Genomic DNA, 72,089 nt, shown 5'->3' with positions numbered 1-72,089 from the left:
ATTTGACAGAGATCACAAGTAGGCAGAGAGGCAGGCAGAGAGAGGGAGGAAGGGAAGCAGGCTCCCTGCTGAGCAGAGACCCTGATGTGGGGCTGGATCCCAGAACCCCAGGACAATGACCTGAGCCGAAGGCAGAGGCTTTAACCCACTGAGCCATCAGGTGCCCCAATATTTTCATTTTGGGGGGGTAAATACCTACTGGTACAATTACTAGATTATATGGTATTTCTATTTTTAACTTTCTGAGGAAACGCCATACTGTTTACCATAGTGGCTGCACCAGTTTGCATCCCCACCATTAGTACACAAGGATTCGTTTTTCTCCATATCCTCATCATACTTGCTATTGCTCCTTTTTTATACTAGTCATTCTGACATGATATCTCATTGCGGGTACAGCCACTTTGGAAAATTGTTTTTGCAATATCTACCAAAGTTGAACAGAGTAACCACCTCCAGGGTTGGTTAGACGCTGAAATAAGAATTAAAGGGGATATCTGGGGTGCTCATAACAATGCATTTCTTTATCTGGCTGATTATATGAGTCTGTTTATCTGGTGAAAATATATTGAGCTATGCATTTAAGATTTATTTATTTTCTATATATATATTCTAGAGCTTAATAGAAGTTTTCATAATGTCATTATTCCTCAAAATCAGTTAAACCTTTTCCACTGTGACCCTGTTCACCTTTTCCCTAATCTGGGCAAGAATTTCCAGGGCTTCCTCTGCTCAGTTGTGTACCTCCCTGGGTATAGTCTGGAGTAAAATGGAAAAAAAAAAAAAAAAGGAATATGAGAATATTGCTACTCTACACAGCTTCCAGTAAATTACATGACTGTTCAAACCAAACATGAAGGTTTTTTATAGGAAACCTCCTCCCCCTTACATTAGGAGCAGAGATTGAGAAAGGATGGCCTGGAAGAAGAGTGCCACCTGGCCCCAAGGGGAGAGGAGCAGCAAACGGCATACCTCCTCATTTCCGAAAGGATAAGCCTGCACTCACATGACCAAGGCAGCCAATTTGTGGCGCATCCTTTGAGCTATGTCGGGCCTCAAAGACTCACTCAAGGAAAGTCAGATCAGGAAGGATTAGGTCTCTGTGTCTCATAAGAGTTGTCCAGTTCTTCCTACTGCAAGCAGGCATGTATGCCCCCAGAGTGACCCAATGGTCACTGCTACCCAAGTTCCCCACTGATCTGCTCTCTCCACATCAGTGGCAGGGCCACCCTGAGAGCACTCTAGATGAAAAACCACAACAGCAAACACACATAACTTTACTACCTCTACTCTCTTCCTCTTGTTCTGCCAGCTCTGGTCATACTTGTGTTGGCCTCCAAACTATCCAGGGTCTCCAATGTCTTCTCCATAGATGCACAACCTCATTGGAAGCATCCTACACTCTGGAAGTTCCATCCTGTCCCCAACCTTATAAAAACTGTACCTAGCCTATATTGCTACTACTCAAGGTGACACAAGGTAACTGAGACTATAATGACCAACTAACCCACCCCTAGGGATGAATAACTAAGACATTCTAAAGGCAGATAGGTATTTTTGCAAGCTTCTTTGACACCTTAGTTCAAGGAATGATGAATCAGAAATCTGGGGAAAATGGCAGGATCAATGTGGAAAAATTTAGATAAATGTCTTTTTGTAACTTTCTGTGCCTCTTTCATATATGTTGGGCTAGGCCTTACTTACCCCCGACCTTCTGACTTTCTTCTAGCATTAAAATTTCTGTTACCTCTTTGGAAATATTTGTGGCTAATGGCATTCACTGTTAATAGAGAAAAAGTAGACAGTGTTCTGATATTTTTGCATAGAATCCCAGAATAGATGTGTTATTTGGCACCGGGTTGACTTTAGGGACCTACAGCATATTTACTACCAGGTAGCCATTAATTAACTCCCCAGGGATGTCCAGAATACCTCTCCCAAGACCCCTCTGAGGACATGTTCTCACATCATGTTTGCCAATGGGATTCCCCTGTATCACCCTGGTGGTTTAGTATTCTCGACAATGACTTACGAAACGAAATGGATTGGGGGAAAGAACTGGAAGCTAGCATCACTTTACCTCAAGAGCCACAAGTGCTTCCTTCTTTCATTTTTTTGCACCCACAGATACAACCAAAACTCCACCTTGATCTTTTGAGATAATCCACTTTCCTAGATGTCTACCTGTGTCACAGTGTTGCTAGGTCATTTATTTCATGAATTGGCGAAACCTCACACAAATTGGCAAGAGTTTCGTTCAACAAAATACATGAAAAGTTCTGGCATTCTTGTAGAAGTTCTATCCTGAAGTCCTAATCAATCCACAGAGGACCTTCCTATGAGTTTACCAAAAGCCATTTCTCCCCACAAGTCAGTCTCTCACAGGAGCTGAGTGACTACTGTGTGCCCAGCCCTCTAGCAGTCCTTGTTATACAGGAGAGAAGAAACACAGGGAACGTTCCTCATCTTATAATTGAATTAGTGAGAAAAACACAAAGCAAAAGCAACTAGGGAGCATTGCAGTAACAAACAGTATAGACATGAAGTATCACAGAGATTCAGGTCAGAGTGAGAAACATGTGCATGTACAGATTTCTTCTTAAAAGTCCCTCTGTGTTTAGAAATCTTGCTATCTTTCTTTTTCTGTTTCTGTTAAAGAGTAGAAAGAAATTTGCCCTTCAGGGTCCCAAATGAAGCTAAAGAGTTGTCAGTGCCTGCTCACAATTCTGCTCTGAGAGACGGTATTAAAGGAATCAGCATGCGCTATAATAACATTCCTTTGGAGTAACCGCCTTCTAGGCCAACAGAGAATCAGCCAAAAACACAGGCCCTCCCTTGGATGTCCAGACCTCGAACCACTTCTCTCCTAATAGAATTCTCAATAATGGATGCAATGGACTGTCTTGTAAAGGAACAAACTCCTATCGCTAGAATTTGGCATTGCTTATGTAGGACATAGGCTGCTGGGTAATTTACATAGACCATTTATGATCCTTACCAGCATTCCCCAGCGGGGGCATGTTGCAGATGAGGAAAGAGCTGCAGCGGCTTTATGAGCCCGTTACTTGGCAGGGCAGCTGTGTCGTTCAGGTGTTCATAACAAGGCTCCCTCTCAGTGAAGCCTCCCCCAGCCACCTCGGCAACTGCCAACACTAATATATACATTCACTATTTTCTTTTTTTATTTGTCACCAATTGCAATGTAACCAATTGCCCCTGAAATGTCGCAGCTGAAAACAACAAACATTTGTTATGTGATAAAATTTCTAAGTGTTTGGCTCTGGGTCACTCATGATGTAGTCGAGATGGCCGCCATTGCATTCCTAGGAAGGCTTGGCAAGGCCCAGAGGATCCACTTCTAAGTAGGCTCATTCACATGGTTGCTGTTGGAAGCCTCGTGTCCTTACCACATGGGGTTCTCCAGACGACTGCTCACAGTAGGTTCTCGAACATTTCCCACAGTGTCAGGTCTAACAGAGAGAGGTGGGAGTCACAGAGCCTTTCACGACCTCGTCTCCAAAGCCACACACCATCACTTCTGACTGACTCTATTCGTTTGAAATGAGCCACTAAGTCCAGTCTACACACAAGGAAAAGGAAATTAGGCTCAACCTCCCAGAGGGAGGAGTATCAAAGGACACATGAACATATTTAAAATCACTCCATCTTCCATGCTCTTTTCCTCCATGGCATTCATTACCAGCTGACAACACATTTTATTTCCTGGTTTATTGCCGGCCTTATACCACTGGAATATAACCTCTAAGGGAATTTTCTGTGTTTTATTTACTGTTGAACTCTCAAAACAATGCCTGGAATACAGTAAGCACTAGGTAAATATTTGATGAAAACAGGTCGTAAAGGAATGAATAAATGAAGCCAAATTGAAGAGACTGGCAGAGGACAGGCTGTGGAAGACCTGCTAGGCCATGTCACCATGTCAAGGAGTTTGGACTTTGCCCTAGAAACATGGGAAGCTATCAAAGAGTTGTAAGCAGGTCACGTCACATCCTGGACGGTGCAGAGTGATTCTTGAATCTGCTGTGGCGTTTGAACCCCATGCCTCTGAGGTCCTTTCTGACTCAGAGTGTGGCCCAAATTGCCATGACCCAGTCCCCTTCAGCTTCACTGCTGGAGCTGGGCCCACACCCAGAGTTCCGCTGACTGTTGAAGTAGTCTCATCATTTGGAAATTTCTTGCTATAACTAATTGACTTTTTAGCTTTCTGGCCAATTATTTTTGACTGACTTATAAAAAAAAGTCAAAGACTTTTACAACATAACCACATTGTTTTTCGAGGTTACAAAAACAGTTCGAGTCAGTGAAATTCACAGATATTGAAGCTGCAAACAATGATTGCCTGCACATATATTCAGAAGAAGGAATGGTCATTCTTGAAAGAAATTACTGCTGTGGAAGACTATCAGTTAAAGGAGAAAACAAATAATAGTGTCACGTTCCACATGGCACTCGAGTAAAATGAAGACTCCGTATGAGTCCGTTAGATGTTGTGAATATAAGGTAGTTGCTGGCATCTGTTAGAGCACTTTTGTGGGAGCAACCGAGGCAAGGATTTGGTTGCTATGAGTTGGGAAATAATTTGGGGTGGTGAAGGAATGGAGAGAAGGGAGACTGAACTGTTTTAGGAAACTTGGCTGTGCTCACCAGAGGGGAGAACAGTCATTCACTGTTGAAATGCAAGTTCTGCGAGGGAAGGAATTTTCTTCTCTTGTGTTCATTGCTGCTTCCTCAGCATCTAGGAGAGCATCGAGGAGCACCTGACACGTATATGCTCAATACAAATCTGTTCCCAACAGGCCTGGTCTGACAGAGCTGGAGGCACCTTCAGGACCATGTGCCCCACCCCCGATTTTACAAAGAAGAAAACTGAGGCCAAAAAGACTGAACAACTTACCTATAGTCCCGAGGCTAGCTGGGAGCAGAATTATGGCTAGAAATCCCAAGACTCCTTCATCTTATTTCAGTTTGTTTTTTCTATACCAAAAACAGGAGAATATTTGCTATACCAAAAATAGGAGCCAAAAATAGGAGAATGGAAATGAGAGGGAGCAAAAATACTTGGCCTTGGGTACCTGGATGGCTCAATTGGTTAGGCATCTGCCTTTGTCTAAGATCACGATCTTAGGGTCCTGGGATCGAGTCCCTCATCAGGCTCCTTGCTCAGCGGGGAGGCTGATTCTCCCTCTGCCTGCCACTCCCCCTGCTTGTGCTCTCTCTCTTGGAAAAAAAAAAAAAAAAGCATTTGGCTTCATTATTACAACAGGGATTTCAGCATATGGAGAGGTTGAAGAAAGCAAACTGCAAAACAGTGTAGATAGCATTTTGTAAAACTTCATTTTTGTAAAATAAGAACAATGTAGCCAGCATACCCCTTTTTTAAAAATGGGGAGTACTAAACTGTTAAACTGGTTTTCTCTGCAGGGATTCCAAGGGACCTTCAATTTTAACCATACATATTTCTGCAGTGTTTGGATTTTATCTAAGGGTATACATGCCTTTTGTTAAGGGAAAATAAAAGAAATGCTTTTAATGCCTATGAGAAAAGTCGCTGTCAGAACCGTACAACTAACTAAGAGGTTGGTGGATCTTTGACCAAAAGAGAAATCAAGTTTTGTGAGGATGTCTGTCATAGCTGCCAGAGCTCTCTCCAAACACTAGAGGGATCTAGAAGGAGAATGGGAGAAACTGGAATGACTACGCAAAGTGGGAGAAAGAGAAGGCAGTGAAGACATAGGGAGGAGTTCCCACTATGGCAAGGGGGCCAAGGCATGTTAAAAACAAACCACAGGTAGTCTAGGAATTAATAACATGGGCACCTACTGAGAAGAGAATGACTCAGAGGTTTGCAGTATGAAGCCGAGAGGGTTTCCTGCCCACTCCTACATCTTGCTCGCTCACCTTCACACAAGCACGCACAGACAGCTGGGCCACCCTCCCGCTGTCTGCACAGCTTGTAAATGACCACACACGCCGAGCTAACTTCATCGAGGCTGCTCCAGGAGCCCATGAAGTGATGCGTGCAGAAAGTAAAGCACAGCTGCGGACTCGTAATGAGCTATTATCGTGGTGGCTGAATAAAAAGGCAATCCTCGTAATGCCTACACCTTAGGGAAATGCACAGATTTATTTTATGTGCACATACACTCTCTCTTAATTAAACACCGTTGGATAGCATCGCTGGGAAGTGGGAAGTGCTGGCTGCACATGTATCCTGACTGAAGATGGTGCTGGAAAGTCTCTGAAAAGGCGATTCTGCTTTTTGAGAACGTGGTGGACAAGAGATGATTTAGGGGGCTTGTTCGTCAAAGTTCACGGAGGCATTCTCTTTTCTTTTCTGGGCTGTAAAGCAATAGGATCTTTTGAAAAGTCAGTGGGCAGAAAGCTTAAAGCTCCAAGAGATAGGCATCAAGCCTAAGACTTTACACTTAGATACCACTTGGTAGGAATTAGTCCCTGAGCTGGCTTCTCGGTGCTCTTCCAAGGAGGTTCCTTTTCAGGAATTGTTTCAAACATCCAAGTAGAACAGGAGACCAACTCCCCGCTCAACCCCAACTCCACATACTCCTCATGCCCTCCACCCCCATCTGCATAAAGAGGAGGTGTAAAAGAGCATCACTCATCATCCACTCCAGGCCGGTAACTGCCCACTGCTGCTGCCCTTGCAAGGAGGTTAGTGAGGGAAGCAGGCTGGTGCTAGTTTATACTGATGTGTAAAAAGGCAAGACTTATACACACAATATAATTGGCAGGAGCAACACTAGGAGAAGGACGTCCTCTCTTCCTTAAACGAAATATTATAAATCATTAAAATGTGCTATAAAGCATCAATAATTAAAACAGCGTGATACTACTAGCCAAACAGATAAATGGACCACTGGAAAAGAAAAGAAAGTCAGAATTAGAACCAAATGCCTACAGGGATTTAGTATATGACAATGGTAGCATCTTGAGTAAAAATGGACTATTTATTAAAATGTGCTGGGGCAATTGAGTAGTCACACTCAAAAAGACAAAGTTAGATTCATTACTAACATAACACTCATCAGAATATTACCAAATAAAAATTTAAACATGCTTGGAAAACAGAAGAAACTATAAAATACCTTAAGAAAAACAGAGGAATCCCTTTGTAGCGTCAGAGTAAGAAAGGCTAACTTGGTTCCAAATCCAGGAGTTATGGGAGAGAATAATGACGCACTCAACTCTATAACAAACAAAAGCCCTCTAAATGGCAAAATGATAGTAATAACAATGATGACAATAACAATACACCAAGGGCAATGTCAAAAGATAAGTGACAAACTGGGAAAGATACTTGTCACTTATATCTCAAGCAACGTAATCTCCCCACTCCACTCCATATTTTTCACAGAAAGGAAACATAAGTGCCCTTAAACATATGAAAAGATCTCAACTTCAGTCATAAAAAAACAACTATAAATCAGAACTTCATTAGGAAACCATTTCTCACCTATCAGATTGGCAAAAATCCAAGAATGTGATAACACACTCTATCGACAGTGTGGTGGAAAGAGGATTTTATATGACTCTGGTGGGAGAGTCCCATAACAGACGATTTGACAATAACCATCAAAAATGCATTTACCCTTTAACCTACCAGTCCCTCTTCTGGGAATTTATCCTGTAGATACAGGTGCATGGATTTTTTTAAATTTTATTTATTTATTTATTTATTTAAAAGATTTTATTTATTCATTTGACAAAGATCACAAGTAGGCAGAGAGAGAGAGAGGGAAGCAGGCTCCCTGCTGAGCAGAGAGCCCAATGCGGGGTTCGATCCCAGTACCCTAAGATCATGACCTGAGCCTAAGGCAGAGGCTTTAACCCACTGAGCCACCCAGGCATCCCGGTGCATGGATTTTTCAAAAAATGTCATTTATACAGGCTTATTCATTGTAATGTTGTTTGTAATTATAAAATTCCAAAAATTTTAATATTCATTATGATTATCATAATGCCCTTAATGCCCATTAATGGGGACTAATTAGATAAAATAGAGCATAGCCACATAATGCCATACTATGTAAATGTAAAGAGTAAAAAGTGAAACTTGCAGTGAGTATTAAATAAGTCCTAGAGATTTAATTCACAATATAGTGAATAAAGATGAGAAAGCTGTATTATAATTATCAACTTGCTACGAGACTAGATCTTAACTAATTCAACCATTAAAAAGAAATGACGTTATGTGGCAAGATAAAGATGCATTTATTGCTACAATGGCAACCATATTATAGAGATGTATCAAATCAACATATTCTACCTCTTAAATTTACACAATGTTATGTCAAATATATTTCAGTGAAAAATAAAAACATATAATAAAAAAAAGAGTAGGAAGTAGATCTTTTCCCCATGTTAACATAGGAACATTACCAGATGTAATATTGTGATATAATAAGAAATATATTACACTACATCAAAAACTAATGCCATACTGTATGGTGACTAATATAACATAATAAGAAATTAAAAAATTAAAAATATATATATTTTTGGTCCCTTATCCCTGGCATAGACTTCATAACACCCTTGTGACTGATTTCCTGAGTGATAAGGGTGATAGGACCATCTTTTTTATATTTGTTTTTTGTTCTTGATTCTTGACACAAGAGCTTCTAAGCCCCTTAGAATCTCCAAACTGAAGTGCCTCTTTGAATGCTAAGGAGTAGACTCCTGGTGGGTCTGGTAGCTTCAGGATGGGTGCTGCTTACACGTAAGCCAGATCAAGGGAGGATTAGATGATTGAACTGTTCAACCTCCTCCCCGAGACCTTCAGTGGGGAGAGAGTGGCTAGAGATTGTGAAAACCACCAACAGCCAAAAACTTAATCAGCTTACATAATAGAGCCTCCATAAAACTCTAAACAAAGGGGTATGGAGAACTTCTGGGTTGATGAATGTGTCTGTGTGCTGGGAGGGTTACCTGCCCCAAACTCCATGGGGACAGAAGCTTCTGGACTCTGGACTCTTCCAGATCATGCCCTACATCCCCCTTTATTGGAATGTTCATTTCTCTTCTTTATAATAAACCATAACAATAAGCAAAGTGTTTCCCTGGGTTCTGGGAACCATTATAGCCAATTATGTAACCCGAGGAGGACAAAACAGCTACGAAAGTCACTCACCCAAAAGAGGGACTGGAGGCTGTCTTGTGCAGGCAGGAAAGCTGAACAAACCAGGACTCCACAGTCAAAGGATGCAGCTTGTAGATTCAGTCCAGAGCTTACTGGTTGCATTTTCTGAAAATCAATGTACTATGGTGCTAAAAACTAAGAGCTCCAAAATCAGTTGATTTGGATTGAGCCCCAAGTATGCCATTTATACAGGATGTGAACTTGGCCAAGTTAGTTCATTTCTGTAAATCTGCTTTCTTATCTACAAAATGCAGGTGATAACGGGGAAGATTGTCCACATATGGGCACTTAGCACTGTGCCTGACACATAGTAAGGGCTTAGTAAATGGTAACCATTAGTCTTATTATTTGGCCTGTGTTAAAGGGGGCCTGTTATTCTGTATCTCATTGGGCAAAATATAATGCAGAGTCATTGAAGTTTGGAAGGAGGGATACCAGATACTTTCACTATCTCTCTGTCATTTTATTTTTCATTTCAACTTGTTTAAATTAAAGAGAGTAAGGCCCTCATTTATACAGTTCCTACAGGAGCCAAGTGTGTAAAGCTATGGGCGTGAGTGTGGCAAGTCTTCCAAATGAACCCACTCTTTATGCTCTGGGTGTAGAGGGCTACCCCCTTACAGCAGGAAACAACCCACTTCTAGCGACTTAACCACATGGGGGAGAAAATCTCAACTGTGGCTGGATCTTGGATCGAATGAAGCAAATCCTTTAAAAGCAGTTAAATCATTTGTCTTCAGAAAACCTTTCGCATACAGAGTGCAAATAGCAGTTTGGTTTTTTTCCTGAGCTTTCTTGAGATGTTACTGATATGTAACATATGTAAGTTTAAGGTGTACAATGTGACAGCTTGATATCTGTGTATACGATGACATAGTTGGACAGTGAGGTTAGTCAACACCTCCATCCCCTCACATAATTATCTTTTTCTTGTAGTGATAACAGGATCTACTCTCTTAGCAACTTTCAAATATATAATATAGTATTGACAACTGTACTCCTCATGCTTTATGTTCAATTCCCAGAACTCATTCATCTTGCAGCTGGAAGTTTGAACCCTTTGACCGACATCTCCCCATCTCCCCCGCCCCCAGCCCCTGGCCACCATTCTTCTTCTATGAGTTTGGCCTTTTTGGATTCCATACAAAACTGAGATCAGTTTGGGTATTTGTCCTTCTCCATCTGACTTACTTCACTTTGCATAATGCCCTCAGGGTCCATCCATGTCATTGCAAGTAACTGGATTTCATTATTTTTATGGCTAAATAGTATTCCACTATAAAATACATGTACTATATTTTCTTTATCCGTTCATCTGTTGATGGACACTTAGATTGTTTCCATGTTTTGGCTTTTGTCAATAAAGCTGTAATAAACATGGGGTCACAGAACCTCTTTGAGAGAATGTTTTCATCCTGGATTTTATGCCCAGAGGTGGGATTGCTGGGTTATACGGCAATTCTATTTTAATTTTTCTGAGGAAATGCCGTACTGCTTTCCGTAGTGGTTGCACCAGTTTACATTCCTAGAAACAGTGTGCGAGGGTTCCCTTTTCTCCACATCCTCACCCACACATGTCATCTCTTATCTTTTAGTAACAGCCATTCTGACAGATATGAGCAACTTAGCTTTAGCTGTTGTTTACCTTTGCCTGGTAACAGAAATATGTATGCCTATGAGGAGATCCAGTAATACTGAGGCACTACCCAGAGAAATCATTTCACTGCCACATCAGTGCAAGGGCATTTATCTGTTACCTTCTGAGACATCGCAAGCTCTAAGGGGCTGGTGCTTATCTGGGAATCGCATTTAGGGAGTGAGATTATTCATGAAGAACATTTAACACAATGCTTACAGCTGCCATTCACAATTTGATAAATCTTTCAAATGGAAATAATAATAATTCTTACTCCACATGGTTATTGTGGTACAAAATGAATTAATATATGTAAAACACTAAGAATAGAAGAGGGGCATCATAAGCGTTTAATGAGTATAAATGCTTAAGACAACAAAACCTCTTCCTATTGCTAGGACTATCATCTAATCTGGCTTGGGGGAAGAAAAAAGTTAATCAGGAATCAAAGACTAAATTAGTTTATTTATTTTTAAAGGTTTTATTTATTTATTTGAGAGAAAGAACAAGAGAGCACATGAATGAGGTGGGGGTTGCAGGAAGTGGGAGAGAGAGAATTCCAAGCAGACTCTATCTACACTGAGTGCACAGCCTGATGTGGGACTCGATCTCACGACACTGAGATCATGACTGGAGCCAAAATCAAGAGTTGGCTGCTTAACCGACTGAGCTACCCAGGTGCCTCATGGAGTTAAAGATTTAATTTAACCCATAGTTTGAACCATGTGAATTGTTAATAGTTGATGACTGGGGACCTGCACACAGGGCAATTTCTTAGGGTTCAACCTAATCATTTAATTAAAGTCTTTTTTGATTTAAACCTTGCTGACTCAGAGAAGCAAGTGGCACTTTCCCCACTGCAACCCAATCTCCCATGTGATGTTATGGATTGAACTTTTAAGGACAAGTTCCTTAGACAGGGTGTTTCCTTCCAGGTCACCACTTTGACATTTATGTAGCTGCCCAGGCTTTGCGGGACAACCAGATGGACTTTCCTCGCGTGGCTAAAGTATAACTATCTTAAACACCTAGTATAATTCTTCTTATCCAGCTCTGGTTAATTAGTGAAAACAAAGTAATAGCAATGTAGAGTAAGATATTAAGATATTTGTTTTAAATAAAAACAAATACATGGGTCCACTGTAACCCCTTTCTTAGACTAAAGGGGCTGAACTGTTCTCTTTGCCTATTTAGAATAAACCTTTTTTTCTTCTCTAAGGAAAATCTTTTCATTTTTGACTGATATTTCAGAAGTCAAAAAGGTTTTGTGTAGCTTCTCATGATTTTAAATTTTTTTAATTTCTTTATTTGAGAGGGAGAGAGAGAACAAGAGAACAAGCACCAGCAGGGAGAGGGAGAAGCAGGCTCTCCACTGAGCAGGGAGCCTGATGTGGGGCTCGATCCCAGGAGCCTAGGATCATGACCTGAACCAAAGGCAGATGTTTAACTGACTGAGCCACCCAGATGCTCCAACTTCTTATGATCTTAAAGTCAGAATCTCCTGCAGTTCATTTGACTACCAAATTGTCACTGATCTGTCACTGAGAGAAGGCTGTGGGTGCTCCTTGTCCTTGCTCGATGGTAGTGGACAGGATTATACCTGGTTTGGGAGTTAGAAGATCTGTATTTAGATTTCAACTCATTTTAGCCTCAGTTGTCATGCCAGCAAAAGGGAGACAATGCTATAAAATGGTTTAGAAACATGAATTAAATAATGTAGCCAAAGGACAAGTCACATAAAATACATCAATCACTGTCATTTGCCTTCTAACAATAGCTAGAGCTTACGGAGCATTGGCTGTGTGCAGGTATTGAGGTAAGAATACTGAATGGACCCACTCGTTTCATCCATGGAGGAACCAAACACAGGCTTAGAGAAATTCAGTAACTTGTCTAAGAGACATCAGCATGTCAAAGCTAAATCTGAACCCAGAAATTCTAACTACATAGTGTATATGCTTAACCACTGTACCACTCGGAGATTTTTTTTCCAAAATATATCATAAGTTGGTTAATACCATTTTGCTTTTACTATCAAATATTTACAACTTTCAGGGGCTCCTGGGTGGCTCAGTCAGCTAAGCGTCTAACTTCAGCTCAGGATGAAGCCTCACATCAAGCTCCCTGCTCAGTGGAAGTCTGCTTTTCCCTCTCCCTCTGCCCCACTCATGCTCTCTCACTCTCTTACTCACTCTCTCTCTCAAATAAATAAATCTTTAAAAAAATGTTTACAACTTTTACAATGAAAAACTTTGTAGAAGTGGTTCTCGGCTAGTGCATGCAGGCATATCCCAGGTGGTATTACAACTTTCTTAAAAGTTCAAGAGGTGAGAATACAGTTCAGGCTCCAAAATCAGGTGTGCAAAAAATAGTTGCCTTTATTTTCCTCTATAATGAGACTTAACTTTCTTCAAGTCCTATTCAGGTGTCCAGATAATTGCAGTCAAGAATCCCTCTTGCTTCTCCATTATATCTTGAATATCTCCATATTCTTGCTCACCAATGGGGGCAGAAAGGAAAGTAGTCCTCCACTGTTACCTGTCTACCTCTTATATCCTGAGATAGACATCTTCCTGCCTGATTGTTGATCATCACACCCACAGATAGGGCCCCTTTTCAGTGACTTCTGAGCCCCTCTCAAAAGTATAGGACAGGGGCGCCTGGGTGGCTTAGTTGGTTAAGTGTCTAAATCCTGATTTCAGCTCGGGTCATGATCTCAGGTTGTGAGATCAAGCCCCGCATTGAGTTCCATGCTGCGCGTGGAACCTGCTAAGATTCTCTGTCTTGGGGAACGTGGGTAGCTCAGGTGGTTTAGTGTCTGATTTTGACTCAGGTCATGATTTCAGGGTCCTGGGATCATGCCCCACGTGAGGCTCCCTGCTCAGCAGGGAGTATGGTTCTCCCTCTCCCTCTGAGCCTCCCCTTGCTCAGGCTTTCTCTCTCTCTCTCTCTCATTCTATCTTGTGAAAAAAATAAAATCTTTTTAAAAAGATTTTTTAAATCTTTAAAAATTTAAAGATTTAAAAATCTCCATCTGCCCTTCCCCCTGCTCCCAAATGCACTCACTCTTGCTCTCTCACTCTCTCTCTCTCTCTAAAACAAAACAAAACAAAAAAAAAGTCAGGACAAAGTTCAGTGCTCTTCCGTGCCCATCTGTGGTCATGGAAAATTGTGGGATACTATCCTACAACCTTTCTGCTAAGATAAGTCACAGACAACACAGCAAAAGTCATTTGTACCTTTTGCCAGATATAGGTTAGATGTGTGATGGGTTTCCAAAGGTTCACCACTTTATCCGGGGAGTGAGGCAGAGGTCACCTTTATCCTCAATATTTCCCAAACCAGTGATGTGCTGGTAAACGTCTACCACCAGTTCTTCAAGGGGAAAAGTCTTGATTTGTCTCAGTTGCCGAGATCTGCGGCGTAACGATTCTCACCATGGCCGGTTCAAGCTCCCAGTGTGAGAACCCTGGAGGTAGAATTGGGCAGAGATGCCAGGACTGGCTCCCACAAGCAGGTGCAGTGGCTTCAGCACACATCGCCTCACCTGAACGGAAATGCCTACTATCCTCACTCATTCAGTCAGCTCAGGGCTCCGTCCAGGACCTCTCCTCAACAGTCCACCAACATCTGTTTGTCTCCTTCCCATTTCCAGCCCTAGTCTGGCCACTCTGGGTCTCCTGGAGGCTGGAAGCACTGGCTTTGCCTGACTACAAAGTCATCCAATGTTTCTCCTTTGAAAACGAAACCCTAAAGCTTGACTTTGTATTTCACTGTTCAGTGACAACCTTTTACAGGTGATAACAACTTGCGTTCTTAGTGCTGAACTGGAAGAGAATAACAGTCTAGCAGAAAAAGACAGATTGGGGAATGGGGGGTAAGAACAATCTCTGTTTACTGTGTAGAAATAATCACTTACTCCGTTATAAAGAATTCACTCCCCCTCACCTCCCAAACCCCTACCGGCTCTGCGGGGCCAAGGATTATTCTTCAGTCATGAAGACGTGCCATGGGTTTCAGCGGTTGCCCAGGATACAAACTCGGGTGCACAAGAAACACAACCTCATTTATTTTCCTCTATAAGGAAAATGAACATTTTTAGGATGCCAATCTTGCCAATTTATTAACACTTAAAGTACATGGACTCTGTAACCCCACAATTTCATATTTTTTATATATGTCTATTATAGGCTGAATTGTGTCTGCCTCTTGCCCCCAATTTCATATGTTTAAGTTTTTACCTCTCAGGACCTCAGAACATGGCTATTTTTGGAGATAGGGTCTTTAAAGAGGTAAGTAAGGTAGGATGAAATCATCTGGGTGGGCCCTAACTCGGTAGGGTTGGAGATCAGGGCACAGGGGGAAGATCACGCACGTGAAGACTCGGGAAGAAAGTCCCTACAAGCCAAGGAGAGAGGCCTCAGAAGAAATCAGCGATGCCAATACCTTCATCTCAGACTTCCAGCCTCCAGGTGTGTGAGGAAATCAGTTCTGTTCTTGAAGCCACCGGGTCTGTGGTGCCATTTTACTGCGGCCCCAGCCAACTAATACGATTACCTAGAAAACAACTTGCACATTTTTACAAGACCGGTATTCGTGGAGCAGCGCTTGGACATTGAGCACTTGACTGCAAGGAATCAGAGATGACAGAGGACAAGTGAGCACAGTCCTGCGGCGGGCACTGAGTGAGCGTCCCCCCACCCCACCCAGCCCCAACCTCCAGGGCCCCTCTTGCTGATTTCCAGTGGAAGCACCTGTTCCCCTTGGCCTGAGGACTTTACTGTTGCTTCCATGACCTGCCTGGTGTCAATGCCACTTACGTTCCTCACTTCCCTCTGCATCTCAGCACCCTTCCCACGGGGACTGAGGGGAGTTCCTGCCACCCTCCGTGCTGAGCTACAAGCCCACAGAGTTCTCCCAGCTGTGCTAAGCTCCAGGTACTCAGCGTGGTAGCTGATGTATAATACAGCCCCTTCACTGGATGTGCCTCTGTGTTTAATCTCCAGGGTAGGGGCATTGCTGTGGTTACAGTTTTCGATATGAAAAACACCCTCTCTTTTTTCTAACTTCTAAGTCCCATTCAGGTGGGTGGTAAAATGCCATCAGGAGAGAGCAGGCGTTAGGTCCAGACAGAAAGTCACCTGTGCGGGGTGGCACACCTGTCAGGGTTTGCCTGCCTAGCTGCCCCAACTTCTGTCTCACGAGCTAACTACAATTTCTTCAGCTACTAAGTTAAAATTCTATTTATCCTTCCCAGTGTCTCTCATCTCCTTTAAAATAGAGCAATTTTAGGCAATAATATAGAAAATGACTATCACAGTTACAATTCTTGAACTCTTAACTAGGCGCCTGCATTAAGTTGCTCCCCATGCATGAAATTTAATTTCCACAAGAATCATTAGAGACCACGTATTATTATCCCTATTATTATTATTACCCCTGTTTATGATCCGTATTTAGCATACTATCAACTAGAACTCAGGGAAATTAGGTAACTGACCCAGTATCACACAACTAGCAAGAGGTAGAACCAAGATTCAAGCATCTTTTGTCAGATCCAAGAGTGAAAGCTCTGTTTAAAATGAACACTGGGGGCACCTGGGTGGCTCAGTGGGTTAAAGCCTCTGCCTTTGGCTCGGGTCGTGATCTCAGGGTCCTGGAATCAAGCCCCACGTCAGGCTCTCTGCTCAGCAGGGAGCCTGCTTCCCTCTCTCTCTCTGCCTGCCTCTCTGCCTACTTATGATCTGCTATGCTAATTTGCAAGGCATTTTGGGTTTCCTTTTTAAAATTTTTAATTTAAATTTAATTAGCCATGATATAGTACATCGTTAGTCTTTGATATAATGTTCAATGATGTGGGAGGCCACGGTAAGGCTTGAGACAAGAACCAAACCAGGCCCTGACTTGTGCCTCCTTTAAAGGCTGAATAGCCAAACAAAAGTCTTAGGTCGATAAAGTCTAGTAGCACTGAGAAAGGGTCTGTGCTGTGTGTTGTGTGCTCGCCTACGTGACTTCCCACACATTTGCTAGTCAGAGACGATTTGGCCGGGGTCAGAAATTCTTGGCTGGTCCTTGCTGTCCTTGCACGGGCTATAGACTACACCACTGTAAGACTGTGCTGTGCTTGCATAAACTATGTCTTGAGTGGCCTTGAAGTCCGTACATCTGGCACTAGAGGGTCTGCTACTGGTGCTTGGGAAATAGATAATGGGAAAGCTTGAAGGGTTTTCTGTGCATGTTGCAAGCTCTTTAGTAATCAGCTAAAAATAGATACTTTCTTATGATTGTTTCTGTTAGCTATATAATGCCTTGCTGCCTTGAATAAAATTGGCACTATTGGACATCCTCCTTGGTGCTCCTCCTGCCCCCATCTCTTTGTCTCTTAATTTCTTTTCAGCATCCTCTTACCCTCTCGACCCTGGTCGATTTGTCGTGCCGGCCGCGACACAATGATTCATTAGTTGACTATAACACTCAGTGTTCATCACATGTGTCCTCTTTAATTCGTCACCCAGTTACCCCATCCCCCCACCCACCTCCCTTTCCTCAACCCTCAAGTTTGTTTCCCTGAGTCAAGAGTCATGATCACATGGTTTGTCTCCCTCTCTGATTTCTTCCCATTCCATTTTCTCTCCCTTCCCCTCTTGTCCTCTGCACTATTCCTTATGTTCCACATATGAGTGAAACCATATGATAATTGTTTCTCTTATTGACTTATTTCACTTAGCATAATCCCCTCCATTTCCATCCAAGTCGATGTAACTGGTAAATAGTCATCCTTTCTGATGGCTGAGGAATATTCCGTTATATTTATGAACCACATCTTCTTTATCTGGTTTCATCTTCACAAAATTACAAGTCATGCCTAATAATGTTAATGGTTCTTTACAGAACAAAAGAGTTAGTGTTGTCATACAAACCTACTTTCAATTTTCTTTGATTTGTCCAGAACCTTAACTATTTTGACCTAATTTTTTAACAGAAACATCAAATGCTAAGGTACTCATTATGGGCAAAGTCTTCCTGAGTGACATGTCCAAACTCTGACTGTAATTGAATTTGTAAGTGTAAAACTTCTACATATTCCCAGAATGTGTGCCATTTAGGTTAATTTATACTTTCTTCTTGAAATACAAAACTTTGAGTTTTATATCATCAATCTCTAAAATAAAAAATAACTTGTAGCAAACATAGGAAATATTTGGTATTGTTGGGTATATTCATTTAGAGAGCAACCTCACCTATCTTTCCTCTCATCAGTAAGTATGGTGGGTCCTTTACCTCCACATTGCCTGACTTGTTCCTGATAACATCTCCAATTCATGGTTACATCAATACAGTTTGCCTATCTCAGGTAATTGATTCCACCTTCTAGAGTTGCTGAGTCACAAAACTGTAGTCAGTCTTTTTTGCTTTACCACATAACGGAAACAGACAAATCATCTCACCACCCCTGCCCCTTGCTGCCTCCGTGTGAGCTCAATGTAGGTCATCACAGATAGGGCTTTGATGCCAGATGCCACAATTTTTTTTTAATTATTTATTCATTTGACAGAGAGAGAGAGAGAACGAGAACAAGCAGGGGGAGCAGTAGAGGGAGAAGGAGAAGCAGGCTCCTCGCAGAGCAGTGAGCCAATGCCGGGCTTTGGGATCATGACCTGAAGGACCCTGGGATCATGACCTGAGCCGAAAGCAAACACTTACCCAACTGAGTTACCCAAATGACCCAAGGTCATTTGCCACAATTTTAAGATACACTGCCTCCTGCTTTCTAGATTTAAACTTAGCCTCTCTAAAACATGATCTCCACACCCCCCCATTATTTTAATGAAAATTTGCCTTTAACACAATAGAACATTTTGAGCAACTGAATAGGGTATATGAAACACCTTTAGAGACCTTAAGCCATGGAATCTTAAATCTTGCAGATGAGGAACACAGAGTCAAAGAAGTTTAACCAGCTTGCTCGAGGTAGAGTTGAAATTTGACCATAGGTTACTATAGCCCCAAAGCCAGTAGCTCCTCAACTACCTGAATATCAGAATCATTTGGAAGATTACACACACAGACACCCGGGCCCCATTTCTGGGCAGTACCATGGGTGGATCATGGAAAGTCTCCCTCTGCAATCTATTATCTGCTATTTGTAGCTTACTTTTATTCTTAAGGTGAACTTCAGCCAAGAAAGAAAACTAAACCAATGTATTTTTTTTATTCAAGTGTAATCAACATACAGTGTCATATTAGCTTCAGGTGTACAACATAATGGTTTAACAATTCTGTACATTTCTCAGTGCTCATCCTGATAAGTGTGCTCTTAATTCCGTTTATCTCTTGCACCCTTCACCAGATCGGCCTCCCCTGCCCCCCCCCCACCACCTCCCCTCAGGCAACCACCTGTTTGTTCTCTGTATTTAAGAGTCTGGGTTTTTTGTTGTTATCTTTTTTCCCTGTTTGTTCATTTGTTTCTTGAATTCCACATATGAGTGAAATCATGTGCTATTTGTCTTTGTAAACTAGGGAAGATGCGAATGGTTTAGAGCAGCTTCTCTTGGGCTGCCTCTTCTCCTTTCTGAAGTGGACTGTTTTCTACCACAAATCATATAAAAAGAATATCAGAGACTGGTGTAGTGGTCACATTGCTGGGCTTGAATCCGCCTCTGGTGGGTAAGTGGGGAGAAAGCTGATTTCTATGGTACAAATCCTCCCACCATGGCCAATTTCAAACGACTGAGGGTTTAACAACCAAAGGCAAGTTCTCATTTTTCACTCAATTTCCAAGGACACACTGGGTCTGGAGCAAAATGAAGCCATGGATGGGGCTAGTGGATGGCTCATTTCAGGGAAGAGAAGTAAAGACGGTCTTGGGGATGACTACTGTCCCTCTCACTTGCCATATAGCAGTAGTGCTATGGGAGAGCTGCCCTCTGCTTGCGGGAGGCTGCTGTCCTCCGGGAGGTGGGAGGGGGGAATGAAATATGAAGTAGTGTTATAGGAAGCTTGCCTCTCAACCTGAGAGGAAGAAAATTGGCTGATCTTTCTATACCTCTACTCACCCCTGGAGAAAGACCCAAACGGTCAAATCAGAGTGCAAGTTCAACATTAGCAAGATACTCCCAGCCTGCTTTTTATCCACGAGTAACGGGCAGGCTGGCGGGACACAACCCTAACTAGTCCGATGACAGACACTGTTCCTTTGCCTGGAATAGCCTTTGCACAGCTGACTCATCTTGGGAAAGTGAGTGATGATGGCAGTTTGACAAAAACTGGGCCCTGAGCACGCTAACATGACTAATATCACCTCACCTAAAAGTACCAAAAACATATTCCAAAACCAAATGTAAATGATTCTAGGATCAGTTTCCATTTTAGATTATTTGTTCCTTCGGCAAAATTCCAGATGTCAGGATAACTATTTTTTGGGTGTCAACAACTACAACAAAGGTAAATAATCCATCCTATTTTTAAGTCCATGAGATGTAAGCAAATATTTGTATGTCATTATTTATAACCTCATAATATAAGATCTTTAACAAACTTACTGTGAATCAGTGATTTGCAAAAGCACTTTTGACCAAATTAAGCACTTCCAAATAGACTTTTCATTTGTTTTCTAACCAACAGGCATGAATATTTTATATATTTTATCATCAGTACCTTCTGTGCCTTCTTGTAAACATCACATGTAATATTTATGAAATTCATTTTTTCAGGAAATTCGATTTATGATTTGCAAGATGAAATAAAGAGTAAGATAACATGTCCTATGAATAAAGAATAGTCAAAAAGTATGTGTTAAATTTTTTAAAATAAGTCTGCCTTGGAAATGCTGTATTTTTTCTATATTCATACAAAATTATTGTGGATTCAAGTTTTGTTGCATCTGGACAGCTGCACAAGAAGCAGAACATTTAGTTAACCTGTTAGGAGTAAAATGTTTCTAAAAGATAATTATTTATTCCATGTAGTAACTTGAAGCTAATAACTTGAAACACTTCAAAAAACAGAATTGAAATACTTGATCAATTTTTATTTCAAAATGTCTACAAAGTTTTAACTCTCCATTATACAAATAATTTTTCAAAATTGAGACATTATTCAAATGTAAGCCAAAGTCTTTATACAAATAGAATACACAGAAAGATCAAAAATATACATATTCTCTCAGTAAATTTTGTTACATAAATAAGAAAAATATATACAGCTCGTATTTTCAATTTAAAGAACAATTGTCTTAACACTGCAACCACATATAGAAGGTATTAAAATTAAAAGAAATACTACAGTAAAAGATACAGGAACAACAAATTCATCATATGACATCTACAAATCATAAAGATATACATAACCAATCTTCAAGGAATACATACTTCACACTTGGATCTTAATTTTTATTCCACTTTGTTCATTTTTTAGAATATTCTGTAGATAGGTAAAATTCACAGTTCTACCAGCTATCCTTGATACAAAACTTATAGCACGTGAAGAAATCTACGTCTTTGTACTTTGGGATAGGTGTCAAAAGAATTAAGTTGAATTTGTATGAACCTGTGTTAAAATTTTCCAAGTAAACTGAATTGGCTATTAAAAAGTCAACCAATTCTTTTTAAGTAGGAAATGGGAAAAAATCCAAACACTTGAAAAGTCTCAACATAGTAAAGCAATAAAAAAAAGATTATGCCAAAGGTTTCCTAGATTGTTAAGCAACTGAGCTAGATACACATTTAATTATGTTTTGCCCCAGAAATTCTCCTTCCTTTTCTGAGCCCGTGCCAGAGTCTGAAAAGCCCGGAGACTAGAAGCTGCAGACCGAGCAGAGATCTCAGATAATCTGTCCTCATCTGCAATGAAAAAAGTATAATCATTGTAGAAAATACCTCTAATAAATATATTTTATAACAGTAACAGAAAATTAAAGGCACCAAACTCTATAATGTCAATATTGAATCTGTCAGAAAAAATTATTAAAATATAAGATATTAACATTTTCAGGATAGTTCACTGTAAAATCCCAAGTTTACCATATTTAGAAATCAAATATTTTAATGTTAAATGAGCATTCTGTTTCCTGCCTGAAATCCCACAACGTCGTTACCTGAAACACATGGCCTGTGATTTCAGTATTACTTGGAAACAATTCATCATCATACTGTCTTGTCCTACTTTAAAAAGCACAGATGTTCCAAGCAAAAAGCTTTTATAAGCATTTTAAAAGCAAAATGCTATACCTTAACATAGTGCTAACATCACATTTCCAAAATAATTTCACTTAATGTAAAAATAATGTTTGACTTTAACATGCTATCCTTCATCATTACAGAAATTCCTCATTCTCAGTAAGCAAATCTGTTATAAGGTTATTTGTAAACACTGTTCTTCCATTAAGAAGAAAACACATCTGGATTCAAAGTATCCAGGTGTTTGCATTTCAAAACCCAATAACTTGATTTCTAGTTCACTGAATTCTGAAAAAAGTCCCAAATTTATGAGGACAGAAAATCTTCAATGTATATGAACTTATAATACATAAAGTATTAATTCAAATTTACTTTCACATCCAAAATTTATAAACTCAGTAATTTCATACATTTTAGAATGAATTAAAATAGTAATTTTGATTGTTCACACCAGGAATTCAAAATTCTTCCTGCCACTATTAGAAGCAAACGAATTTGTCAGAATGACTGCTACACAAGAAAAAAGTCCGTTTTCCCTAATCATATTTTTTTGAGAAATGAAAATTGACAATATATGAACATTTGAAAAAAATAACAGTTTTGCTAGACCAAATTCCTGAACCCCCAGCTAGCCAGGATGGAAACGGAAAGAGTATTAACCTCACGTGTGATGCTAGGCATAATCTCTCTTATCTGTTTGCCCTAAAAAAAATTCTTCAAGTTGATTTTAGGTCCCAGTTTACTCATTTGTAAATGGGGATAATTTAACCCCCATCATGGGGTTTCACAGGTCTAATAAAATAATATCTGTAGAAGTGCTTTGTAAACTATAAAGTACTAATCCAATGTTGAGATCATAATACTATTATAAAATACCATATAATAAAACCTCATTCTTTGATCATATGTTATTTCATTACTGAAATACCTTCATCATTAAAGACTTCATGCTGAGGCAACTGGAAATTGTTCATCTTTGCTTTTCCCACTTAAAAAAAAAAAGGGCAAAAAAATTAGCCTTCAAAGCCACCTAACAGTATAGTATATTTACAGGAAAACCTTAGCGAAAGTAAACTATCAAAAATTTTATTAATCTTATATTTTTAATAGAAATTATTATTAACAGCCACTCACTAATTTACAATGTGCTTAACAAATATGTAAATAAACAAGAGAAAATTTCTAGAATTCTTTACAGTGACAATATTGATCTATTCTGTGGTTTATTTTTTAAGATTTTATTTATTTATTTGTCAGAGACAGAGCACAAGCCAGGGTGGTGTGGGGACAGGCAGAGGGAGAAGCAGGCTCCCTGCTGAGGAAGGAGCCCAACGTGGGACTCAAGCCCAGGACCCTGGGATCACGACCTGAGCCGAAGGCAGCCACTCAACCGACTGAGCCACTGAGGTGTCCCTATTCTAACTTTAAAGAAATGCAGCAGGCTTCTATTTTTACAGATTTATTTACTTATTGTGGGTGGAGAGGAAGAGGGAGAGAGAGTCTTCAGCAGACTCCGTGCTTTGGACACAGCCTGATGTGGGACTCAGTGCCATGACCCTGAGATCACAACCTGAGCTGAGGGCAAGAGTGGAATGTTTAACTGACTATGTCACCCAGGGGCATCAAGAAATGCTGTAGGCTTCTGTTTAAAGATGGTAGATGGACTACACACATTTACAAGAATGACATAAACCCATAGGACAGAGAAAATGAAAGACAATGAAACAGCAACAAAATTTTGGAAAATGGAAAGCAAAGAGAAAAACTGAGAGTGTGTTATTGTCATACCTAAGCTGAATCCTAAGCCAGCAGAGGAAGGAAACGAAGAGGCAACCAATTTGTTCTCCGCTCCTGGCTCAGGCGTATGAGTACTAAGTACCCTTGAAAGTTGGAGTGAAGGTAAGACTGAACCAGGAAACTGTCTTATAGAACAGTCTGCCAAAGCCTTCTTTAAATTTGCACAGTTGGCTAACTGTTCTTCCTCCCAAAAGAGGAATGGAGGTTTCCTCTCCAAAGCTTTATCAGAGTGACTCTGACTGAAGGACACAGGTTCAACTAAGGGCAAAGGTACCATATTCAAAACAGGGGAATTCTATATATCATTTATCTCTTCAAAGGGATAAAATAAGACATCCATAAAATAAGAACAGGATGCTATATAAAGGGAGTATACAGGGCTAAAAAAATTCTTAGAAATTAAAAATACTGAAAAATCTTTAAAACTCAGAAGAAGGGGTAGAAAACAAAATGAGTGACCCTTTCAAATTAAAATAAAAAGACAGAAATGGAAAATAGGAAAGGTAAGGTAAGAAAATAAGATCATGTCCAACATCGGAATAACAAGGAGTGCCAGAAGAGGAGGAAACAAACAATGGAGGGGAAGGAATTACTGACTAAATAATTTGAGAAAGTGAGGAACCAAGTTCCCCAGCTGAAAAAGTCCACTGAGTACTAGCAAAACAGAGACCTGCGGTAAAAGCTCAGAGGACTGAGTGTGAAGAGAAGGTCCCCAAAGATGCCAGGGGAAAAGAAGCCACACATAATGATCAAAAATGAGAACACAAGACTTCACAACAGTAAAAGTGGAAGCTAGAAGAGAGCAGAACAATGCCTAATGAAACCAAATGAAAATAACTTACAACCTTGAATTCCCCATCTAGGCAGCGTTTAGCAGTATCTGAAGACATTTTTAGATGTCACACCTGAGAAGGACGCTGCTGGCATCTAGTGGGTTGCCTATATGTGTATAGAAAACACTTGAAAGAAGCCTCACACTTGAGGCCCCCTGGGGGGGCTCAGTCCGTGCAGTGTCTGCCTTTGGCTCAGGTCATGATCCTAGGGCCCTGGAATCAAGTCCCACATCTGGCTCCTTGCTCAGCGGGAAGCGTGCTTCTTCCTCTATCTCTGCCCCTCCCCTGCTCATGCTCTCTCTCAAATGAATAAATAGAATTGAAAAGAAAGAAATGAAAAGAAAAAAAAAAGAGAAAAGAAAAGAAAAGCTCACCCTCACACAAAAGTGAACTGGGGTTATAACCCAGCTGATTGTTTCAGAGAAGAGACTTTTCCCATTTAAAGAAATCTGTTACATTAACTAAAATACTAGGTAACATAACTGATTAACATACTTAATGTACCCATCAGTGTAACTTTCATTTAAAAAGACAAAAAGTTAAAACCAAAGTAATTACCATTATGCTGAAATTCTGGATCTCTCAAAGAGCCCTGAATTCGACGAGAGGGATGCCAGTAGGATGGAGCACAGGGTGGAGAAGGAGACTGCCCAGGTGTGTTTGTTGGATATTCTGGAATTTTTGAAACTGGAAGAGTTACCTCAGCAAATTTGGGGATATTGGTTTCAGAATCTTCCCTCAAAGGCAGGGGATCCACTGTTTTTATACCAGCAGCTGGAGAAGTCAGGAGGGACATGGCACGACTTTCTTTCTAAGTGACAAAAAAATAAGATACATATATATATCTGTATATATATAAAAAAATCAAACCTTTAAACACACAAAAAATAAAACGATAAAATCAATAGAATTACAGGAAAATCTAACCTCAGTAACCTCAGTGTGGGGAGGATATCATAAACCTAACAACCAATATTGGTAAACACACTTAGCTATATAAAAATATATAAACATTAAAAAAATTTTAAATCACAAATTTGAAGAAAATATGTAACTTATATATTGACAATGAATTATCATTGCCACATAAATATTTCTTTTAAAGTAGTGAAGGATAAACTAATTAAAAATGTAAAAAAAATATATAAGTAAAATTTATATAGACATAAATTACAAATAGGAGAGAAAAGAAAATATATAACTTATATATTGACAATGAATTATCATTGCCACATAAATATTCCTTTTAAAGTAGTGAAGGATAAACTAATTAAAAATGTAAAAATATATATGTAAGCAAAATTTATATAGACATAAATTAAAATAGGAGAAATATCCTACCTCACTAGTAATCAAATAATTTCAAAATAAAAGGATCAAGATACTAACTTTTCATTTACCAAATTTAAAGATTAAAAATTTTTTTAAAAGCCACACTATAATGCTCAGTGCTGACAAGGATATGGAAAAATTGGCACTCTCCTAGAGTGTCGCTGGGAGCACAATCTTTCCAGGAGCTGGTGAAACACCGAAAGCTTTTAAACTTTGTCTTCTTTTATCAAATAATAACACTTGGGGAGTATTTACACAAAAATAGATAATATGAACAAAAAAGTAGCTAAAGGACAATTTCGTTACAGCACTTTTTCAAAACAAAAAAATTAAAATATTAAGAAATAACAATAGGCATCTAGTTTTAAAAAACTGCTTTCAATAATAAACAGCCAGTATAACTATAGGTTGCATATCATGTTGCCTTTAAAACTTAATTGTAAGTGACATTTAAAGATATGTAAATATGTTCACAATTCATTGCCAAGTAAGTAAAAACAGATTATGAAACCTTATCTAAAGCACAATAGACAAATACACTATATACCTGAAGAATTCAAACATTCAATAGTGGCCGGCCCTGAACAGTAGGGAGGACAGCATTTACTTTGTTTAGTTGGTCAGTATTTTCTATCTTCCACAATGATAATGTATCACTATCCTCAAAGTCCTTGTATAATTTTACTTATTAGGAGAATTCAAACCAGTAAAATTAAACATAGTTCCAAACTTTCTTAATCCTTAAATTCCTTAAATTAAAATCCTTAAATTCCTCGTAAATGTGGCTTTTACTCTGTGACTTAGGGTTTATCAACACAATATTCAAAGCACTGCTTTCTGACCTTAGGTATCATTTTCTGCAATTAGAGAATGTACTGCTTTTAAAGTGGAGAAGGCCTGGGGTCTTATCCAACAAACATTTCTTTTTAAATCAAGATCTAAAATAAACCACAAATCTTCCTCTTGCTTCCCTTTTTATAATTATAGGTATCACTTGGGAAAACTATTATTTTTTCTTTTTCTACATATATACACAGAATTTAAGATCTGTCTTATTGGTTTCACTATTGCTAAAAAGGCCTGAATGAAATCTCTAGAGTATTTGTAACCTATGGGGTTCCCAAGTTTAATGTCATGGCTTTGGTAATCTGTTTTTGAGCCTAAAGCCTTCTCCTTGGCCTCACCATTCTACCCCCATACCCCCCCATACAGCCCATTTTCCACTCAAGAGCCCATGTGATTTTATCACGTAAATCAGATCATGTTTGCTGTGTAGCTTTCAACCCTCTCGGGGCTTCCCAGAAGCCTCAGAGTTACATTCCCCCCTTCCTTACCCAACCTCCCTTCCAAAGCTCATTTCCTACCCTTCTCCTCACCCCAGTCACATTGGTCTTCTCACTCTTTAAAACTCTCACTGCTGCACACTTGTACTTACTGCTCTTTCAAACTGGAAAAAGTCTCCGCTCATCTCTGCCTGGACCCATCCCTCATTGAGTCAGGTCTTAGCTAAAATATCACCTCCTCAGAGGTGCCTGTCCTGATGGCCCAGTGTAAAGCAACCTCACCCACACCTTGGAGGCCCTTTGTGATTTTATTTGTGCTGAAGTTTTCTTTTTAAAAAATTACCTATTTCTCAAAATGAAAATGTAAGCTCCATGAGGACCGGGATTTTGTCTTGATTACCAATGAATCCCCAGGTCCTAGAACGGTGCCTGACACACAGCAAGAGCACATTACATAGTGAATTGGGTGAATGAAAGTGAAATTACTGATGTCCCCCTCCAAAGGTGATTTCTTTCCAGAGCTCTCTTACTTGGTACATGGCATCCCCCATCAATCCTGTTAGGCAAGGCAGAAACGTAGAAGTCATTCATAGTCTCTTACCCCTCTCCATGATGCAACCCAGCACTGAGCTTTCATGTTCCCCTTATACAAGTCTTCAGTTTCATCCACTTCTGTGATGTCCACCCTCCTTAGTCCAAGCTATCACCATGTCTACTTCGACTACCCCAATGACCTTCTAAGGGTAACCACAGTTTACTCTTGCCTTCATGGCAACCAGAAAGGTCTTTAAAATATTTCAATGTTTCCCATTGCTGTCAAGATAATGATAAAAATTTTCCATATTGCTATCTTTTCCACACTCGACCTACTCCCTGCCACACACTATACTTGCCTTTATTTCTTAGAATCCTATGGGGGCCCCTGGGTGGTACAGTTTTTTAAGTATCTGACTCTTGGTTTTAGGTCAGGTCCTGATCTCAGGGTCACGAGATCAAGACTCAAATCAAGCTCCATCGCTCAGTGTGGAGTCTGCTTAAGATTCTCTCTCCCTCTCCTCTGCCCTTCCCCATGATCATTTGCATACTCTCTGTCTCTGAAATAAATTAATTTAAAAAAAAGAACCCTATGTTCTTTCTCACCACAGGATACTGACACATGCTATGCTTCTCCTCTCCACCCTTTTCACCTCATCAACTCTGCCTCATCCTCAGTATCTCAACCCAATTAGAACTTCTTCTAAGAAGCATCCTTGACTTCCAAGAAGCTTCCAGACTTCTAGGACTAGGTCAATTTCTTTCAGAATATCAGTATATACTGCTCTGAGACTCTTGTTGGTTTTAACTTTGCTTTTTTTGAGGGGGGTATGATTCTTTAACTACTGTGTATCTCTCTCACCAGACTGTAGGTTCCATAAGATCATGAACCAGGTCTATTTTCGTTCGCTATCCTTACTGTACATGGGTAAACAGATAAGGAACATCTGCTGAAAGACTGAAGTGAGCCAACACACACTTAGGTTTTTAATATCATCTATAAAATGTGAAAATGGTCCTTGACACACCAATACCATGAGAATTCTACTCTAAATTTTATGAGACAGTCTTGTTTAGGAGTTAAAAATGTGGACTCTGAGAACACACTGCCTGGGACCAAATTCTGCTCCATGATTTGGCAGCTATGTTACCTCGGTTTTAACATCTAAATGAGAATAACAAGACCAGCCTCCTGGAGCCACTGTGAAGACTCAACAAGTTCACATACAGTACTTAGCACAGGGGCTAGGACATAGTTAAGTGCTCAGTAAATGCTAGCTATTATGGTGGGCCCCATGTAAGTTACCCAAATTGCTGCTGCCCATAACACTCCTACAAGTGAATGTCATTAAAAGTTAACATTCAAATAATTTCTGGATATTAGAACATATTCTCTCTGATTCCTATGATAAAAAAAGACATAGGATAATATTAATTGAGGGCAACTGAATAATAGGAATAATTTATTAGAAACTGCACTGTGGGCACAATGAGGCAGATTGGCATTAAAGAGCAATATTACTTTATTTTTGTTAATTTAACTAATATTCAATAAATTCCATAATGAGTGAAAATAATATATATAAATCCAGCTACTAATATGGATTAAAGCTACTCATTTTAGCTGAGGGTAGTCAACTCTGTGGGTAAAGCTGCCCAGAAGCTTATACCTTCCAGATAGCAACCTGGGCCCCAGGGGGTGAGGGGGATGGGGAGCTGGTGGGGGACAAAATAGTCCACGAGGGCAAGAGATTCCTAATATCTGATTCTGATCATCCACTGACTACATTCCTGTTGTCATAAGCCAATGTATACACAAGCGATAAAAAATAATTTAGATTCTGTCACTCCAATAATACTCAGTCAACACCTATTTAATGGGTACCTGCTAGGAGGTGACTTCAGTACTGGGCTTTGGGAACAACTGGGCTCTGATCCTATCTTCTACCTCTCCCCACCACCTAAAAGCTCTCCCCTGTGCCCTCTGAAATTCATAAATAGCCACCAGCAAAATTCCCTAGAGAAATTCAACCTCCTCCCTCACTGTTCTCTCTGACTTCAGCCACTTACTCCCACGATAATATGTTAAGCCTCGCCATTACTGCTAATTGCAACCTCTCCAGACTTCCAATTTCTGACCACCACCTCCTACCTTTAAAATGAACCTCTGCGAGTACCCTTGCCTGGATAGTGTAATTGACTCCTATCTAGTTTCATGCCCCTGCTCTTGCATCCCTATTCTCTGTTCCCAACACAGTAGCCAGAGTAACCATAGGAAAACTTAAGTCAAATCGTATCACTCTTCTGCCCCTCCAAAGGCTTCCCATTTCATTCAGAATAAAATTCAAAGTCTTTGCTATGACCTATAGGGCCCTATACAGTGTAGTTTTCCACTGTGCTTCTAAATTCATTGCCCACACTCTCCCTCTCTTGCTTTCTGGCTGGTTTCCAAGAAACAGGTACCAGATCACCTCAGGGACTTTGCACTTGCTGTTCTTTTTGCCCAGAATGCCTTCCTACATAGGCCTATGGGTCAATCTCTCACCCAGTTCAGATTCTGCTCAAATGCCACCCTCTCACTGAGAACTTCCCTGGCTACTTCCTATTTACCTCCCCTGCTTTACTTTCCTCCTTAGTACTTATCACTATCTAAAATACTGCATATTGCATCTCGTTACCCTGTTTATTGACTCTCTTCTCCGCTAGAATGGAAGTTCAATAAGCACCAGGATTTTTGCCTGCTTCTTTCACTGCTCTATCTCCAGTGCTGAAACAGTGCCTGAAGCATACTTGGAATACAACTGCCACACAGCAGATACTCAATAAAAATACTCTTTTCCTTCTCTTTCTGTTCAGTCACTATTGATAAGATTTAATATTAGCAGAGGGGCACCTGGGTGGCTTAATCAGTTAAGTGTCTGCCTTCAGCTCAGGTCATGATCTCTGGGTCCTAGGATGGAGCCCCACATTGCCGAGCTCCCTGCTCAGTGAGGGGTCTACTTGTCCCTCTCCTTCTGCTCCCCCTGCCCATGCTCTTTCTCTCAAATAAATAAATAAAACCTTAAAAAAAAAAGTATATCAGCAGAAATATAATATTACTGGCAGAAAAAATAATTAAATGCCTTTGCCTTACTGAAAGCAGGTTAATAGCATCATCTCCACATACAAACACAGAATTTCCTAAAATCTAAACCTATTATTCATTCGTTACACATGACTAAAATAATCACTTCCTAAAAAGTTGTTTTTCCTCCAGAATATAAATATTTACCTTCCTAAAATCATTCTTCGCAGTTTCTAAGCCATCCTGAGAAGACATTCTTTTCCTCTGCTCTGGGACTGGAAGCCTCACTTTAGACGGAGACACTAAAACAGCACCACCTGAAAGAATGCAGAAGACAAGTCTCAAACTAAATTCTAACGCAGAAAAAGCAGGTAAATTAAGAACCATCGTGTCTGCCCATTACCAACAGCTGGAGTGGTGAGATCGTGATGAGTCCTTTGGATTCCACCAAGTTCTCTCAGCTTTGGAGTAGGAAGACGGCCTCCTTTTCCAGAAGATACAGAAGAAGACTCTGACCTACAGGTGGAAACAAACTACTATGAACCATTTCCTCCAGAAAATTGGATTGAAAATATTCTGTGATTACTGTACAATAACAAAATAGACAATTTATAAGATAAGGCCATTTTGTTTCTGAAAAAATAACAAATCCCCATGTGGTTAAGAGCGACTGAATATTGGAAGAGGGAAGATCACTGCAAGCCAGCAACAACAGAGCAGAGAATTCTTCCATTAGGTCGGGGCCTACCTTTGCTATTAGGCACAAAACTCATGATGGAATGATAAGGGATTTGGATTAGGAACAAAAAGCACCATTATCAGTGGTAGAGAATCACTCCCCAAAGCAATTAACATACAAACCAATGGCAATTAACTATTTGCAGAAATCACTTATTTTTTTTTTTAGGATTTTATTTTTATTTATTTGACAGAGAGAGACACAGTGAGAGAGGGAACAAAAGCAGGGGGAGTGGGAGAAGCAGGCTTCCAGAGGAGCAGGGAGCCCGATGCGGAGCTCAAACCCAGGACCCCGGGATCATGACCTGAGCCAAAGGCAGAGGCTTTAACCCACTGAGCCACCCAGGTGCCCTGGAACTAGAAGGTATTATGCTAAGCAAAATAAGTCAGTCAGAGAAAGACAATTATATGATCTCACTGATATGAGGAATTTGAGAAATAAGACATTGGATCATAGGGGAAGTAGGAAAAATGAAATAAGATGAAACCAGAGGAGACAAACCATAAGAGACTCTTAATCTCAGGAAACAAACTGAGGGTTGCTGGAGTAAAGGGGGTGGGAGGGATGGGGCGGCTGGGTGATGGACATTGGGGAGGGTATGTGCTACGGTGAGTGCTGTGAATTGTGTAAGACTGATGAATCACAGACCTGTACCCCTGAAACAAATAATACATTATATGTTAATTTAAAAAAATAGAAAAGAAAGCCATTTTCCCAGACACATTTTCAAATGTGGCAAATCATAATTAGCAGGACATACATGAAAATAATCCTACTTCTTCCCCAGTAGCTCAATGTTCAACTGTTCAACCATCAATTACTGGTGACTCAAATACCTGGGTCAATCAAATTATAAATCATATAAAAATGTCCGCTTTGTGACATTAACATCTGTTCTCTGTTAGTCATAAAACTAAGAATGTAAGCCATGTACTTAGTGACAAAACAGAAAATATTAACCATATGCATGCTTCCATATACCAATTAATTTTAAACTCTCACCCTTCTTTTATCTTGTCTGCCTTAGATTCTTCATGTACTTCCAACTTCTCCAGCTCTCCCATATGAACCTGCTTGTCCTTGTCTGTTTTCTCCTCCTCGTCTTCCTCCTCCTCCTCTCTCGGCTGTTTCTGTGTGCCTTCATCAGGGTTCTCTGCATCCCACGCCAGGCGCCTTCTAACAGGTACGGTGGGAGCATCTGACACGCCCAATTTCTCTGTGGTATTTTTCTGGGGCTGCTCTTCCAAGACAGGCCTTTTTTCTTCCAGTGTTGCAGGAGGACATTTCTGCAAAGTCTTAGGGCTTGTAGGATCTCTGCATAACAAAAATAGTTTCAGACTTCAGTTTGAGGTTTCTAGTTTATACTAAATTTAACAAGTCTATCATTGCCTTCCAGTGTTCACAACGTTTCCCACAGATATTATCTTGTCCTGATACTAAAGAAAGAAATCTAATTAAGAGTTCATTTGACAGTATAATAAAGTAAAGCTACAATTTGGATTTTCTATCACAGTACTCCAAAATGAAATGTATGTATCTCCTCTTACTCCTACCTTCACACATGCATGCCCGTACCACTGCTGACAACACTCATGAGTGTCCCCCTAGACTGACATTTACACACATAAATTAGGACTCCATATGGTCTAACTTACTCAATTAGGGTTTATGCACAAACAAGTGCACTTGTGGATCAAACAAACGGATTCAAATTTTATACTTTATACTTTAGATTGATTAATCTTTTCCAGACATTCCTAAATAATGGATTTTGTGATGAATTTTTAAAATCAGATGTCATAATTAGAACTTCTGGTTTAATTTGGCTTATATGACTTTATTAATATGCTATAACAACTAAAGACTTTTATTTGCTACAAATCAACTATTTCTCTTATAAATAGTTGAATAATGTTCATTTTAAAACCCAAAAGAGCAGAGAATTGTCCCACAGAATCAAGGCCTACATGTCATATTAGCCACTGAAATCTGTTAATGAATGTTAGCCTATATTCTCTATAAGAATAGCTTATATTCTCTAAGTTGTCATTGTTGTTGCTACCTTATCTTCTTCTTACTTTTTAACATTCTTTCCATCTACTGCATAATCATTCCTAGTCTACCCTTAAAAGATATTATAAAAATTACATATATATAGTATGAAGTCCAGTCTTCCAGATTTACACTATGTATTATTTACACACAGCTTTATTTTCACACAGAATACACTAAGAATAATGAAATGAAATAAGTGGCTGGCATATCTCCATTCAACCAGAAGACAAATTTTGAGTGGTAATGTCAATTTCCTGTATGATTCCATGATCTACCTAAGCTACAACATAGTTTTGTGCCATCCACACAGAACAGAGCTCACCCAGCAAGATCTAGAGCTCTGATGTTGCTACTAATGGTTCCTTCTGAGCTCGTGGTGGAGGAGACATCCCAACAGCAGTTGTTGTCAGACAGAATCTGATTCAGATGGTCCCGAGAAAAATGTGTTCCTTGAACTCGTTTCCTATAAAACTCAGCCTTCTCTCGGAGTTCTTTAACCTATGCAGGAGAGTTGAGACATCGTGTATTACTGTAAGAGCTCCCTTGCAAATATCACCACATAGCTTACCAATGATGATGCACAAATGCAGCCAGAGAACAAGGAGAAAGGAAGGCAAAAAGAGACACAGACATCATCAGACTATGTGCATTCTTAAGCAGAAATTAAAACAGTCAAGCTAAAGCGCAATGCAGTTATTTTATTTCAGGCCAGCAGGCAGGAAGAAGAATTTGTAGCAGCTAAGAAAAATATTGACACCTACTTTGTATTTTGACTGAAATTACACAAGTACTCTATGCATTATTACAGTTTTTAAAAACTCAAAAGCAACCAACCTCCGCATACCACATGGCATTTAGAGAAGCCTAGGAGAGGAATACAGAAACACACTTAATGACAGTTAATGTCATAGTTATTAATGGGAATCAATGAAATACCTTATTATTCTCCCTTCTAAATATATAACAAAGTTATCAATCAATATTTTTAAATTATTTTTAGTAATATTTAATTCACTGAGCAAGATATCTTAATATTACCTTGAACACCAGCCACATTCTTGCATGGCTGGAAGGCTATCAACAACAGGTAACCTAATTATTATTCCTACTTCCCCACCTCTGGAAGAGTACTGAGAGTAAGACATGCCAGAAACTCCAATTCTGGCTTTATTTCCTGGCTTCCACACAGCTGTTACTACCATAGAAGCCCCCAGTGAGAATCATGAGGTTTCCTTCTCCAAATTCCTCAATGTTCCCCTGGCATCTGCAAAACCTCAACTTTTGAAAAATGTATTAAATAATAATTGTAATATATTCAGCAAAGTGACAATACAAAATAATGTTCTGATGAATTATAAGATAATCTGAATTCCCTAAAATGCAAATAACATCTTTTCATTTGGAAAGGAGACTTTTATAAGCTTTGAAACCCTTTCACTTTATACAGCATGCTGCCACCTGCTGGCTTCCCTAAATTCAACTCCCACCAGATAAAAAAATTAAGTTGCTTACAAGTGTTTAAAATCAGCTTTATTTTTAATTTAATTTATTAATTTATTATTATTCTTCAAAAACTCAATTTTCCTATCATAAAGATGCAATAATAACATTAAAAGGACACTGTCTGCTAAAATTTTCTTTCACTAACAGGCCAAAATCAAATAATGAAACTTGGCATTGCAAAAGCAACTAGAGAAACACATTCCTCATTTTCTTAAGGAGACACTCCTGAATGCAAAGGGATGAAAGTATAACATCCGCGGGGAAGTAGCCAAAGCAAAGGGCAGCACCTGTCATGGTGGCATTAGAAACCATATAATCCCAGCAGGGTCCTACTGTTCTAATGAGCCAAACCTGAAACATTACGGAAGGGTAATCCAACATATTTTCTTCACTGCCAAGAAAAATCCAGCCATATTCATCTGACATTTGTGTTAATTCCTACACTTTAAATTCCTGGAAGTGGTTTTTGCATTTAACAGGTGGAATTGACACATAGGGTTTGAATCTACTGAACTACTAACCAGGGTGTTTTGCTGTTTTTAAGTAGGCTCCACAAGCAATGTGGGGCTTGAACCCAGGACTTTAAGATCAAAAGCTGCATGCTCTACCAGCAGAGCCAGCCAGGTGCCCCCTCACCAGGGTGTCGTGAATACACAGAGGCCTTGTTATAAAGGGCCTTGATATAATCCAAATTTTATTTCTATCAAGTCCCCTCATGTTTCAAATGTTTTACAGCTGCTCCATCACTTACATGGTCAAATCTTCAAGCTTCAGCACAGCTTCCTCCTCCTTTCTCAAAGCCCTTCATGCATGTCCCCATTAGTACTTATTTCATTCTACTGGATTACTTATTCTTGTCTTTCTCCACCATTAACCTCTAAACTCCACAATGTGAGGGAAAATGCAGTACATCCTGAGTGTCTTGAGTGTGGACTAAGTGTTAGGCCTGAGCTGGGTGGGTGGGAGCCAGAGATAAATAAGAAAGTCCCCGCAGCACTCAATGTGCGCAGATTCTGATAGAGAAGGCAGACTGCCTCCTCTATGATAAATTATCATCATAATACTGCATGTCCTATGCCATAACAAACAAAGGAGATATAAACTGAAGGAGTGGTTCAAAAGGGGGTTCATCAGCCCTGCACTGTATGTAAGGTAGGGTGGGGGTGGGGGAAGGAGCAGCAGAAAAGGTTGTATTCCATCCAGATGGGAGGACCTACCATCTGATGAATGAGAGGATAGGTAAATATTCCCTCTATGTACCAGTGATCTGGTTTATTTGTCGACAGTATTTTTTTTAAAAAGGAGATACGATGGAAATTCTGTAAAACTTTATTCAGTTCTATTTGTTACTAACATTCAAAACTCAATGTTTTAAATTTATCAGCAATCTTTATTAGTAATCTTAGTGCTAATGTTATAGTGGTTTACAAATACCTAATTTTAGATTTCTGTGATCCTAAACTAGGATGAAAAAATGGAAAGCTGATATTTCCTTAAGCAAGTTGTTCTACTAGAAAAAGAAAAAAACCTAATGGTATGAACGCAGTATCAAGAACAATCCCTACAACCAACAAACAGAGCCACAAAAAGGATATGAACTCAATTACACTCAATTAAAACAATACACACATCCTTTCCAAGTCAAGTAATGTCATCAGATTATAGGATATAAATGCTAGCAGATTCTAGAATGTTTTCATTTCTGAATTTCTTTTCCCAAAATAAGAATTTGACTAAATTGTTTAAAATTTATATACAGAAAATTCAAATTTTAAAAAAATGAAAGACTGGGGCACCTGGGTGGCTCAGTTGATTGGGCATCTGCCTTTAGCTCAGGTCATGATCCCAGAGTGCTGGGATCAAGCCCCGCATTGGGCTCCTCGTCCAGTAGGTAGCCTGCTTCTCCCTCTCCTCCCTGCTTTTGCTCTCTCACTATCTCTGTCTTTCTCTCAAATAAATGAATAAAATCTTAAAAAAAAAAACTGAAAGATCAATAAAAATTTTTTCCCCAAAAGTCATCCCCCTCAAAATGAGTCATCTTATGTCTAGCCATCCTTACAATGTCTGTCAAATTACAGCATATCTCTCAAATGTGGAACTTTATCTTCAAATAAAGTCCTATTTGTGGGAGATACTTTAGGAAAACGTATCTCAACTAATGTAGTTTGGATGATTAGAAGATCACCTAACAATCAAGAAAAAAGAAATTTAACACCAGTTCAGTTATTCTAAGGATGAGACCAAACAATCACAATTGCCAGTTATTATTAAAAACAACTCTTTAAAAAAGTAATAGTGCCAGTGGCTGTATAATAGACATAACACATATACAGCCCCTGGACAAATAAAACCAACCACTCTAATGTTATAGCAATAGGTACTTGGGTCTTAGGGTAAAATACCCAGGCACTACACTATAGATTCAAAAAGTTTCATATTTCAAACAACACAAAAGGAAATGAGTATGACATATGGACCAGAAAACTATAATAGGACTCAAAAAGCTAATATTCTAATGATAATAAAGTCACTGATGTCCAAGTACATTTGACGAGTATAAATGCTATTCATTCATGAAACGTTAGGAGAGAAAATGAGGGAGTACCTTATATTTAGATATCTCATAAGCAGCACCATAAGTAAATGTCTTCAAGTTAAAGATAAAATCTAAGATTCAAGTAAAATATGGCCCATATTAAATATCTATGACCTGGTCAACTGAAACAGCTATCACCATTCAGTGATAAAATTTAGCTAAAACTTCTTATTCTTTTCAAGTTCCAATTCACTTTTTGAATTATTTTGCCCACAGAGGTTAAGGCAAACAATCACATTAATTTAAACATTAACAACTACCATTGGGAATGAATTTTTTTGAGAAGACTAAAAAAGTCATGTTACCAAGATGTTTTAATAGGAAACCTTGGAAAGACAGGTCTTTAATATCAACAGAAATATTTTCTTACATCCAGGCAGGATTAGGACTATCACCTTATCACGACTCCAGACAAAACAATCCTCTGGTCCATTAAATTTTTAGATTTGAGTCCTAAGTCTGAGACGGAGAGATAATCTTTCCAAAACAAGAAGCCTCTCATGAGCTCAACCTAGTGAAGGCCCTAAATGTAACAGGCCAGTGGCTAACACCTAGTAATTGGCCACACTAGCCCTCTATGGCCACGCCCTGCACCCTGCCTCTGCCTCTAGCTTTTCCTCATTCCCCTTGAGACTGCTCAGAGCTCCTTGCCAAGGTCTGGCATGGCCATAAACTGCTCAGGAGTTTTGCTGATGCAATTCCTTTTTTTCCTCAGGCTTGCTCCCGAGGCTCTTATTTTTAACTTCATTTCACCACAGTGAATGCATGAATTTTGCCTCCAACAATAATTGAAACAGCTTCAAGACTTGGCCTTTTACTCTGCCGGTATTGCTGCTGATCCATGCTCAAGCAGGGCCGTAGAGAGCACCCGGCGCAGCCACGGTGGAAGGAATCGAGTAACCTCCTGAAACAACATGTGGAATACAGGACTCTCACCAGGACATTGGTCTGGCAGCTGCTGAGGCCAAGAGCCAGCCGCTCAAGGTGCCAATGTCTTCCTCTGGAGGCTCATGACATTAACTGTTAGCCATGGCTGAAAGTACAGAGCTAAATGAAAGATTCATTCCCGATCCAAATTACCTCTCTCTTCACAATGATGGGGCAGGAGGTGTTTACTAAAGTCTACATTGTTTTGCTTTTGCTTATTCACACAGAAAACACAGGAAACCATCAAAATGTGGTTTAAAGGATGGTAACTGCACGACAAGCAGAAACTGCACTGTTTCTGACTGTAAGAAGCTTCCCACTTCTAGGATTACCCTTTCCCTCAAACCTTTCTTTAGGATCCTCAGAATTTCTCCCATATGTCAGGGTATCCCAACACTGGAACTCAAACCTCTATCAGCACAGGCCACACCTCCCTTATGCTTACAGGCTGTCATAGTACACACAGCCAGTGGAGGCCACTATCAGACTAACTAATCTTGAAAATCAATCTTCAGTTGAGAGACCGGAGGTCTGGAGGTTATTAAGAAAGCTACAGTGCTACAATTCTATAAACTGAATTGTATTAATACAATGAAATACTGGATTATAAAACACCCTTTTAACTTAAAAGACTGTAATAATAAAAATCTCTAGTTGAGAAAGGAGCGATTTGATATAAAAAAAAGGGTAAACACACTGATAAATTATATCCTAACATATAACTTTAAGTTCCTGAGAAGTGCTACTATTATATCACACAACTTTAAACTGTAGTCTCTATTACTAAATGAAACTCAGTGTGAAATCAAACGAGGATCCGAGCTCAAAGAAAATGTGGCCTTACTGAGCTCACGTATACTCACCTGATCTGGTATGTTTTCCTTCACACGGGTCCAAGCCCCGGCTTTATACAAATACTGGGCTGGGCTCAGAAATTTTGCCCTATATTCAGAATTCACCTTCCTAACAGAAACGAAAATGAGAGTAAATATTTCACCATGTTGATCATCTAAATACATGATATTTTTCTTCTAAAATACACACCCAAGTCTTTGATGTCTCCAAGGAGTAAGCTTCTTTTTAGGCTGGTTTGACTCTTTTGATTCCATCTCTGCTTCTAATTTTAAAGGATCATCTGTTTTATTACACTAAAATGGAAATAATTTAAACATTTTATGTTTAAAATAGATTATACATTAAAGTGAAAACATAAATGTCATAAAATATGATCAGACAATCGTATTATAATTCTGTTTGTGGAAGTAAAGATAACCTAAAAGTCGCAAGCAATCAACAGGGAAGTTTTGAAACTAGTATATCTGGTTGGTTTTTTGAAGTATAGCTGAGGATTTGGTTCACTTTATAACAAAGACTTTTATATCCTTAGCTAGGAAAAAAAAACCTTTTAATTAACAAATAAACATCTAAAAAAAAAAAAACCTCAATGTTACTACCTATTAAACAGTGCTTTTACATTTGCCTTTGATATTCTAAATTTATATTTAATTGTGTTACAGTAATTAAGTAGGATCCACACCCAGTGTGGAGCCCAATGCGGGCTTGAACTTGTGACCCTGAGCTCAAGACCTGAGATGTGATCAAGAGTCAGATGCTTAACAGATTGAGCCAGCTATGTGCCCCTAGTGTTACAGTAATTACATATAAGGTCCCACTGAGTAAGTTAGCAACCACATTGCTTTACTGAATAACTTAACCATTTTTTTCTGCCTGATATCACAAATCCAAAAATATGTATATATGTGTATCTACAGAAATATAGATGCCAATTTACTTTTAGTCATAGTATTTTCTATTTTTAGAACCCATAAAGTATTTATTAACTATAACATGCCAGAAGATTTGAAAATAGGACTTATACCCCATTTACCTATAATTTACAATAATTTTAACCTGACACTGTAACTTAAATGAGATGTAGTTTCAGAGGCAGGCATTTGTACATGCTGAGGTAAATCACATAATTTAGACTAGCTGTAATTTGCCACGCTGAAGCTTTGGTTTAAAAATGCATGTATACGTACTTTAACTAAATAAAGAAATAACATAAAACATAACATAACATAACATAAAAAAGGGGGCACCTGGGTGGCTCAGTCCATTAAGCATCAAACTTGATCTCAGCTCAGGTCTTGATCTCAGGGTCCTAAGTTCACGCCCTGAGTTGGGCTCCACACCCAAAAACAAAAAGACAAATAAACAAAAATAAAAAAAAAAAATACATGTATGTATGTGTGTTTGTGTTTGATCTCCATTATTTAAAGTATATATTTCTATCTTTACTGTTACCCCTATAGCTCACATTACTGTAAGACCAATCATTTGCTATTAGATATCACAGACTTAACTACCGTATTGCCAAGCACTTGACACAGTATTATATTTATTTAGTTATATCTCTGTTTCCCCCTTAGCCCAAAAGCTGTGTCGGGCTTAGTGTGGTTATCGCTGTATTTTCAGTACCTACCTAGTGCCTGGCTCCCATTAAGTGCTTAATGAAGATGTGACACTTAATGAACTAACAAATGAATTACTAAACTAGCTAAAACCAAAAATCTCAGGTAGTGTTTGGTAAAAGAAAACATGTAGAGTCTAAAATTCCAAGTTTTTTATTTTGTTTAAAGTTAAGAGGGGGCACCTGGGTGGCTCAGTCGTTAAGCGTCCGCCTTCAGCTCAGGTCATGATCCCAGGGTCCTGGGATCAAGCCCTACATCGGGCTCCCTGCTCAGCAGGAAGCCTGCTTTCCTGCTTGCAATCCCCCTGCTTGTGTTCCTCCTCTCGCTTTCTTGATCTTCTGCCAAATAAAAAATAAATATTTAAAGTTAAGAATTGATGAATACCTTCTCTTCAGGAGATACTGCTTCAAAATTTTCATTCTCTTTCAAATCATTTCTTAATTTTGGTTCTTTCACTGGAGATAGACCCTTGAAATTTCTTCTGTACTCAGTTTCATGGATGATTGAGTTACCTTTGAATTGTGGAACAAATTTGCTTTTATTGTGGAAAACCTTAAAACAAAAATTACTTTAGTTTAGTTTTTTTGCTGATTAAGTATAGAAAACTTAGTTTTTCAAATGCTTTAAGAATTTCACATATAAAGTTGAATTATACGATACCAAGAAAATTATATAACTGTTTATAATTCCATTTAATATAGCTAATTAACATCCAAGGGACAACAAAAGCAAAAATAGACAAAATGGACAGCATCAAACTAAAAAACTTCCTTACAGTAAAAAACAAATAAACAAACCAACAACAACAACAAAGAGGCAACCTGTGGAATGGGAGAAAATAACTGCAAACACTACCTCTAATAGGTTAATATTCAAAATATACAAGGAACTCAAGCAATCTGATAGCAAGAAAACCACCTGATATTAAAAATAGGCAAGGGAGGGGCACCTGAGTGGCTCAGTCAGTTAAGCATCTGAGTCTTGATTTCAGCTCAGGTCATGATCTCAGGGTCCTGAGACTGAGCACAAGAGTCTGCTCAAGGATCCTCTCTCTCTCTCTCCCTCTGTCCTCCTCCTCCCCCATTTGCTCTCTTCTCTGAAATGAAAAAAATCTTTGAAAAATTTTTTAAAAAATAAAAATGGACAAAGGACATAAAAACAGACATAGACCTCAATGAACAGAATAGAAAGCCCAAAAATAACCTTATGAATGAATAAATACTCAATTAATTTACAACAAAGGAGCCAAAAATATTCAATAGGGAAAGTATAATCACTCAATAAATGGTGTTAGGAAAACTGGACAGTCACATGCAAAAGAAGAAAACTGGACCCTGTCAACCCAAAATGGGTCAAAGATGTGAACATAAGGACTGAAACTATAAAACTCCTAGAAGAAAACATAGGTAGTAAACTCCCTGACATTGGTGTTGACAATGATTTTTTGGTTATGACACCAAAAGCAAAGGCAATAAAAGCAAAAATAAACAAGTGGGGCTGCATCAAACTAAAAAGCTTTTGTACAGCAAAAGCAAGCCCCAACAAAGTGAAAAGGCAATAATGGAATGGGAGAAGATATTTGCAAATCATAAATCTGGTAAGGGGTTAATATCCAGAATCATAAAGAACTCTTACAACTCAGTAGAAAAGCAAAAAGCTGATTAAGAAATGGGCAGAGGAAGTGAACAAACATTTCTCCAAAGAAGACATATAGATGGCCAACAGGTATATGAAAAGTTACTCAACATCAGGGTGCCTGGGTGGCTCAGTCAGTAAGCGTCTGCCTTCGGCTCAGGTCATGATCCCAGCGTCCTGGGATTGAGTCCCACATAGGGCTCCCTGCTTGGCGGGAAGTCTGCTTCTCCCTCTCCCAATCCCCCTGCTTGTATTCCCTGTCTCACTGTCTCTCTCTCTCTTTGTCAAATAAATAAATAAAATCTTAAAAAAAAAAAAAAAGGTACTCAACATCAATAATCATCAGGGAAATGTAAATCAAAACCACAATGAAGTATCACCTCACACCTGTTCAAATAGCTATTATCAAAAATACAAAAGATAACAAGCATTGGCAAGGATGTGGATAAAAGGGAAACCTCTTACACTGTTGGTAGGAATGTAAATTAGTACAGTCATTATGAAAAACAATATGGACGTTCCTCAAAAAATTAAAAATAGAACTACCCAACAATTCTACTTCTGGGTACATTTCTGAAGGAAATGAAATCAGTATCTCAAAGAGATATCTGCATTCCCACATTCATTGCAGCATTATTCACAATAGTCAAGATGGAGAATCAACCTAAGTGTCCACCAATAGATGAGTGAATAAAGAAAACGATACATATACACAATTAGAGGAATACCATTCAGCCTTAAAAAAGAAGGAAATACTGTCATTTGCAACAAAATGGATGAACCTGGAGAACATATGCTAAGTAAAATAAGCCAGGCACAGAAAGACAAATGGAGCAGATCTCACTTATATTGGAATCTAAGTAAATGGAACTCAGACACAGAGAGTACAGTAGTGGTTACCATGGTCTAGGGGGTGGGAGAAATGGGAAGATGCATGTCGAAGAGTACAAAGCTCCAGTATGCAGATTAAGTAAGCTCTGGAGATCTAAGGTACGACACAGGGACTAAAGTTAATACTACTATATTATATACTTGAAATTTGCTAAGAGAGTAGAGCTTAAGACACACACACACACACACACACACTCACACACACACAAAAAGGTATTATTATTATTATTAGCAATACCTATTTATTAAATGTGTTAATTAGCATGATTGAGGTATTTTACAATGTATATGCATATCAAAACATTACATGTATACTATAAATGTATATGTATCACAGGTTGTCAATTATACCTCAGTAAAGCTGGGAAAAAATCCAAAGATCAACTTTTTACACTCATTACTGAATAATAGTTCCTATAATAAAAATAACAATGAATTCTTGTACACTGAAAAGAAATTTTAAAAATTTAAAAAAAAAAATGTTTAAGCAAAAAAAAAAAAAAAAAAAAACCCAGAACCATATCTTTTCTCCCCAAAGTTTCCCACCTCTCCCTCCCATCAGTATGGTAATAAGTAAAATAGGCATATTTTAATGATATGAACATAGACATTCACTATATAAGGCAATTCTGTTGTTAGCTCTACAGGTTTTTTCCCTTCTTGATATGAATTTTTTTTTTGTCCTCCAAAAAGAGAAGATTCTTAACATTTTTAAATGTCTGATGTGTTCATTTGTTCTGTTTCTCTCCTTTGCTTATCTTTAGCTTAATGTAAGGGGAAAAAATTAGGTAATTATTGTTTGTATTTTTATTTTTTTAAAGATTTTACTTATTTACTTGTCAGAGAGAGAGAGTGCGTACAAGCAGGGAGAACAGCAAGCAAAAGGAGAAGCAAGCTCCCTGCTGAGCAAGGAGTCTGATGGGGAACTCACCCCAGGACTCCAGGATCATGACCTGAGCTGAAGGCAGATGCCCAACCGGCTAAGCTACCCAGGCATCCCTATGTTTTTATTTTTAGATATTTCTTTTTATCTTTAATATTTTATAATATGGTGTCGATTTTATAGTATATTACCACTGTCCACAAAGAAAGAAAAAGGAAAAGATACGGAGCACAAATAAGCTGTATTACCGCTTTACAATGCTGACTAGTGCATCTTCGCACAGATCAAATCCACAGTATCTTTTTCCTGAGTATAACACCTCAAGGACTTTTCTGCCAAAAATTGTTCAGACTCCTTTACATATTAATACAAGACATCCTTTCAGAAAACAGGTGTTTGATAAAATAGAACTGAATAGCTTTAGAGGTTCCCTATCAACAAGCATTGTAAATTTCCATCACATGGCTCTTCAATCCAGACCCTGAAACTGATACGCTTTGAATTAACAAAGAGCATTTGCTTCCCCCCGAAATTATTTGAAACCTTCACTGATGAAAGCAATGAAGCTACAAGTGAAGGTATCGCCAGCGGTTTATTTTATACTATACTTTGAAGCCTATAAAAAGAGAATTTCTACACAATGTTTCCACTGAAATACGTAACAGCTGTCAGTGGAGCTTTGATTTGAATCAGCTTCAGCATAAAGGTGAAATGCTCTACAAAAACTGAACAATTACAATTTTCAGGCAGTAAGTAATTTTGTAGGTACACTTAATATTCAAGAACACTTGGGAGCCCGCAAAAAAAGTACTGTTCCTATTGACTAGATTCACAAAAGGTTCAAACATCACCTCATGCTATTTTATATGTTCCCAAAAATGTTATACAAATTTCAGTTTTTTTAGAAAACTGAATAACAAGTAAGCAAGCCCAAAGCCAACACAATTTATTGGCTCCCAGGTATTATTATCTTAATATTATCGCCTTGGTGAATCTACCCTCTCAGTCCTCAGGGGTATATAGATTACAAGTGAATGTTGAGATAGAAGAGAAAATGAGGGTATATGAAGGGGTGTGATTGTTTATAAAGAAAAATGCCAAGATCATGAGGAAGAAAATTCTAAGCTATCACAGGCCTATGCAGATATTCTAAATGAGATATTTCCTTACCAGGGCCTAGAAGTATGGTTAAGAACATAAATGAGATGGTAGTAAAACAACAGAGTATTTATTAGCAATGGTTGTCCAGAACCAAAAACTGTGTACAGGTGCAATGAAATCTAATATCACATTTAGTTATCATCATAGCTTTTGAATTTCATAAATATAGTTAAAATGACAGTTCCTATTACTGCTCAATTGATACAAAAGCCAGATTATGTATCTTATCTTACTTTTAACATATTTTGTATTTATTAAAATATCCAAAGCAGTTATGCTTTTCTTGCAAGACAGAAAACATGCAACATATTAGTCAACAAGCACAGTATTTTAGATTAAAAACAATTTTAATAATTTTTTTATTGAATAAAAAAAGTGTCACAGCATGCAGAAACTTACCAGGCATCAAGTTTCATTACCCTGTCTCATATTTAGTGTGTGTGATGGGTCTGGCAACAATGATCATCAGTAGCCTAGGACAGTATCATATTACTACTATAAATCAGAAGTAATAGAATGGTTTTAGCAAGAATCTCATTTTCACTTTTCTAGAATCTACCTCCAGGCCTACTTAAGTATCTAATTTCTTTTAGCTCTTAGTTCTGTGTAAATCTGCATCACTCTCATCAGATGATGATACTTAAAAATGTATTACATCCATTAAACTACCTGATTGGCTGCAAAAACTGGAGCAGTCTCTTTAGGGGTCTTCCAAACAAACTGCCTTTGATATTCAGAATTCCTCAAGACATCGCGTGAAGGAACAACGGTCAATCCTGCTTTCTTCCGAAGAACTCTATCCAACTGTTAGGGAAAGAAAAATCCCACCCAGAGTCATTAAAAGGTTCTATTCAAACTTTCTCTTGTGCTATGGTAAAACAAAAACAAAAACAACAAAAAAAACCATATAACATGAAATCCACCCTCTTAACAAATTTCTAAGTATACAGTATTGTTAAATACATGCACACTGTTGTATAGCAGACTTTGTTCAATTGATAAATAATCTCTCTTTTAAACAAACTATTTAAAATTCCTTTCTTACTACTCTCAAGGAATTTTATTTCTTAATTTCTGTACATTCCAGAAAAAGATAGCATCTTTCAGCCCCTTCCTACGAATTATTCATAATTAGACCTATTACTAAGAAACAGCAGCACCTCGCCTCATCCACACGTTGCTTCTGGACACCCTTCCCCGGCCCACCGCTTACACATCACCTTCCTTGATTCTACCGTGCCCCCTTGGCTTTCACAACAAGACACGGATTCTTCACTTCTGATTGCCTCTCCGTGGCTCCAGTGGACATGAAATGGGGAAGCAGCAGTGGACTGGCAAAAAACGTGGGAGGCAGTGAGATGTCTGCTCAGGTCTCTGCAGCCTATGCTTATGTGCTTGCAGGGACCTTCTCCAGGCCAGGTGTGACATAAGAGAGCAGAACTCCAAGATCTTGGAGATGCAGCCAGAACTGCCCTTCCTTTTGCATTTTGTCAATAGCGATTCTGTTTGTTTACACAATAAGAAATTGAAAAGGGCCTAGGTAGAAGTCAGCTTACCACCCCTGCCAGAGGTAATGGCTTACTACTCCCTTTTGTCTCAATCTGATCTCTCCCTTAGGACTGTAGTGCTGATACAGGATGAATAAAATCCAGAAGCAGACTATCCATTCAATGAAGAGATATCTTAGTATAACAGGTACAAAATGGCAACTCTTAAGAGTAGAATTTCCAAAAACTAAAGCCAACAGTCTCTTAACTATTCTAGAAGACATTAGATAAGAAAACAATGGAAAATTTTTAAGCACAAAATGTAGTCTTACTGAAATGATGAAATTTACAAAGAATTCTATGCTTTCAAAAAGAAATACAGTGAATATACCTACCCTGTTATCTACTTTTTCTGAATGCAGGCCCTCATTTTCATTAACTGGTATATGGTTTGCTATTACATCTGCATCATTTTCCACAATATCTGAAGCCCCTTCAGCTCTGGAGTCTGTAGAGTGAGATCTGGTTCTTTTGGGAACCCTGGAGGCTTCTAGTGCAAGAACTCTTTCTTGGTTAACATCTTCTTTTTGTTCTCCCTTCTGTGATTCTGTTATTTCTGCGGCTTCAGGTTTTGGGGATGTAGCCACATCACTCTCTGAGATTGCTCCATTCCACTCAAGAGACTTTGAAATCTGTGCGTCATGATAAGGGACTCTTCTTTTTGAAATAAAACTTGGCTCTCTTGTGATTCCTACAAAATATAGTGTAAAAAAACTGCAGCTACTAAAGTATAAAGTTATAAAGATAATTTTTCATAACACTTATGAGAGAAGAAATGGAATTGAAAATTCAGGTGAGATACAGTGTCCTTCAAGTGGCATACAAAAAAGATAGGTATAGTTTGTCGACATAAAATCTTTAACTTTGCTTTTAAAAAAGTACTGAAAGTTTGACAAGAAAAAAAATTAAAAATTGGGGTCACAGTGTTCGAGTTAGCCTAACATAAGTCACTAGAATTGCAACGTGACAGGCCTAGCAAGCCAGGCAGGACATGTTGCCTCCGTTTCTAATTTCTTTCCTGTGCTACTTAACAGAACAATGGGCCCTGGTACTGTCAAAATTTGGAACTTTTCACAAAGCTGCTCTTATGCACAGTTGACCAAGTAGAGAAGGGATGAGATGTCATTATGCTGGATCTTGGTTCTACACTTGCCTTGATTTCCTGAGAATTAAAGAGAATGAACCCTTTTAACAGGCGCTAAGATACTATTTCTCTATATTTCTGCCTGGCAAGCAAATGTCCAAAAAACTTAACCTTCTACCCAAGTAAGAGGAGCTCTGTGGAATGACAGTAACTGAGATACTGTCCTAGTTTGGGGCCATTCTTTAAATAGAAGGCTGTGCAGGGTAAGGAAGAAAGAGTAAGACTAGAGGGAAGGAGAGGGAAGGTGGCCTGAAAATCTGGCATGACATAAACCCACACAGTTCTTTAGCCTCTGTGACAGATGTTTTGGCCATTGAAACCAGGGTCGCCCCCCTTACAATGCTTCCCTAGACTAGTGGCCTTCAAACTGGGTGCATATGTGTCTGGAGGCAAACGGAGACATTGTGCGGGATAAGCAGAAACAGGCCGCTTAAGGGCATCATTTTGCATATCCTAACTCTATATGCACTATTTCCCAACATTTGTCTGCTTGAAAGACGCACCTGCCATCTGTAGTCATCATTCCCACCCGGGCTTTCCCACTTCTCAAAAGGGAGACACACCTCTCAGCTAGCCCCAAGGAACAAAAAATTCTCCTAGGTGTGGAGGATAAACAAAGGGACAATTCAAGAAAGAATTCACTACTGAGAATATCTGAAAGCAAAGCAAAGAAAGCAGAGATTACAAATAACAAAGAGTGCCTTATTTCATTCAGGTCCACGCCTTTCCCACCTATCTAACTTAGAATTAAAATTCAGGAGTAAGAGTGATGGCATGTGAAATTGTTGTGAAATGAACACATTTATAGGAATTGAAAAACAAAGTTAGATTTTTTTCTCAAAGAAAATATTCTATTTTGCCTTATTAGTTTGCCAATGAGGACTGACTTTACCAATTATATAATGAATATTTACCAAAAATTGAATGAGCTACACTGGCAGCTCAAAAGTTTTAACAAAACATATATGAAATATATGCACAATACTCAATATGCTGGAAATCATATCCTTTGAAACTATTTGTTACACTTACAATTAAAAACATTAAATATCAACTTAAAAATGTGGAAGGATACAAAGACTTTCTAAACTCTCTTAAGGGATCTGAAAGCAAAAAAGTTTGAAGACCATTGCCCTAGACTTCCCTTTGCTTTAACACAGAGAGGCTTCTGGTAGAATAGCAAAATAAAAGGGGAAAGTTCTCAAGTGGTCTGTCCTTCTCTTCCAGCATCAGCAAAAACACAGGAAGGGGAAAAAATACATTATGTTAACAGAACATCCAGCCAACCCTAAGTAAAACTGCTGCTACTCCTTTCTGAACTTCCTGGAGTTCTCGCTCTGCTCTTCCCCTTTACTTAATATTTCCATTAATATACCTCCCCTAGACCGGTACTGCCTTCATAATGTACCATACTCCAAAGTGGCCTTGCTCCCAGTCTTGTTTCAACACACCCTCAAATGTAGTTGATCTAAGCGCAAATGTCTTCAAGGCAACAATCTGGTTAACTCCGGTGTCGTAACAGGCCCTCAGTGGAATATCTACACTTTAAGATTTACTTTGGATTAATCTAATGGGCCTCAGATTTGTAGAATTTTGAGTCATTTGGAGGATTCTGAGCACCACCTTGCCCAAGAAGCAGGGACATCCACTGGCTGAAGTCAGGCTCTGCGCAAAGTATCCTGATGCTTCAGAGGAACCCAGAGCCACTCACTCGAGTCCACTCTTCCTTTTGTTCTCCAAACCTAATTCTAGAAACACTCTTCTCATTTTACTAACTTCCCAGGCTTGCAAAAATTATACTTATTTCCTGTCTTTTTTTCTCCTGGCTTCAAATATCTAATATTTGGGGGGACATATTCAAGTACTCTCAGATGTGGGGCCCCAAGCACTCATCTGTATAGATGCGCCTGGCCCTTAATAGAGCCATGTTTTCAAATCCAGGCCGGGTGTGGATTTCAAATCATGGTTTTGCCACTTACTATGAACTCTGGGAAAGCTACTTAATCTAAGTTTCCCTTCCTGAAGACCTTGGGAGTACACCTCCCAGGTTTGTCTGCTCTCAGCTTTCATGTATCAGCTCAAATATTACCTCCTCAAAAAGGCCTTTCCTTGCCATCAATCCAGCCCTCCCACCAGTTACGTATATGCTAGCCTATAACAACCTGAAATCCCCTGGTTTACTTATTGAGTTACTTTTTTACTGTTTTTCCCTAGAGTTAGAGTCTTTGTCTGGTTCAAGGCTATCTCCCTAGAAGTTAGGATTAGTCCAGGTCTATAGGAAGCCCTCAATAAATATTTGCTAAAAAAAAAAATGGCTGAACGATGCTTCACAATTTTTAAACATTTTGCAAACTTAACCCCAAGGTTTATTTAAGCTATAATGACTATTAGTTTGTTCAACTTACCTAATTGATCTGATCTAAGTCCAGCCCATGGGTACCTTCTCCCCACTGACGGATTATAAGACTCTGACAAATAGGACTTTTTCCACAGAAAGTTTCTCTGGTACTCACTCAGACCCTGTAATACAAAAGACAATTTGAGTACAATGCAATTAATGGATGTTTTAAAGAAGACATGAGCAAAAATAATTTCTGAACCACTACAGAGTTAAAAGTTGAAAGAAGTTGATAAACACACAAGAACTCCTTGATAGCAGCTACTGCTTATCTAGCCCCATGTTAAGCAGTTCACACATATTCTATCCTTTAATCCTCACAACCATCTGAGGCAGATACCAGCAGGAATCTGAGCTTCTGAGTGGTTACCTGTTTGCTGGGTGTCTGATTCCAAAGCCTGGGCTCTTGTCTGATAACAGGTGACAATCCAAATCCTCGTCATTATAATTATCCTAACTAATTAAGTTATCAGTGTGTACACAATATCATGTATAATGCCTTGTACCTTCCGAAATTTTGAAAAGTCTACCAAAGAAAGACAAATTTCCCTCCCATTCTGGATATAAGCCCTTAAGATAAAAGAATAAAACAGGGTTTGTGAAATGCTGTGGCCAGGTGTCACACTGATGGGTGTCTGACAGCCACCACCTACCTAAAACTTATGCACAACTATGAACAATGTGTATTTCTTACACCCTATCCTTACATTGTCAAGGTCCCACTTCTCACTCCTTTAAAAGACATAGGCAATTTAAAGTTTTAAAGGGTAGGTAGGGGGCAGGGGTTAAAAGCATAAGCTGTGAAACTGGGCCACAGGTGTCCCAATCTGAAGCCACCTTAGATCTCATTACAAAGTGCCCTCCTTCCATCTACTCCCGTGTCCTCCAAAATCAGTCTCTCTTAACACCAACTACCGCTTCCACACTGCACTAACTTGGAAGTGTGTGCGAGCGGAGAGGGAGCTAGGTGGAGGAGACAATCATCCTCCAGGATCGTGACTGGCAGGCTCGGAAACTGGCAGGCTCTGCGGGGCCCAGGAGCGCCGCGCAGAAAGCCAGCGAGGCCCCCGCGCCCCGCACCCGCCCCGCCACGACTCCCCCCAGCAGCCTTCAGATCCGGAGACCACGGCCTCACCTTGAAGCGCACCGGCATGTCGCCCGGTGCTGAGGCCCCCGCCACTCCGACAGTTAACGGGACAAAAAGCCCCGTAGGGGCGGGGCGACAACAGTCGGTTCCCTAGCAAAATCCCAGGCCTGGCGTCCCCGACTACGCGCCGGCGCACTCTGCGCTTTCCTCCTTGAGCCCTGTCGCTCTGCCTTTCCCCTCCCATTCTGCGGCCTAAGAACCAATAGAGGCTCGGAGGACTTCTTGCCGTCGTTAAGATTTGACCAATCAGTGCCCGAAAAGAAGACGCCCGCCTCCCGTGACAAATCCCGGGGACTAACAGAAATGGCGGGCGGAAGACTGGCCAATGAGGTTCCCGGAACCGGGGTGGGTGGGGCCTCGCGGGAGCTTCGTCCTGGAGAGAGCTTTGCGGCTCCTGGCCTTGCGGGTCCTGTGTGACAATGGGTCTACCGACTAGTGGGATTCGTGTGTCGCAGGCTCGCTGGGCCGGGTTCGTGACGTCATAAAACATGAAGGTGTGTTCTTAATTCCAAATCTGTGACGAAACAGAAATGTTTCTTTTTCTGATATGAAAATGTTCAGGTCTATTCTGAATACCCGTTCCTCCAACTGACAGCCATGTTACACTACTTCCTGTCACATCAAAAGAGGTCGGCAAATAACAAAAAGTAGTAAAATTGACATTACAAGAGTCACCCTGTAATCTTCTGGGAAGATTCTGGGAAGTAGAAGTGGATGTAGTTGGAAAGAAGTACATGGGATTCTCTTGGGGTACTGGTAATATTCAGTTATTTTGACCTGGTTATTGATGATTTGAATATTTCTTTATAACTTTTGTTAAACTTTGCATATATGTTTTATTATGCAATGTCCTGTATTATGTTATATTTTAAAATAATGTGGAAAAAACAGTGGCATAATAATACTTACCCTAGAGTTTGTGCAACAACCCTACTACAGCATTTGTTATTTAGTGGGTACAAAATGAATAGGAATTCCCTTGGGGAAAAAAAAAGGGGGGTCAGCAAAAAATAAATATTGCTTAGGCAGACCAAAAAAATTTTTAGTGACTCTTGAAAGAGAAACTGCTCACTTCCAGTGATGGTCTTGCCTCCTACTACTCTGCCCCACCAAAAAAAAAAAAAAAAAAAAAAAAAAAAAGGCACATAGAGCTCTTATGTTAGAAACATGAATGATGCTTGTGAGTCTCAACTTCCAAAGCTTCAGCATTGTCTCTCCTCTCACTCATTTTAAAAATAAAATTCCATCTGATTATAATAGATTGCTGCCATCATCAATAAATATTCCTCCAGATTCTACCACTGACAGAACATGGAAAAGAAATAAATTGTCCAGACAGTTGTCTAATATACTTGCAGAAGATGAACATTTATTTATTCAATCTTAGTATAATGGATAGGTACTAAATTTTCAAATGACAGGTATAATAGTAAGGACTATAGGAGGGAGTTGTCCTTAAAGGCAGAGATGATTAGAAGAAGCCTCAGGAAGAAATATTCAGACTCAGCCTTGAAGATTAGAAGGACTGAAATAAGTAAAGAGGAAAATAGAACGATCAAAGGGCAGATGTCTGAATGGAATGCTGCCAGGCTTCTTCCAGAAACAATGAAAACCATGCCTTTACTTTTGTCATTTGTTGACTGAGGAAAATATACTCTCTCTTAAACTTCCAAATATTAATAGCAGTCCTTGATGCTCTAAGCATTTTCTGCAAAGACGTGTCTTCCTGAATCCTAATTGATGTCTCTGTTCTTCCTCATCATCAGGGAGATACTTAAAAATTCATTTGAAGGAGGCACCTGATATCTGAAACAAAAAGAATATTAAATTAGCCTCTATGTGGCCATGCATCCAGGGGGCCCTTGATAAATGTTAATTGGTGATGACAGCATCTCTGTCGTGTAAATTAAGTATGGCTCAAACAAGACATGGTGGAACATAAAACAGAGGTCCTCTGCAGGAAAACAGCCCAGATCTTAGAGTAGGAAAAACACAGCTCTGGCTGTATACACAATTTTGTTACCACATAATGCGGAGGTGAAATCAGTAAAAGCAAGCATGTAGAATGTAGCCTGTCTGCTAAACAAGGGCCATGGTAACTGCAGTAGAGCTCTGCTGAGCAGGGAATAAATGACAGGAACAGCAGATGGTAAAAATGACTGAGTCACAACCTGGGTTTGCTGAGATGGGTTATAAGGATTCAAAGAAGAAGAGTACTTTATTTTGTTATTTTTAAAGGAAATCCCACTCAAGTTAATGAGGCAAAGATGTGCAAATGAAAAAAAGGGACAACCTTAGTAAATGAGAGTTTGTAGCTTGTGTTTTACCAGATTTACACTCTCTCCTACTGCAGGAAGCAGACCCAGTACCTACAATGTTCCACCCAAGTGTTTTGGGGAGTCCTAAGGAGGTATCTCACACGTGCTTACAGCTAGCACATATGGTATGCTGGGCAACACTGCCTCGCATTCCAATAGCCGCACATCTGTATGGGTCATCGTGCTGCTGGCCACCACAGCCACATTTGCTGAGTACTGAGTCTCCACTGGGAGGCATGAAGCCTCCTCAGATGGCCCAGCCCTGCTGGTGATCTATGACAAGGCACCTCTCTCCCATTTTTGTGTTACCCTCTATTAAGTGAGTATCAAATGTCTTAGAGGGCTTTTCCATTTGTATTTTAGCCTTCCTTCTCTCCAAAGGGAATTCCATAGAGCCTGAGCCAGAAAGTAATCCTCAAGTGATAAGTTTTATTCTGTGTCAATCTATGACATTCTATTCTAGACGTGCTTCTCTCTTCCACAGACCAAGGCCCTCTTAGTAGAACAAGGGTGTCATACCTGGCTCCCTCTTCCCTTTGTTGATTTCTCAATTTCTCATGCATATAGATTTCTCTTTATTACCTGTGAGAGATTAAATTGGTACCACCACTACGAAAGACAATTTGGCAATCCTTTTGACCCAGCAATTCTACTTTTATAACTTTATCTTACAAATATACTTCCCCATATGTGAAAAATATATATTTAAGGTTGTTTACTGCATTGTTTAGAGTAACAAAAATTGGAAGCAATTTAAATGTCCATCCTAGTTAAATATATTATGGTTCTTCCAGGGCCCAGAGCAAGAACGGGCTATGCAGCAGGTTCAGGTGGCAGTGCAGGCTGCTCTGCTCCTTGGGACTCCCAACCCAGCAGATCCAGCTGGGTCAGACCCGCTTCAGGTGTCAAATATTATATCCATCAGGGTCTGGATGGGAAAACAGAAACTACTAGAGGCATTTCAAGAAAGAAAGCTTAATATAAACTGTTGGTTTATGAGTTATTGAAGAACTTAGAAAAGGTAAAAGGAGAAACAGAGAATAGTAATTCCAGAAATCAGCTCATATCCCTGAGGTTAGAAGAGCAGAGGAAAATGTTGATGTTACTGGAACATAGAGTTTTTCCCTAGAAGCCTCAGGGAGTTGGCCAGACCTCTGAAAAGGGTCACTGCCCAGCTGGTACTGGTGTCTCTTAGGGAACAAAGTGAGGTTGCCTCTGGGAATGACAGGAAGGAAAGAAGGAAGGAAGGAGAAAGAAAAGAAAAATAAGAAAGAAAGAAAAGAGAAAGGAAGAGAAGAGAAAAGAGAAGAAAAAAAGAAAAGAAAAGAAAGAAAAGGAGAAGTTGGTGACTGCAACCATCTGCTACCATGGAGCAAAAGGTCATCATTAAGGTGCTGCTGAGAGCAAACAGTGAACCAAAGCAAGCATTCCAGTCTCTAGTGTCCTCTCTTAGCAGACCTAACACGGAGTTAGTTAGCAGGGCCCAAGGGCTCTGCAGAGCCCAGAAGTAAGAGTCTGTAACTTGTTAACTTTCACCCACCCAACCCTTTAAAAGAAGGAAGCATTTTTTAATGAGCTAACATGGAATTAGTTTAAAAAAAAAAAAGTTATAGACATGTGTATAGCATACCATCAGTTGGGATAAAAGAAAGGCAAAGGAAAGAAAGAAAAAATGATGTTATATAATAGCATCATTCACAGGCACTTGTTCCCTCACTCATGTGTCTAACTCTATTAGCCGCAGCTATGAAGACGAAGAACATTTCATTCAACTTACAAATACATGGAAATTCTAAGGTACTGGCAGTTACTGTGGCTATTCTCTTTACGTAAAATAACTCCATTGACCCTTTCTAGATTCACTTTGATTTACATATATTGCAATAAGTCTGTTGCTTCTTTTAGAAACAAAAACATATCAAAATCCTTTAAAAACAACTTTTACTTGCACTTAAAATATGAACATGCTACTTATTCTATTAAAAATAGGATGTCAGTCACTTCACAAATCTAGCAATTTCCCATCATTTTCTTGACAGCAACTGAAACACTGGAGAATTTGTGATTGTATTCGAATTTGTGTTTGTGTTAAATCTGTATGTGCCTCTAACCATATTTTTATTTTACAAACAAAAATTATTACGTATAAGCAGAACACTGTTAGACAAAAGGATTGAAGAAAGGAAATACAGAGATGAGTAAGACACAGCCCCTGCCTTCAAATCTGTTTGCAGTCGAATGAGGGAACAGACACATATATAAAGAGCCCAGGAAATAAATGATAGAAAGAAGGATTCAAGGAAGGGGCTAAAAATGAACACTCAGGTATTCTGGAGATGCTTTTAAATCCTGTGCCAGGAAGTTTGATCCAAGACTGGGGACTAAAGAGCAGACAGGATAAGACAGCTGCTTTTAAGTTCCATCCTGGGAAACACCTGATCTAGAGAACCTTTCACTTTCCCTTTTGTTCTGCCCTAGGTAGCTGAATCCAGGCCAGAACTAACATTTGCTCCACACTGGGTCTCAAAAAGGGAAGTTAACTTGCTCTCTGTTGTCTTTTTTTCTCTTGTTGCTTCAAAAATCAGAGTAAAACTGTTTTAGTAACCACCTTTGTAGCAACACAGTATCCTCCTTGTGTTTGCATATATGTAATTTTTTTCTCAAATACCTTGCAAGGTAACTGAAATTCCAGTATCCAGGCTTAGTAATGCTCCTGAGCTCTGTCACTTCCTCTTGGGTCATATTTAGGTGGGCTTTCCTTGGTAAATCTTGATCTCAGCCTCTGCCAAAAAGCAATCAGTCTGACAGCCGCTTTCTTTGGCGTTTTTCCATCAGTTTTAACTGCTTTTTCCTCACATGAATGAATTTCTGATTGCACAACTGAAAAGAAAAATGACAAAATTAAATCAATGGATTCTGTCTCAGAAGCAAAATTGCTGATACTTCACATTAGTGTCAGTAAAAATCAAATAAACAGGGTGTGTGATTAAGACTCACCAATGAGCCAAGGGCAATTTATCCTCCAGACTTTTCACCATGGGATGCCTTTGTTGACAAAGTAGTATCTGGCTTTTGAATCAATGGGGCACCTTTGGAGGGACTGCAGGTTCTCCTGACAACAAGTACTATTTTTTTTTTTTTTTTTTTTTTGGTGATCTCCAGGGACTCCTAGCCTTACAAGGACATGACTGAATAAAGAAAGCAATTCTTAGTAAGGCATAAGCCACTGCAGGCCTCACATACCATAATAACATGTACCTCTGCTGAACAAGACACAGGGAACAAAATATGAAGGCACAAAATTCTTTTCATTTTAATACCTTCACTGTTGATAATTCTGTTATCTAAAAATTGCCTTCCCTTTTCTTCAGTGATTATTGTCTTAAATCACCATCCTTATGAAAGTATCCACAGGGACACAGGTTTTTCTGGAATTGCTAACTCGGCAGATTGGGAAGCATTAATTCTCTTACCGCTTAAAACCAGACATCTTATCTTAAGGTCAGATACGAAGACACGGTCTTCCTAAGAACCTTCTAAATCTCTACACCAAAAAAAAAATATTAAATATTCTTTTATCACATAGTGTATGGCACTTTAAGAACTTCAGGTCAATACCAAATGGCTGTTATTATTCCTTCTGAAATCACTGTTATATTAGTAATGCTCTATCAAATATCAATACAGGACTAAGAATTTTTCAAAACATCAATCAGTTTTCCTCTCTTTAGTGACTTATAATTGTTGGTTCCCTTCAAAACTCATTCATGTGGGTTTGGGTGGAACAATGAGTTCATAAAATCTTAGTACTATGTTCATCCATCAGTCTCTCAACTTCCAGTAATGGAATTAATAATGTTTGACCCTACAGAGAGTGATTTGCCCAATTGTAAAATACTGCATATATGAATTTAAAGAAATTGTTTCAATATCATTGAGCACAACTTACAATAGGGTTTAGGAATCCTGCTTGTTTAAGACCCTCATAGCTGTGGCAGATACTGAGGCTGACACTGCAAATCCACTCCAGCCTCCTTCTCATGTGTTACAGAAATTAGAAAGCTGAAAGTCCCTTTGACACTAGGCCCCTTCACAGCTGAAGGTCAGGTATAACTTACTTTGCTGATGAGAAGCACTTGCATAAACTAAATTAAATGAGAGAAAAGCAAGGCACGGGCCCCTGTTTTGATGGCGTTAAGTCATGCAGGAGCAAGAGGAGCATGGTTCTGAGAGACCAGCTCCAGCAGTCCCTCCCTGATCACCACAGCAGTGACGGAGTTCCGGAGCCAGGGTTTACAGCAGTGGTTTATTAACTTAGCCAAGAATCTCCTGGTTCAACAACTGGCATTAGTGAGTCTATGCTATGATGTGGCCCTAGAATTTACTTCTGCCTTCCCAAGGATTTTGTAAGCCACTCTGTGTCAGTCATCTATTCATCTATTGCCACAATAATGCTGTATAACAAACACCTTCCAAATGGCAGCAGCTTAAAAGTAACCATTTATTACTGCTCATGAGTCTGTGGGTCAGCCGGCCAGTGCTAATAGTCTAAGTTGAGTTTGGCTGACCTCGCTGAGCTTGCTCAAGTACTTGTGGTCAGCTGGTCTCAGATGACCTCAGCTAGGACAACTCTCACTGCTCCCTCACCTTCCAACAGGCCAGCCTGGATTATTCTCATGGGAGAGGAAGCTACCAAGAGGGAGAGCAAAGTGTGCAAAGTCTTTTGAAGTTTAGGTTTAGAAACAGCACACCATCACTTCTGCCACATTCCATTGGCCAAAGCAAGCCAAAAGGCGAGCCCAGATTCAGGAGGTAGGGAAACAGACTCAATCCCTTGAGGGGAGGAGTTACAAAGACAAATTGTAAAGGAGGAAAGAAAATGTGGGGCTATTATTACAATAAATCTGTCTCAACACTGAATACCTAAAAATACCCTCTCTGCTTTTAATAGCTGAATAAATTATGTTCTCTGCAATTTAACTCTGACCAATACAATTGTGGGTTATACATATGCATGTATCTCCATTCCCTCTAAAAATGCTATAAAATGACAGTAGCTGAATAAAACCGGTATAAATTGGCAAGGTCGGAGAGAATGGCAAGGGAGATAACTGCAAAATAGAGATGTTGACAAAAATTGGTGATATGGAGAACAAGGTCTGTTTCAGGCTGGGCTCTGTGGGAAACAGACCCCGAGCTGAAGTTGAATGTGCTGAATGTTTATTAGTGAGGTCCCGTAGGACCAAAACCTATGGGAGGGAGGGCAATGGAGCAGGACTGGGTAGAAAAAGTCAGGCTTCAAGGCAGGCCTGACAACAACTTCAGCTAACCCCATGCAGAGTCTGGAACTGAAAGGGCCTGCCAGCCTTATCCTGTGCTGGGCCTTAGGCAGGGACCAGCCTTGGGGAATGTGGTTCCCTGCAGTGGAGGTAACATCACAGGGCACTGATAGTAACAGCAGCAACTGTCCTTCCCTGAAGTGGGACACCGACAAGTGCATCACTGTAAGCATGTTTACTAAATAAACAAAAATTAACAAAAAAAAAACATGCATTTGAAGCCATAGGTGAAAATATCTCTGTTCCCATGGGGAGCCAGCCTCAACGTAGCTATTAGAGTGTGAGTCCCAAAAACTTCAAGAGGGAAGGATGGTATCTGTCAGCCCTGATGCCCTTGGTTCTGGTTCAGAACTCCCAGAGACAAAACACTGGACCTGGATCTCATGGTGCCCTTTCCTTTCCCTAGCCTGTCTCCTCTACCTTACCATGGCATGGTCCGCTTTGCTCCCCTATCAGGCCACCCATAACCTTGTGATTCTGGAGATTCTGCCTGTGTTGGGGCCAGGCAGACCAGAGCCAGATGCAGGAGCCAGCAGGACACTCTCTTTATGAGTTTCACAGGCAAAGGGTGGGAATTGGAGCTGGACAGGAGCACAGAGGAGCTGGAGAGGAGCATCTGAGAGAGAAGCAAAAGAAAAAGAAACTGGACCTGAAGAACTGGCCTAGGACTTGCCTTTTTACGTATAGGTAAATCAAACTCACATTTTCAAAAAAAAAATTGTCAATACTAGTGAACCAAGAGAGAAAAAAATATTGACTCCCGAAAATTAATTCCAATTACAGCCATTTATCAACTGATTTCTATCATTTATGCCTAATTACCATATAGCACAATCACAAGCATACATGCCATAAAGTGTATGATCAGTAAATTGATTAGAAAGTTAAACTTTCCGCTATATAGACAGCTGTTAGGGTTTGCTGCTTCTTCCTTGTAATCCAAGGCTCACTCCATAACCCTGGAGGGCACACGAGCCAGAGGGCAACTCCATTCTCTTCTGATGAAAGAACACTGTGGAAAAAATCATGTTCCAAGTAAATGTTCTCTTTACAATTCAAGCCACTTTCTTCTTTGAATTGTGATGTTCTCTTGATCATGGGCTTTTATTGTTAAGAAAGCAAGGGTCCAGGGGCACCTGGGTGACTCACTGGATTAAGCCTCTGCCTTTGGCTCAGGTCATGATCTCGGGGTCCTAGGATCGAGCCCGCATCGGGCTCTCTGCTCAGCAGGGAGCCTGCTTCCCTTCTCTCTCTCTCTGCCTAGCTCTCTGCTTACTTGTGATCTCTCTCTCTCCATCAAATGAATAAACGATCTTTAAAAAAAAAAAAAAAGAAAGGAAGGAAGAAAGGGTCCGTTTCCAAAACATGCTTCATCTCAGCGAAATGCAGTGAAATGTGTGCAAACACTCTGTAAATTGGAAAACATTACAGAAATGTGAGCAGTTCCTGGTATTAGGTATTAAGAATGGTCTCCTTTTGTACCATTTGTACCATTCCTCATCTTTGCTCTTCCTACACAGTGGAACTCATGCAGTTTAACGTTACTCATTAGTCTCCAATTTATTGTGAATAGTACCTTTTGTGATGATGATTATTATTATCTAATACTTATTGAGTGCTCATTACATGTCTTATGACTGTGTATGCTGTATCAGAATGGTTTCATTAGGGAGACAGGGCCACTGTAAATGGTAAATCAGGAATAAGGGACTTTATATGGAAATGAGGACTTACGTATATGTGAGAGGAGCTGGAGGAGTAAAGGTCTAGAAGGTGGCAGCCAGAGGAATGGAGAGTCACTGATGTGTTCAGTCTAAAGTCCTAGATTGTGGATGGAGAGACTCAGCTCTTGGGGCATGTCTGAGAATCCTGCAGTAGCTACAGAATGAGAGCTCACAGAGAGGACTATGAGCCTCTGTGTCCAGTAAAGTCCTAATGAGCCTAAGCAACTATTATCCCAGAAACAATGGTTGCCCTTCATTTTTGCCTACCAAGTCTTGCACAAGTCACAAACTCAAAGTCTCACAAACTCCAGTTTGGAAACACAAAGGAAAGGAGATTCTGGGAAGTTCCAGATGTTCTGATAGTTTCCAGCCTTAGAGAGGAAAAATATTGGTGTTGCTGAGTTACCATCAGGCAGTGCAGCACACAGACAACTCTAATATCTAGGAAACAAGTGTTATTGTTAACATTTTTTGGCAGTTAAAATGCTGAGATGTTTAATGATTTGCCTGAGGTCATATGCTAATAGGTGGCAGAGCTAAAACTCAAACCCAGGTCTGTTTGAGACCCATATCATACTTGTAACAACTCTTATTTAATGGCCCTTCAAAATCTACAAATACTGATTATCGGTCATTATATCAGTATTTAATATTATTTCCTGTCTCTGTGAGGGGCAGAGGCATATGTTTCAACTATTCTAGAACCCTGTGGTTAAGAGATACAGATCTCAGGGCTAAAGTGATCTGTCAGGGATGCAAGTCTTCTTTGGGGCCGAGCTGGGACATTTCTGCTGCCCAAGGAACCCAGGGTTTGGCAGCTTACAGAGCTACACCATCAAGAAGTCTCATTTCTTCCTCTGGCTACAGAAAAATTAATGTCTACCCCCCCCTTAATTCTTCCATCCTTTCTACATGCTGTGACCTACACAATAATACCTCAAACCTGCGTTTTGGGAGAAAGGAAAGAATGTACTTTCCATTACCTCTAGCCGAGTGAAAAGAGCTTCCAGGGAACATTTGGAGAGCTTGTCAAATGCTCCTTGGACTTTGTGAAACAGAAAGGGTATTATCTAATTCCTGCCTAGGGATGCACAATGGTGAAAGATTACAGCTAGAATTGCTGGTTTAATGGCAGAATGACAAGAGGTGGGTGCATTAGGAACAAACTACACTTTTGCCCACAGTAGGGCAAAAACATTGGAGTTTCCTTGTGGGCCAAGTTGGACAGATGGGAGCCAGCCAACCTGGGGTCATGTTTGCTTCTACCTCAGAGTATTGCCTTGAGGGGAAATGTGACCCGCAGGTGGATTGTCAGAACACCAGGTGCTGAGGGTGGGATCATGGTGGCTATTGATGTACAGCCCCTCCCACACCAGGGGAGCTGCAGTCAGAGGTCCTTGGTGGGCACACCTCCAAAACATCCCTCAAGGGGGAAAGCCAGCAATTGTGCACCTGCCACCTCAGAGGAAATCATTAGGTAACAGGCTACACAAGCCACAAAAGGTCTTTTTCATTAATCCTCTCTCCTTCTGAGCCTGGCCCTGGAAAGGTCAGAAGTAGCACCTACGAAGCAGGGAAAAGTAGATGGACAAGGCAAAACAAGCAAGTGGAGAAGTCAAGTATGTGTCTCTCTCCAACTGGGCACAGTTGCGGGGCGGCAGGGGTGGGGGAGCAAAAGGAAAGGAAAAAAGAACTGGATCTGAGTTTTAGACTACATGAAAACTTTAAAAACTACCAACTGGAGGCTGTTCTTGTGACTAAAAGTAAGCAAGGAAAAAAATTTTTTCCCTATCTATGAGTAACTGAAAAGGTTTGGGTACCAACATTGCATCCAGGAAGGGGTCTGGATGGGAAAGAATGAAGTTGATTTCTGCATGACCCTATTTAGTCCAGTTTGTAAGTAAACTGTCTATACCAACATAATAGGAGTAATGGGACAAAATGAAAAAAACTCCTAGCAACTACCAATATTATAGCAGCATCTTAAAATGTCATATAGACATTAGAAAATAAAGTTGAAGCCACCTCCTGCAAGTTAGATTTTAAAAACCCATAAAAAAGCGTGCCTGAGTGGCTCAGGAGGTTACAGCCCCTGTCTTTGGCTCAGGTCATGATCCCAGGGTCCTGGGATTGAGCCCCGCATCTTGGGCTATCTGCTCGGCAGGGAGCCTTCCTCTCCCTCTCTCTGTGCCTGCCTCTCTACCTACTTGTGATTTCTGTTTGTCAAATAAAGAAATAAAAATCTTTTAAAAATATATTTTAAAAATCCATAAAAAGAAATAAAATACAATAAAACATCATTGAGGAGGTCCAAAATCTGACATTATAATAGGAATTTGTAAAAGGGAAAATGGGGGGGGGGTGTGGAAAAAGAAATTTTAAAATTATTTTTCAAGAAATCTTCCCAGAATTGAAAAGATGAGTTTCTAAAATAAACCTCTCATCAATCATATGCATTAATTATTCAGCAAATATCTGAAAATACCATTTTTGTTCTAGGCCCTATTCTAAAACTATAACAAAGACTAAAGCCAAGGATGTAAGTCCCTGCCAAGGAGTTTGCCTCCTCCTGAGAGAGACGAGTAGTTGACAAAGAAATAATGACTTTTGTCAGATGGTGATAGGAGTCATTAAGGAAAATTAACCAGGATAAAGGAATATGGAATAATGAGATGGTGGGAAATGATTGCTATTTTAGGCCAGGTGGTCAGGGAAGGCCTCTCTGATCATATGACAGTTGAATAGAGGGAGCAAGAGTTGCAGACATACTGGATCTTTATCCACCATGTTTACTAATGTGTCCCAACTGTCTAGAATAGTGCCTGGCTTGTAGTAGACACTCCAGAAACACTTGATGAATGAATGAATCAAAGCATAGGGAAAAGCATATGCAAAGGCCATGATACAAAATCATCCTTGGCTTGTTCAAGAATGCCAGCGTAGGTTGAGCAATGGAAGCTTGGGGAGAAATAGTAGATGATGACCTTATAGACCATGGCAAGGACTTTGGATTTTATTCCGAGACAGATGAAAACCCATTGCAGGGTTCTGGACATCAAAGTGTCATGATACAATTGCTATTGTTAAAGAACGACCCTGGCTTCTAAGAGAAGGTAGACTGAAAGGAGGTGAGGCTGGGAGCAGGGGCACCACACTAGTCCGGGGAAACGTTATGAGTGGCTTAGATAGGGTAGTATTCGCAGAGATAGTGAGAAATTATCAGATTATTGACAAATCTCGAAGACAGGTTACACAAGACTTGCTGATGAATTAGATGTCATATATGAGAGAAACAGAAGTTAAGGATGAAGCCAAGGCTTTTAGCCACAACAGTTAGAAGGATGGAAGGGGAAACTGTTAGGTGCAAGGTGGGATGTGAGGACCAGACACAAGGGTGAGAAATGAGGGGCTATTTGGGACTTAATAATTTTGAGATGCCTACCAAGACATACAAGTGGAGATGTCACATGTATCTCTTTCCTAAACAAATAAATTTAAGGGAAAAATGCATATTCAACTTTGTCCTCCTCAATACAACACATCTATCTCAAGAGCCAGACTAGTGACCAGAGTTTAAAGCCCATTTCCAAACCTGAGACCTGACAATCCAATAGTCCTCTCCTCACAGCTAAAATAAAAGCTATTGATTCTCCCCTTTTATGATGCCTATAGGATCTTTCCTTCCCCACATGTATTCCTTGCATTTTCCACATCACATTCTCCTTCTTTCCCCTAGCTTCCTGAAAAATAGGTCTCTCTTATTTTGGAAAAGGAAGCAAAGAAATACAAACCCTTCATTTGACCATCCTCACTTTCTTCCTCATTTACCTGACAAAACTCAGTTGCTTCCCCATCAGGTCTCTGATGAAGCTTTCTCTTCTTAACCCTGATATCCCTCTCCACTCCTATCCTTAACCCAATCCTCTTAAGTCCAAGCCTACAGCCTATTCTCTGATCTATGCAACTTTGCTGGAGTTCTGCACCATTCCCTGTGGTTGACTTCTCACAGGGGCCTCCTCCAGGATTCATTTTTGGCCATCTGCTCTCCTATCTGCATGCTTTCTCCCTTATCATTCCTATAACTGCAATGAACACCCCCGTGTGGATAACTCCCACCTGCTAATTTCAGTCTTTACTTCTTATCAGAGTTGGACTTCCTAAGAGTATCCAAGCAAAGTGGTGATCAGGCATAAGGGCTGGAATCAGATGGCTCAGGTTTAAGTTTAACTATATAAACATGGGGTTATATTTAGCTTCTCATCCTTTATGAAATGGGAATAATGGTACCTACCTCAGTTTCCATGAAGATTACATGAGTTTTATATGTGAAACACATAGTCCCTGGCACATAGTAAATAATAAATGTTAGCTATTATTTTTGGAGATCACACTATCACTGCAAATTTAATGTATGCAACCCCAAATTCTTCCTTTGCTTCTCTCCCTATCAGTTCTCAAGTTTTTCTGTACTATCACTAGTTTTCAGACCCACAGATTTAACATTTGTAGTAATCTTTGATTTACCCATTACTTCATTTTTAAAAATTCAGTCAGTTGACAAATAGGTCTTGCTAACTTTCCTACTAACTTTTTCTTCAGTCATTTTCTTTTTTCCTTATCCCTCTTCTATGCCCCTGGTTTAGTCCCCATCTTCTCACACTAACACAACCAGAGCAACAAGCTCCTCATTGGTCTCTGTGGACTCAGCTTCCAAACACAAACCATGGAAATATTATCTAAGTCCTCATGTGGTCTCTCCTTCACTCAGAAAACTTTGAGTTCTGCTGTTTGCATTCCTATAAGGTGAAGAATCGTCTAAGTGGATAGAACTTTCTAGAACTTCCATAATACAGCTCCATTCTATACAGTCTTATTTTCTTCCACTCACCTGCCTTGCCAGCTCTGTCTCTCTACTACCCCAAGACCATCTCAAGCTCTTTCTGGCCTCTCTGCTTTCATGCACATTGTTCTCACCTGGAATCCCCCCCGCCCCCACCCCGCCACTTTTCTCCAGCTATCTCAGTCCTACCTGCTCTCCAGCCCAGCTCCATTTCAGCCTTCTCCCTGAGGTGTATGACATGAAATTTCATTCATTCCATTACTCCAGTACCTGAAGTCAGCATTTGATTCTATTTACATATCATAACATATTGCTCCATGAAGTGCCAAATATGTCATTTTTTTGCGTATTAGATTACAAGATCCTAAAAGGTTATAATGTTTTCTAAACCTCAGTGTTTCTGCTTTACCCCTTCCCTACCCCATGCCTAGGAAAGTAAGTGGTAAAGACCCAGGAAGTCTTGATGAAAATATAAAAATAATGATAATAATTATATATACTGTGCTATATACCAAGTACTCATCTCAGGAGCTTTGTACATATATTAATTTGTTTAATCTTCACAATAATTCTATAAAGTAGAACTATTATCTCTATTTTATAGCTGAGGAAACTGAGGCACAGAGAGGTTAAGTAAGTTGACCATGATTGATTACTGACCCAGAGTAATCTTCACATGTGCAAATATGTGAGAGAATACAAAATATAATTTAGGAAGACTATATTGTAAAAACTCTGTTGAAGACCCAAAGAAAAGAAATCTTAAGACTTACCCTCACTTCAGTGATACAAAGTAACTGCATTTCTGGGTAGTAAAGGGAAGAGAATAAATAGGGATCACATTTTTTTAAAAGGTACAATTTATTATCTCTTTCTCTGATTCTAAATGAATCAGAGAAGAGACTGGAAAAAACATCCAGTCCCACCCCCACTCCCTCCCTTCCCATGTATAAATAAGGCCACCCAACTATAACCATCAGTACCTCATGAAATAAGCATCCATGTGAATTAGCTACTGCTCTGCCCTAGGAGACACATGTTACATGGTATTCTCTGAAAGTCATGTGCTTCTCTTCTTTACCTATCACAAGGAACCCTTTTGGATATGCACAAATAAGGAAGTGCTGTATGAACTAATTTGTGACTGTTTGAAAATCGGTCAAGTATTCCCCACAAATAGCAGCTCGTCAGCACCTACCTGAACTCTAGGGGTTGACTCTTTAGAAGAGAGCGTGAGGAGGCTGGAGCCATTCCTCCAGGGCTGGCCCAGCAGGCTGCACTCTAACACGGAAAGCGAATCCCCAAAAGCTGGACTGTCCTACCAGCATTCAGCACCTCCCATGGGTGAAGGAAAGACTGTAGCTTGACTACAGCGCAATACTAATGTGCTGAGATGAAGAGTTGGACTAATCAGTCATTTTCCTGTTGCGTAAGTAGGAATTTGTACCTCTTGGCTTTTTGTTAGAGAAGGAGGGAGAAGTGTGACTTGTTATCTCGGGAAATTCTGCCCAATGAGAGGGGCTGGCCCTTAAGAGGATCTTCCCGGGTTGCCACACAGAGTTTTGCAAACCTGGCTTAAAAGTCTTGAAATAGTTACCTTTGCTTACAGTAGTGGTTGGAAAAATGAAATGGGAATTAAGAAACCTTATAATACAATAGTCTATACCACCTCATATTCAAATATTTTTTTTTAGCTCAGATTATTTCCATATGGGTGGAAGACTTCAGATTTAATTTTATTAAAGATAATTAACATCCCTCTGAAACAGTAGTTATCTATATGTCATTCTACCTCCAGCAAAATATTTATGTTTCACCTGCCGCACATATTCTTGACTGGCATTCAAGTGGCTTATTAGCTGTCTTGCCCCTAGCATCTATGCTGTCTTAATGACTTCTATCCTCCAACACTGTTGAAAGTGACTTAAGGCAGTACGGATTCCAGAGGCAGCCTGCCAGATGAAGCAGAGAAGCTGCAAGAAGCATACAATGAAAGAAAAGGGAGTGCAGTTCCCCTGAGATAGGTGTACGTTAACGTAACCATGGTTTTTAATCTCCTCATATACTCTCTTTGTAACTATACATGTCTTAAATAGTAGGTTCGAAAGAAACATAATAGCTAACAGCTGGACTCTTTCTAGCACTTTCTTATCAAGTACCTTCTAGTTTGCAGCCTCCCGCAACAAAGAATGCCTCTGCTGCTTAAGCCCAGAAGCTTGATTTATAAACTTAGCGTAATGAACCCTGTCAAAATTTTACTACCGATTGGTTTGTACCATAATATATACATGGAGTGGCTATTGTATAAGGATGACTTATTTTAATGCACTAGAACTTTCCCTTTGTTAACTTTCTCTTAGCCCTGGGAATTGTATTGTCTCCTTTGTGTTTAGATAGCTGCCATTTAGCCAGCTGCCATAAGATAGCCATCTCCATCTGATTTCTTTGGAGTTAAAATTCACATATTAAAGTGGAATCCATATCTTTTATCCCCCTTGGGTAATGAACAGAAAAGATCCTGTCTACAACTGATCCAACACCTGTGTGTTCTCATAAGATCCGGTACCCAAGTTAAATCCCAAACTACGAGTACTTATTACAGTCTTCCTGGAACCCATGTATGCCAAGGCACTTGCCCCACAAGACAGCCTGGAACCAAGGTGTAATCAAGCCTTTCACTGGTCCCACTGGACCGGGCTATGAATCATCTCCCTTTCTTACCCAGCTGGCACAGATAAATAGCAACTGAACAGCATTTTATCTCCTGAAGAGTAAAATTTCCTTAAATTAACATAAGATACTAGCTGTTGTATTCACTTGCAGCTTTTATAAGGCCACACATATCTCAGGAAGACCTAACTGATCTCGGGAAGCAACCCACACGTGGGAAAAGCCTATTACAGAGTTGAAATCCTCTTAAGGAGATGGAACAGGCAGAATCATCCTCACAAGCACCTGTCTGGGAAATCTGAGCTGATGGGACCTGAACAGCACTGCAGCGCCAAGCAATAACACCACCTTTTGTGCTCAGGTTCATTTTATTGCTGAAATCATTCTGTCACCTGCCTCTTCCCCAGGGGCTGAGCAAATAAGAGATTGTTACATCCATCAGCAAGTCCATCTGGTTCACTGAAACTTATCTCACAAATAGTAGCTGGTCAAAAGATGAGAAAGTGGCACAAAGTGGTCTAATTTTTATAAATCCCCTCCCCCTTACACACACACACACACACACACACACACACAACTTTGTTGGGAAAAGCACCAGCTTTCCTTTCACTGGAGGAGCAACCTGTAAAGTAGTGGATCTTTTCAGGGCATTCAGATATGGCCTACATGGGGGCTGTTAGTTGTTCCACTGGATTCTGGTATTTTATTTAGGTTAAACTTGCAGTGTATCTGTCTTCCACTGAAAGTGACTTTTTTTCCTATTCTTCATAACCTGGAAGGAGTGCAAATCATTTAGGCTTATACAAAAAGTTATAATGCATTCATAATATAAACAAAAAACAGGAAATTTTTTTTTCCTTGAAGATTCCTGCTAAATATTTTAAGAGTCAGTGGGGATTGTGATACTCATTTTTTAACCATGGGCTAGATTTGCAGCACCATGTCCACCTCCTTGTCTGTAGCTAGAATGGAGTTTCTCAGACTTGGTGCCCTAGTGGTCAAGAATGCATGCTTGCAGCCCCCTAGGTTTGAATCCTCACTCTACTATGAAGCTAATAGTGGCCTAGAGATAATAAATAGTACCTCCATCATGAGATGGTGATGAGAAGTCATTTGGTTAATATAGATGAAATATTTAATAGTGACTAGCTAATCATAAGTGCTGCATATTATCTTGACTATATTCCACAGAACACTAGTTCTAAGAGGTGTTCCTGGAGAAACAAGGGTCTATAGTCAAATAAGATTGGAAATACTTCACACTAACATATTTGAGATCTATAAAGCTATTAGTTAGGTACCACTAAGAAAGAAAAAGCAGGACACAAAGCTCTCCTGGGGATTTGGCAGTTCTGATTTTGGGTTTATTGCTTTCTTGGCACATGCTAGGTAATCCTTTTGTACCCACCTCAGTAACAAAATACACCCTCAACTATGGGATATCTTCCTTTCTTAAGTTCTATCAAGCACTTGGTTGCTGCTTTGCAAGAAAATAAGGAATTGTTAAGCCCTCGGTGCTGAAGTTTTGCCACTCTGACATCATACCTACACCCCACTGCTCTGTTTCTATACCTTTTGGCTTATACAGTAACATTTCATTTCAGAGCCAGATCAGGGTGTGATCTTTTGAAGACATTCTGAAGAGCAATTAAACATCACATATATCCTAAGAAGGTACCTAACTCAATTAATGTGATGACAGCAGGAACAGCTGTGACCAAGTTCACACATGCCCAGCAGTGACCTCAGCTGAGCAGGTCTCAGCAGCCACCTGCCAACAGCCCGTGTTAAGATTCCGCTGTCCAAGAGCTATCCCAGCTTCAGAGTGATAAAACTGGGAAGAAAGCACAGCTTAGAATTGATGAAATATTTATGTAGTCCTTTAGGACATCCCCGATGCATGTTTAGCATATTAAAAGTAGAAGGAAGGCCCACAGTAAAGAAACCATCTTCCCTGATTTAAGCCAACATGGTCCAAAAGGACCACACAGCCTTTTTTACAAAGCTAACACCTATCAACCTGTTGGGGTGTGCTGAGATAGAATCTGACAAATCTGAGCATTACAGGGGCACCTGGGTGGCTCAGTCTTTAGGGGTCTACCTTTGGCTAGGGTCATGATCCCAGGGTCCTGGGATCTGGCCCCACGTCAGGCTCCCTGGTCAGCAGGAGGCCTGCTTCTCCCTCTCCCACTCCCCCTGCTTGTGTTCACTCTCTCCCTATGGATATCTCTGTCAAATAGCTAAAATTTTTTTTTTTTTAATCTGAGCATTGCAAAGTAATTGGAAGAGAGTTTTGCAGCTCCTTTATAATCAAGCGCCAGCAAAGAGAAGGAAGACTGACCCTGATGGGGTTCACAACATACTGCCCCAAAATATGGCACCTTGGTGTATTGAATATTTTAACCTGGAGGAGTTTGAGAAAAGGGCAGCAGCAAGGAAGGTCATCACTCTTTTCCCCTGAAACAGGTCATAAAATCCTTATGTGAGAGTATCCTCCCTCTACCCAGAGGAAAGGAGCATCCTTGTCTCCAAAGAAAAGTGATGCCCAGATGAATCCTAACGAGCAGGCCTTGCTAGTTTGCCCCAGTTTAGTACACTCACCTCAGACTCTTGAACCCATCATGTTTCTCCACAACTTCCCACTCTTCCTCACACCCAGCAGAAAGATACACAGATCTGTTTCTTCAGGACTTCCTTTCCTTATGAAGGCTTCCGTATCACATAAGACCTATCTATATTCAGTACATCTGTGTGCTGCTTTCCTGTTAATCTTTGTTAGTTTAACTCTCAGACTCAGCCACGGACTCTGAGAAAGTTAAGGAAAACTTTTTCCTCCTCTACCACCCTGTTTGGGATCAAACACAGAAAAGTAGCCCCCAAAGAACTCCTGGAGACTATTGAGGAGTCAGTCTCTCCATACTTTTAAGGAAAGTACTTGCCTTGGTCTCGGTCTAGGGTTCTTATCATGAGGAGACTAACTGCTTCAAACTGGTCAAATTCTAGTTTAATAACAAACAATATTGAGGCTTCAATAGGTGACAAGCCCTAAGTTCAGCAGCAGAGCTAAGAAATGATTATGAAATTTCCCTTTCATCATCTGTAAAAAGGCAATAGTAATGACACAATAATAGTGTTATTGTCCATATGCAATGAAAGAATGGATGGGACTTTAAAAACCTTGTAATAGAATACTGTATCCCACCTTAATTACAGTTTCCGGAACAGATTGTTGCAGGGTTCATTCCAATGAGGATAATGGAAAGG

The 72,089-nt window shown here is 39.7% G+C and overlaps 1 protein-coding gene and 1 long non-coding RNA gene across 6 annotated transcripts; both read right to left on the bottom strand.

Annotated features, from left to right (window-relative positions):
- Positions 1–20,829: 20,829 nt before the first annotated feature.
- On the bottom strand, positions 20,830–52,089 carry MDM1 (Mdm1 nuclear protein). Of its 4 annotated transcripts, none has more exons than XM_032854867.1 (15): positions 51,923–52,083; positions 50,795–50,909; positions 47,581–47,936; positions 46,368–46,502; positions 41,513–41,680; positions 39,699–39,802; positions 39,518–39,617; positions 34,463–34,492; positions 33,951–34,126; positions 32,576–32,887; positions 31,238–31,350; positions 31,042–31,151; positions 25,180–25,432; positions 22,920–22,979; positions 20,830–21,655 (listed from the first exon to the last, which is right to left on the bottom strand). In XM_032854867.1, the coding sequence occupies exons 1-15, from the start codon at positions 51,938–51,940 to the stop codon at positions 21,543–21,545; spliced, it is 2,163 nt and encodes a 720-aa protein (XP_032710758.1). In that variant the 5' UTR covers positions 51,941–52,083; the 3' UTR covers positions 20,830–21,542. The 4 variants fall into 4 exon arrangements, with proteins under 4 accessions (XP_032710758.1, XP_032710759.1, XP_032710760.1 ...); XM_032854869.1 differs by having other exon boundaries at positions 21,556–21,655; positions 25,322–25,432; XM_032854868.1 differs by lacking the exon at positions 34,463–34,492.
- A 1,291-nt stretch (positions 52,090–53,380) lies between these two features.
- On the bottom strand, positions 53,381–67,744 carry LOC116866138. 2 transcript variants are annotated; one of them, XR_004382341.1, is made up of 5 exons: positions 67,354–67,744; positions 66,345–66,425; positions 57,250–57,440; positions 56,921–57,132; positions 53,381–53,740 (listed from the first exon to the last, which is right to left on the bottom strand). It is a non-coding gene; the product is annotated as an uncharacterized LOC116866138 (long non-coding RNA). The 2 variants fall into 2 exon arrangements; XR_004382340.1 differs by lacking the exon at positions 66,345–66,425 and having other exon boundaries at positions 67,354–67,737.
- Positions 67,745–72,089: the final 4,345 nt, after the last annotated feature.

The sequence above is a fragment of the Lontra canadensis genome, unplaced genomic scaffold (assembly GCF_010015895.1).
Source record: "Lontra canadensis isolate GAN:19392208 unplaced genomic scaffold, GSC_riverotter_1.0 scaffold9, whole genome shotgun sequence".
Classification (NCBI taxonomy): domain Eukaryota; kingdom Metazoa; phylum Chordata; class Mammalia; order Carnivora; family Mustelidae; genus Lontra; species Lontra canadensis.
This window is presented reverse-complemented; position numbering and strand designations above follow the sequence as displayed.

What these genes read in the sequence shown, in the direction of transcription:
- MDM1 (XM_032854867.1), bottom strand. An exon ending in CAGTATCTCCTGAAGAGAAG is followed by an intron (nt 39,803 to 41,512) that starts GTATTCATCAAT and finishes TTTCCATTTTAG; the next exon opens with TGTAATAAAACAGATGATCC. An exon ending in CGAAGAATGATTTTAGGAAG is followed by an intron (nt 25,433 to 31,041) that starts GTAAATATTTAT and finishes TTTGTCACTTAG; the next exon opens with AAAGAAAGTCGTGCCATGTC.